This window comes from Vigna angularis, chromosome 5, assembly GCF_016808095.1.
Source record: "Vigna angularis cultivar LongXiaoDou No.4 chromosome 5, ASM1680809v1, whole genome shotgun sequence".
In the NCBI taxonomy this organism is placed as follows: Eukaryota; Viridiplantae; Streptophyta; class Magnoliopsida; order Fabales; family Fabaceae; genus Vigna; species Vigna angularis.
The window spans coordinates 9,535,218-9,607,306 of NC_068974.1; the positions used below are offsets into that span (position 1 = coordinate 9,535,218).

A 72,089-nucleotide genomic window follows, 5' to 3' on the forward strand; every position below is an offset into this window, starting at 1 on the left:
TAGGGATGTCTCCTTATCGAGTTGTCTTTAGAAAGACATTTCATTTAGCTGTTGAGATAGAGCATCGAGCATACTAGGATGTGAAGACTTGCAACTTCTCTATGGATCAGGTTGAAGAGGAAAGGAAGTTACAACTCAATGAACTTGATGAGATCTCTTTGGAAGCCTATGAGAACTCGACGTTCTACAAGGAGAAAACAAAGAAGTTTCATGATAGTTCAATAGTTAGAAAGGACTTCGAGGTTTGGCAGAAAGTGTTGCTATACAATTCTAGGCTCGGACTCATGGGTGGTAAGTTATGCTCAAAGTGGCTTGGACCTTTTGTTGTTACTAATGTTTATTCTTATGGTGCAGTTGAGATCAAAAGTGAAACCATAGACAAGAGCTTCAAATTCAATGAGACCAGTTGAAGTGATTCCTCAACAATCACTCCTTGTTGGATGTAGTTGTGTAGGAGACATCTTTGCTCCATCTCGCTTCTCTTTCCCCTGACTCAATGATAACGATTGAATTTACCGTTATTTGATACTTAATTGTGATGATACTTTCTTGTGAGTGTGTTTGATTGTGGTTAAATGAAAGACAAAGTTGATTTATGTGACATTGTGATAGTAGAGTGAATGAGTTACCTCTAGATACACTTGTGTGTTGAGAGAAACACTTTTTCGTGGTGAGGAATAGTTCCATGTATGCATGATTTCATCTTTGCTTGGTTGATCATTCATGAGCATAACATCTATTGAATATTCTGTGATTATATGAGCATTACAACGACCTTAATTGAATCAAGGCATGTAATAATCTTGACTGATATTCTTTGTGATAAGCTAATTTGAGCAATTACTTGTCTTGAAAGAAAAGGTTTTTTAAATGTGTTGAAACCATTGTATGGATTGGTTGAAAGCTAGGTTACATTTTAATTGCTTGAGGACAAGCAAAGTTCTAAGTTTGGATTTGTGATAACGATTGAATTTACTGTTATTTGATACTTAATTTTGATACTAAAAACACCCTTTTTGACTTAGAAACTAACTTGGAATCATAGTTTTGATGAATAAGAGAGTTGAAGGTGAATTTAATGACTTTGTGCTAAATTTCACTGTTTTCAACAGGAACTGAGATGATTTGGAAGAAGATTTGAAAGTAGTACGGAGTTGAAACTCAGGACAAGATGGAAAAGCACCAAAGAAGGGAGATCGCAACAACGTTGAGCGCCACTTTAGGGGCCCTCAGCGCCAAAGTAAGTTGTCTCACGCTTGGTTGCCCTTTTCTGAAACCCTTAGCGCAAGATGTTCCTCGCTCGCGCCCGGGCGATTTTTTCAGGGGCGCGGAGCACAACTATGACGAGACGCACCACGCTTGCTTGCCTTTTGAGATGACCCTAAGCGCAACTTCTGACTCGCACACCGTTGAACGCCATAAGTGGGGCGCTAAGCGCCAGTCTTGTGGGCTTGGACCCGTTTTCTGTTATTTTTATGTTCTATTTAAGGACTTGCACGTCCTAGGGTTTGTATCTCTTGGACGGAATAGGCTCAGAAACACACTTTTCACTCCCTTGAAGGCAGATTTGGATGCGGAAGCTTCTATCTTCAATTTTTAGGGTTTTATCTTTCATTCTTTTTCCATTGTTCATCTAGTTTCGCTATGTCAATGGTGCACTAAACTCTATTTGTTGTTGGGGATGATGTAACCTTTGTAAACTCTCATGTATTGAATTGATTCTTAATATTATATCATTCTTTCATTAATTTTTAGGATAATTCTTCTTTGCGTAATGCTTGCTTCGTTTAACTCATTCTTTAGCATGATATATGATTTGCATGAGTACTAGATGTTAGATTACAATTCATGATATGGAGAATTATTCCCAGAAGTAGTATTGCTCAGGAATGGGGGTATGAGTTTTGGTTGTCTTAAGCTCCTGTTCTTCATAATTAATTATTAGAAATGCTAGGAATCGTATGAACTAATAGTTAAGGATAGACTTTCTTCGCCGAGGAATCGGGTTTAAAGTGTTTTAGAGAGTGACATTGACATTAATGAAGAAGTAGAATTCGCATATACATCAGAGTAAACAAGGTGAAATCTAACCCCAACAACATATTCATTCCATATTATCAAACTTGTTCATCTTTGCACTTTTGTCTAATTGATCAAATTGCATGCATATTTGCTTTTCAGTATTTTCATTCTAAACCTAAAAGAGTTTGTTTTCAAGTCCTATTTAATCAAGAAATCACATAATTGTTTAGGCCGTGAGTCCTTTAGGATACGATACTTGGTCTTATCATTTTATATTACTTGATACGATTCGATACGCTTGCCGAAGTCTTAACAAGTTTTTGGCGCCGTTACCGGGGACTCGTGGTTGAACTATTCTATTTGTGTGATTATTGATTAGCTTTGACTTATTTTTTTTATTTTGTTTTTTTTTGTTCTAACAAATTTTTCTAGGGTTATGTTTTCTTGTGTATGCAAGATATAATTAGAACTAGAAGCAAGAAAACTTCGAAACCTCTTCTTGAAGGATTGGACGAGAGTAGGAGGAGGAGGAGAATTCGAACATCTAGAGAATTGTTCCCTTCTCCAAAGGCACTTTTACAACCTTCACTACAAAGATCTGACGAAAGAAATGAAGAGATGGCTGGAGAAAATAATGGTAGATGTACTCTGGCATATTACAAAACAGTAGTTGGCCCTCATCATTTTAATAGCATTGTAAGGCCGAGGGTCAATGCTGCAAACATGAAAGTAAAGCCTACGTTGATACAATTGGTGAAGAGCAACCAATTTAATGGACTGTCTCATGAATATCCATGAGCATCTGACACCATTCAATGAGATTTGCAACACTGTAAAGATCAATGGTGTGTTGATGCTATAAAGCTTAGTTTGTTTCCTTTCTCATTGGGACGCAATGCTAAGTTATTGTTGAATTCTTTCCCGAAAGATAGCTTTATTGAATCGGAAGATGTGGTTGCAAAGTTTTTGAGCAAATACTTCCTATAGTCGAAAATCAACAAAGGTAAGTAGGAAATTTCTTCTTTTAGGCAAGGCATGGAGGAGACGTTAGGTCAAGCACGGGATAAATACAAAACCTTGTTGATAAAGACACCCACACATGGCTTTGATGAAGCCACAATATTCATTCTTTTCCTTGGAGGTCTTGGTTTGCAAACCAAATTGATGCTAAATGTCTGGGCTAGAGATAATATCAAGTGCAAGACTCTAGAGGAAGCCTATGAATTGATTGAAAACATGACAACTAATGATAATGAGATGCATAATGAAATAGGAGCTCCATCTCAGCAGAAGGGAGTCTTACAATTACAATCTCATGATGTTTTGCTTGCACAAAGTAAAATTATCACTCAACAATTGGAGAATTTGACAAAGAAACTCTCTCAAATGCAGAATGTTTCACAGGTTCAACAGAAACTCTGTGAACTATGTGGTGGTGATCATATCAATGGTCAATGTACTTTTCTAGTGGAGACCCAAGAAGATGTCAACTATATCGGCAATCAATTCCGCCAAGGTAATTTCAATCAAGGGTGGAAACCTCACCCAAGTATGGGTCAAGGTCAATTTGTGCAATCTGGGCAAGCAGGACAATTCAATAGACCACCGCATCAATAATCTCAATGGCAACAAATATCTACATTATCTGACAGAACTTCAAAGCTTGAAGAAAATTATCAACAATTTATGCAGGTAACTATCTCCAACCACAAGAGCTCTAAAGTTGCTATAAGGAATTTGGAGATGTAGGTGGGCCAACTGGCCAAGAAGTTGGAGGATAAAGTTGAAAGGCAATTTGGGGCTAATACTGAGGTTAACCCTAAGAAAGAATGTAAATCTATTGTGAGAATAAGTGATGAGAGAGTAGAGGAGAGAGAAGGAAGAGTTGAGTTGAAAGAAGAAAAAGAAGAGAGAATAGGTGAGGTTGAGAGAAAAGAGAAAGAAAAGAAGAGGGGAGAGAAAAAAATTGAAAAATTTGACAAGATTCTTCCTTATCCTAAGGAGTGTAGTAGAAAAGAAAAGGAGAAGCAATAGGGTGTTTTAAAGAAATCTTCAAGAAATTAGAGATAAAAATTTCTTTGGTTGAAGCATTGCATCAGGTTTTTGTGTATGCACAATTTTTGAAGATATTCCTAAAAAAGAAGAGATATCTAGATGAGGAAACTATTGATGTATAGGGCAATTGCAGTGTTATCTTGCAGAAGGCACTTCCTCCAAAAGTTAAAGATCTAGGAAGTTTTACTATTCCTTGCGTCATAGGGAATGTTGATATAGGGAAAGCCCTAATTGATTTAGGGTCAAGCATTAATTTGATGCCCTTATTTGTGCTTGAAAGGATTGGTGGTCTTAAAGTGAAGCCTACTAAGGTTACTTTGGAACTGACAGTTGGATTTACCAAAAAGCCCTATGGTGTGGCGGAAGATGTTGTGATTTGCATAGACAAACTTAGATTCTTGGTTGATTTTGTTGTGATGGAGATGGAGGAAGACGTGTAGATTCCTATTATTCTTGGAAGGCCATTCATGAAAATGGCCAAGGTAATCATCAATGTGGATGATGGGACGATAGCACTTAAAGACCAAGAAGAGGAGGTGATCTTTGATGTCTTCAATGATGAGCCGCAGAATCAAGTGAGGAAGATTAGTCATAAATCTGCAAATGAAGATGCACCAGTGACTAGTCTTAAAGTTGCAAAGCTGGATATCAAAGGTAAAAATTGTTTCTTGTCACAGGGTAAGGAAGGAGAAGACAAAGAAAAAGCTGGCAAAGGAAAGATGGTTCATCATGAATCGAAGGATGAATGACTCAAACTTGGTGCACCAGTGGGATTCAAGGGCAAAGTATGGGTTGTTAAAGAACTTAAAGATAATGGAGTCATAGAGATTGAAGCTCCGTACTCATGGAGAGTAAAAAAGGTGACCAAGAAGATGTTGATGATTTGGGGTGAAAGGAAAAAGAAGAACATCAACATGAAAGAAGTGACGTGAGCTTTATATGGTCAAGCTAGTGACGTTAAAGAAGCCTTGTTGGGATGCAGCCCAGTGATTTGAACATTTTAATTTTTGTTATTTGGTGGTGTAATTTTGAACTTTTGTTATTTTGTTTTAGTTATGAGCCTGTTTTGGCACAAGCATCTACTAATGGATGCTAAGTGATTGAGTATCTACTGAAGGATACCATGCTACCAAACACTTACTAATGGGTGTTTGAAGAGTTATTGGGTCAGGCTCGTGACGTTAAACAAGCGCTTACTAGGACGCAACCCAGTTTTCTTAACTCATTTTTGTATGTGTGCTTGATTGTTGAATGTTTGAGGAGTGTAGAGAGATTTAAAGTTGTGAGTGAGTGTTGATATGTGAGTTGGGTGAAAAATACATGGAATTGTGAAAAATTGAAGTTAAAGTTGAGGGACCTTAACTAGGAACACCCAAGACAAGCTAAAAAGAGAGGGGATATAAGTCACGCACACCACTCAGTGCCCTTCTGAGGGGCGCTGAGCGCGACTTTCGGCTGTTAGGTTTTTTAAGAGTTGGGCTCAGGGTAGGGTGCGACCCACTTCACTCTTTTTACTCCCTAGCGTTCGCCCAAGCTCCCTTTCTCAGATTTCATCCTTTCTAAACACTCCAAACACTTTTCCTAAGCACTTTCTTCACTTCCCCTTTCATTGTCTCATCAAAAACCCTATCTCCCACTCACTTTACATCATTCTTCCATCAAAGTTTGGGGTTTTGACTTGTGGTGCTGTTAGGGTTTTGATCTCTACAATTTCTCTAAGCATTCTTCACTGATTTTATAGTCCCAACCAAGTAAGGACATGGATTTTGTGATTTAAAGCATTTGAAAGTTGATTCTTGATGAGTATTGATGCCTATGCATGTTTTTTTGGATTTACTATTGTTGGAACGGTTGAATTTCAATAGTGATGGTTGGGACTATGTAGGAAGTGATTGGATAGTGTTTCGAGCCAAAAAGGGTTGTTTTTAGGGTTGGACTGATTAGCGCTAAGGGCCCTTCTAAGGGGCGCTCAGCGCGACTCTACAGGTTTGATTTTTGTGGTTTTTGACTGATTGCGTGATCATGGTTGTTTGATTCAGTGCAGGTGACGTTGAGGGCCCACTATTTTGCCCTAAGCTCTGTTAAGAAGCAGTGTTCTGAGTTGTTTGAAATTCAAGTACTGATGTTTGATGATATTTGTGTTTTGTGAATTTTGTGTGTTGCATGAATGACTTCTTCATCAGGAAAAATGGTGAAGACCATTGGACATAAGAGGAAGGATAAAGAGCCAAACAAGTTTCTCTCCATTGCAGATGAAAGGCACTTCCTTATCGTGCAGGGTCGAAGATTATTGATGGAGAGAAAAGTGGGACTCATACCAGCACTAGCTCCATAGTTTGGAAGAGAGTTAGCGAGAAGAGGATGGGAGAACTTGGCCTCTTACTCAACATTAGCGAATGTAGCAATGATAAGAGAGTACTATACAAATGCCAGGGCGTTTGGCACTGAGACTCATAAGTATTCAAGCTATGTGAGGGGTAAGAGGATACCCTATGATGCTGACACAATTAACAGGTTTCTGGGTATTGAATGGGCTGGAGAATAGTGCTAGTTTAAATTAGCTGTTGAAGAAGGCCCTAATTTTGATGATGTGGAGAGGGTATTATGTTTACTTGGAGGGCATTTCCAGAGGAACAGGCAGGGAGCACCTATGCATCTCTGACGGTGCTTGCTGACAACCCTAGCAAAATAATGGATGACTTTTACACATGCTAACATCCAGCCCTGCTCCCATGTTTCTGACATTACTACTCAATGGGTTATACTCCTCTATTGCATCCTCAGGGGGTTAAATATTGATATTGGGAAAGCAATAGCCATGGAAATTCAAGATTCTGCCCATTCTGCAAATAATAAATCTCCCCTTCGACATCCCTCATTGATCACTCATCGGTGTGAGATGGCGGGAGTTAATGTGTCCACACCACCCTTGGAGCGGCCTAGGAAGGAAATTGATGATTCCTATTACACTCAGTATTGTGCACTAGATGAGGCAGGATATCCAGTGCCACCACCACAGCCTCCTAGGGCCCATAGGAGAGCACTGCAACCAGCTCAGGAGCCAGCTCATGAGGGTGCCTCATTCCAGATGAGGGACATGTACATGTTCTTGATGGAGGAGAGGATGAATGCTTTATATAAGGGCGAGCATGATCTGTTGAGGACACTGACGTCTGCCTTTCCTGAGAGACAATTCATATCTCAGGAGGACTTTGCAGCCAGGGTGGCATGGCCTGTGGCACCACATACAGAGGATGGAGTTGGAGCAGCTGAAGCTTCAGCCATGGAGGAGGAAGCTGAAGATGAAGAGGACTCAAATGATTATGAGTGATGATTGTATATAGCATCTACTGATAGGTGCTATTTTGTCTCTAGAATAGGATTTTGTTTTTGAACTATATTTTCTTCTGTTTTGTTACGTACTTGGCTTGATACTTTATTTGTGATGTAATGGTTTGATGCTGATGATGTTTGTGATGAGTATTGCTTCATGATGTTGATTATATTTATTGATGTTGAGATGATACATGATGCTGATATACAGGTGGTTGCTCATAATATTGTGAAACAAATGCATGATGATTTGTGATTGTGTTATTAAGCAGGATGTTATCTAAATGTTGGAACTTGAATTAGCCTGTGTGAGGATTGAACTCTAGAGTTTTTGTGAATGATTGCTATTACTTTGAAAGCATGAATGACTTTACCCAGGTTTCTATGATTGAATCACTTGCTTGTATGTGTCATATGATCAAGGCCATCTGTTCTTATCCCTTTTTAGCCAATGCATGATTTTAGCCCAACAAAAGAGAGCACAATGTGTTCTATCCTTTGAACCTTTAGCTTTATACAGGATTTGAAAACCCTTTTTGAAAATCTTTACCTTGAGTTAATTTGAGAACATTTGTGGTATTGATAAAGGTCCAAGTTTGGGGTTGTTGGGAAATTTGAAAAGGGAAAATAAATAAGAATTGAGCTAAGTGTTGAGCAAATGAAAAGAAAAAAAAAGAAAAGAAAAGAAAGAAAAGAAAAGCTCAATGCAAGGGAAAGTTAGGAAGAAGTGAGAATGGTTTCGAGAGATTTTGTTGTTAATAATAGATTTATGAATGATTCTCTTAACTCAAGGATTTTGTGATCCGAAAAAACCAATTTTTCTTCTTAGCCCTCCCATATTACAAGCCATAGAAAAGTCCTTGTGATGATACTTGCTTATGAATGTGTTTGATTGTGGTTAAATGAAAGGCAAAGTTGATTTATGTGACATTGTGATAGTAGAGTGAATGAGTTACCTCTAGATACACTTGTGTGTTGAGAGAAACACTTTTTTGTGGTGAGGAATAGTTCCATGTATGCATGATTTCATCTTTGCATGTTTGATCATTCATGAGCATAGCATCTGTTGAATATTCTGTGATTATATGAGCATTACAATGAGCTTAATTGAATCAAGGCATGTAATCATCTTGACTGATATTCTTTGTGATAAGCTGATTTGAGCAATTACTTGTCTTGAAAGAAAAGGTTTTTGAAATGTGTTGAAACCATTGTATGGATTGGTTGAAAGCTAAGTTACATTTTATTTGCTTGAGGACAAACAAAGTTCTAAGTTTGAGGTTGTGATAACGGTTGAATTTACTGTTATTTGATACTTAATTTTGATACTAAAAACACCCTTTTTGACTTAGAAACTAGCTTGGAATCATGGTTTTAATGAGTAAGAGAGTTGAAGCTGAATTTAATGGCTTTGTGCTAGATTTTAGTGTTTTCAATAGGAATTGAGATGATTTGGAAGAAGATTTGAAAGTTGTATGGAGTTGGAACTCAGGACAAGATGAAAAGCATCAAAGAAGGGAGATCGCAACAGCGCTGAGCGCCACTTTGGGGGCCCTCAACGCCAAAGTAAGATGTCTCACGCTTGGTTGCCCTTTTTTGAAGCCCTCAGTGCAGGATGTTCCTGGCTTGCGCCCGGGCGTCCTTTTCAGGGGCGTTGAGCGCAACTATGACGAGACGTACCGTGCTTGCTTGCCTTCTAAGATGACCCTGAGCACAACTTCTGACCCGCACACCGCTGAGCGCCATAAGTGGGGCGTTGAGCACCAGTCTTGTGGGCTTGGACCCGTTTTCTGTTATTTTTATGTTTTTTTAAGGACTTGCACGTCCTAGGGTTTGTATCTTTTGGACGGAATAGGCTCAGAAACACACTTTTCACTCCCTTGAAGGCGCATTTGGATGCAGAAGCTTATATCTTTCATTCTTTTTCCATTTTTCATCTAGTTTCACCATGTCAATGGTGAACTAAACTCTATTTGTTGTTGGGGATGATGTAACCTTGTAAACTCTCATGTATTGAATTGATTCTTAATGTTATATGTTTCTTTTATTAATTGTTAGGATAATTCTTCTTTGTGTAATGCTTGCTTCGTTTAACTCATTCTTTAGTATGATGTATGATTTGCAAGAGTACCGGAAGGTAGATTACAATTCATGATATGGAGAATTATTCCCAGAAGTAGTATTGCTCAGGAATTGGGGTATTAGTTTTGGTTGTCTTAAGCTCATGTTCTTCATAATTAATTATTAGGAATGCTAGGAATCGTATGAACTAATACTTAAGGTTAGGCTTTCTTCGCCGAGGAATCGAGTTTTAAGTGTTTTAGAGAGTGACATTAACATTAATGAAGAAGTAGAATTCGCATATACATGAGAGTAAACAAGGTGAAATCTAACCCCAACAACATATTCATTCCATAATATCAAACTAGTTCATCTTTGCACTTTTGTCCAATTGATCAAATTGCATGCATATTTACTTTTCGGTATTTTCATTCTAAACCTAAAAGAGTTTGTTTTCAAGTCCTATTTAATCAAAAATCACATAATTGTTTAGGCCGTGAGTCCTTTGGGATACGAAACTTGGTCTTACCATTTTATATTACTTGATACGATTCGGTACACTTGCCGGAGTCTTAACACTCAAGGAGTTTTCTTTCTCCTTCTCCATTCTTATTGCACTGGTCCATATCTTTTGATTGCTCTTATTCCTTTGATATTTCTTTATGACACATTGGGGACACTGTATAGTTTAAGTGTTGTCTATTGAGGGAGACCTTTCTTTTTTTAGTTTTTTTTTTCTATTTTTAGGTTGTTTTTGTTTTGTTAAGCTTGTGTTTATGTATAATATTGCATGTTTCACTTTATTTATGGGTTTTGTTTAGGTTGTAGGCTCTTCCTTCACTTGGTTGATACTAATTGGTTTGAAAACCTTGCTTTTCTCTGCTTGGAAAGATGATTATGATGTTTTAGAGGTTGATTAATTGTGACAAAAATACCCTGTGTGAGGATTTGAGCCACTTTATGTTCTTTCTTGTGTGTTATATCTCTTGATTGCTTGCGCATGTGCCTTGACTTGACTCTTGTTGATGATTCTTGACTGACATGCATGTTTGAAAGTGATAAAGGCATTTTTCTTCTTGAGCCTCTAGCCAAATAAGCCTACCTTTATCTAATCCTTTAATAACCCCTTTGAGCCTATGTTTTTCTGTTTTCCTTGTTTTGAAGCTCATACATTAATCCTAAGTGAAAAACCATGATCACCTTAACCTTAGGGAATTTTGGTGCTTTGGAATTGTTTTGGGAACAAGTGTGGTCTTCATTGGATTCTTATGAATTGGCTAGTTGGTTTTCTTGGTTCCTCTATTGCTTGGTGTGTAAATATGTTTTGTATCTTGTCTCTTACAGCTTGCGTTCTAAAAAAGAAAAAGAGAAAAGAGACAAGGCAAGAAAATAAAGAAAAATCATAAAAAAAAAACAAATGAATCGTGCAGTCAAGAAGAGGATTGAAATTGGAGGTTTTGGGTGTGCTTTTATTGAATTTGTACTTGTTCTTCATTGCTCCTCTATTTGCTTTTGGTTTGTAAATGCTCATCTATATTTTTTCCTTCCTTGTCCTTGGACCGATTACAACCATGAAAAGACCTTTTGATTTAAACATACATATGTTTTGAGTGTTGATATTAGAGGGTTTCCAAATCTATTTGTTGTTTTCTTTCTTGAGTGCATTGAGTTGAAATTATTTACCCTAGACACTTGAGAGATAGAGTGATACAATGCATCTTGTGAGGTTTTGTTGCTTTTGATTCACCTCTTGAGCTGATTGATTATTTTGCCATGTCTTGAATTGCTTGGATGATTTCCATGAGTATTTGATTTCTCTGTGTGTTGAATGATGTCTACTCCATTTCATTTTTCAAGATTCATTGAGGATTGTGTAAATCTATTTGTTTACTTGTGTATTTTTGTTTCTATGTCCTGAGGTCGTGTCACTCTCTTAATGTCTTATAAATTGTTCCTTGATCTGCGTCTTGATTTTGCCAAGGAGTGCAAAAGACTATATGTGGTATATTTTGATGAATCATTATTTTGTTCTATTCACTTAGCTTTCTACACCAAATTTAATTAGTGAATTGTGCTTAACTGTCCATTATTTTCACATTTTTTTTTCTATTTAGACTTAATTTGACCAATAAATCTTATTTTAATTAATTTGAATTATTTGAGCTTAATTATTCAGGGAAATTTTGGGATTATATTTTGGGACTTAAAGAGAATTGTCACGTCTTCTACCATTTTCCACTTTAGCGTTTTTTTAATTAGTTTGTAATTTCATTTTATTAGACTATTGAGTTAGACTTTTAATTTTGGGCAGACTTGACATTTTGGAGCCATTTTGGTGAATTAGTGAAAGACCCATTTTCTTATTCAGACTTGGCTACGTAGGGTTTAGAACCCATAAAGCCACACATTCATTCTCTATTCCATTCAGTACTAGAACATGAAGAGTATGCTTCATCTTAGGTTTTGTAATTTCTTTTGTACTATTCCATTCATTCTCTAATTCCAATTTTGTCTTTTAATTCCATTTTCATTTTCCTTATGCTTCTACAATTTCGTTTTGTTTTGTGTTTTCCTCTCTTGCATTTTTGTCTTCGATTATGTGTTTCGTTTTTAGTAATTTGGTTTACTGCTTCTAGTTATGCACTTTTGTTTCCAATTTCATTTTCATTCTAGTTTTATTCTCGTTTTCCAGTTTCACATTCTGCATTTCGTATTGCCCTTGCTATGATGTTTTCGAATTCGTTTTGTTGTTTCAATTTCGTTTTAATGGTAGCTTGAATTTGCTGGGTTGGACATTAGGGATGTTGCATTGTTTCCATGAGATTATTGTGTTGTCATTGTGATTCTATTAATCTTTCCTTGCACCATATATAATCTGTTATGTGCGTCACAAGTTGAGTTCACGCTTAGTGATCCAATTCGTGTTCAATTAATCTTCGCTTAGTTGATTAAAACTACATTTGCTTAATTTGTGGCAGCGTAGACGTGATTTAATGGATGCATTGTGTTTGCTTAATTCACATTTATGAAAATTGTTTTAATCTTAGCTTAGTTGGTTAATTCGTGTTGGATTAGGTGAGAGGATAGGATAATTATTGCTAATCAGGGATTAGAAGCATTGCAATTGAATTAGTGGTCAAGCTGTCTTTAATTTGTGTCTTAAATTCATAAATCTACTCACAAACCCCGCCCCTCTCCCTCATTACGTGTTTGATCTTATGATACACTAGTAAAAATTTGGGTTTTTACAGCGCACATTATGCCACGGTTCACTAGAAACCGCAGCATAATGGTGCGCGGTGGCAGTTTTGTAAATAAATCGAAGAAATATGCCGCGGTTTAGAGGGGAACCGCGGCATATACGCCAGTCAACCATCCCCTTTGACGCCACGTCTGAAAAAAAAAATTAAATAACAGCCTATATGCCGCGGTTCTCAGAGTAACCGCAACCTATTCTCCTACATGAAATAAATTTAAAATGAATTTGAAATATTTAGAGGAATATACCGCGGTTGCCCTCCGAACCGCGGTATATAGTTTAAAAATAATTTTAAAAATGCCATCTTCTACCGCGGTTGCCGCCGAACCGCGACATATAGTTTAAAAATAATTTCAAAAATGTCATCTTCTACCGCGGTTGCCGCCGAACCGCGGCATATAGTTTAAAAATAATTTTAAAAATGCCATCTTCTACCGCGGTTGCCGGCGAACCGCGGCATATAGTTTAAAAATAATTTCAAAAATGCCATCTTATACCGCAGTTAAGTAGTGAACCGCGGTAGATTCCCCAGTCAGAGTTAAAAAATAAAACTTTGGAACAATATCGTCTTGTTCGCGCAGACGCTCTGGACTTCGAGTTTTCTTCTCCCGCCGACCACCCATCTCAGTTCCTTGTTTCTTCACCGTTTAAACTCAAAATTGTTCGGTCATTTTCCATTTTTGACGATAAAAAACAGTTTTAGCCGATCAAAATCGTTTGAAACGCCTGTCATTCCTCTCCGCTGCCATTCCCCTTTGTTGCACCAAGCTTTTTCGCCGCCCCTGTTCCAGGTATTTATGCCCTTTTACATTCTTAACATGATTTCTTCATTAGTGGTAACTTTAACAAATTTTGATAACTTTAACAAATTTTGATTTTTTCCCAAATGTTGAATTCATATACACTAATTAATATGAATTGTCTTTTGCAGAGATTCAAGACACTACTATATGCAGGTCTGTTTTTGTGGTAGTGGATATCACAAAAACAAACCTGCAATTTTAAAAAACTGCAGGGGAATATGCCGCGGTTGTAACCTCAATCGCGGCATATAGTGGACAAATTTTTTTTTTTTAAAAAAGGATTTAGGCAGCGGTTCTTTGGACAACCGCGGCATATTCTGCAACCTATATACCGCGGTCATAACCGCGGCATAAAGTCTCTGACTTACTACCGCGGCTGAATATGCCGCGGTTCGTAAACCGCGACGTATAGTGAAAAATAACCGCGGTAAAAGCCCCTCGCTGCACTAGTGATATAATCAAAATTGGTCCTTGAGAGACGACTTATGAGTCATTCCCTAGTTACTGTATTTAATCTATAACATTAATTTGAGTCGAGTGCAACATCGACTATCACAAGGCTACTTAATGTTAGAAGTGCCAGAGGATGAATTGAAACCCATTCCCAAATCAATGACAGGAAAATCGGGCAGTCTTCTATTTCTTCCTCTTACTTGTAAACTGTAACGCCACTAAGTGTTCCATAATATCGAGCATTAAAACATGTAAGAGAATAACCGAAACGTATTTCAATATAGTAATCAGCATCTCGTAAGATGTTGAACATGATGTGAAAATTTTGCATGCAGAAAATCCCGTGTCAATCAAGAATATCATTACGAACATCCAAGGAATCTATATCCAAATGGGTATTTGATACTATGAAACTGATCCCACAAAATTCGTTTAGATCATTGTGGTGTTGGTACCACAATTAATTTTAGTTGAGACACACTTATGCTAAGTGGAAGGTCCTTCTCTCCTTGAATGGGGCTAAAAACCTTGAGAATCACAATACTTTTAATCATAATAGAAAACTATGCAACTATTTTCTTGATTTGCATGTCAAGAGCCAATCCATTCAAAATGGTGGCATTAAGACGACAGGCATGGCCCCTGCATAGAGTGGCTGACTACAAAATATCATATGTAAGGACAATTTATATAATCAAGAACATTGGAAAATATGCTTGTCATAGATTTATAGCTCTTAAGAGTATCATATTATGCTAACCTGAAAATTACAAAAACAAATATAAAAACTAATTCATATTTACATAATTTGTAAATATTGTTATAACAATTTCCTTTATAAATTATTATTTCAGATAAAGTTAAAAAAATGTTTAAACATATAGTAAGTATTTTTTATTGTAGCGTTTTCTTTTTTATCTATCATTGTTTTATATATATTAACCTTGTACAATTTCAAAAGTTATAAATCATAAAAGCTAGAATGATAATAAATTTCAAATTTTAAACTCTATGTTTATAATATTATGAAATTAACTAAAATTAACAATCATGTACACCCCTTCAAGCTCAGTCCGTAAAGGGTTCTGAATCATATAATAAAGAATAAAAGTAGTCTATACTTTTCAAGTTCGTTGCATAAAATATTATTTAGTTGAGAAATTCAACTTTCTAAGATTATACTTGAGTTTTAATATAGTGAAAGTATAAACTTAAGGAGAAGCTTATATTATGGTTTTTTTTTATCTTTATCTAACATAATTAATTTAATCATTATTACTTTATCATAGAAAACCATATATATATATATATATATATATATATATATATATATATATATTATAAAGTTATATCAAATAATTAACTTTATTTATTTTTCAATACTTTCCACGTCCTATATTTGGGTCATATGGTTTATATTTCATATTCTTTTAATTCTGTGTCAGATCTCATTAAAAACGCACCCAAAATCACTCTGAGCGAACGCCTGGTGTCAAGCGAAGAAAATCTGAAAATCAGAAAGTGGGAGACAGGTGTGGGCAGCGAAGTGGTCGTTCGTCCTTGACGGTGGTAGCAAAACTTACACTACAAAAAATAAGGATATTACCGAAGGCCAAAAGCCCTCGGAAAATGGCAGAAGCCGTCGGAAAAGGGTATTTACAGACGGCTTATCGACGGCCAACGAGCCCTCGATAAATCCCTTGTCGCTAACATTTACCGAGGGCTTATGCCCTTCGGTAATTACCGAGGGCCAAAAGCCTTCAGTAATTACCGAGGGCCAGAAGCCTTCGGTAATTACTGAAGGTCTGAAGCCTTCGGTAATTACTCGGTAATTACCGAAGGTCTGAAGCCTTCGGTAATTACCGAGGGCCTGAGGCCTTCGGTAATTACCGAAGGGCATAAGCCTTCGATAATGACCTAACATTGGTATTTACCGAGGGCCAAAAGCCTTCGGTAAAATGGAGGGAAATGTAAGGAAAAATTGTATTTGTTATAAACCAACCAGCAGACCTGCATAACAGTTTTCAAGTACAATAGGATTTTAAATGACTACTTAACTTAAAAATCAAGTTGTAGCCTAATAAATGAACATACCATATATAGGAACATAGAATATATACATCAACATACAATATATACAATATTTGGGAAAAATATTTTTTATATTTTAGTAAAAGATACATATTAATGCAGGCAACAACAAGCACAAAACTCTGAAGTTGTTGGTAGTCTAAAAATAGAATGAATTTTAGTTTTCTTTTTTAACAAATACTAATACTATATGTGTATTTTTTTGGACCACACTACAACTTTAAGTTATTAGACCCTACCTACACAATTATTTTTAAAATTGTTTTAATTAAAATTATAAATTTATCTTCACAATCTGTATAACAAAGGTCAATGTTTATATTGAGGTAAACATTTCTTTGTAATCAAAGGATGATAATAAAAACAATTGAGGTTTGGCTTCTGTTCTATTATCTGCTTAAAAAGTATAATACTCAATTTTTTTTCTTTTTAATTATGTTTCTAATTCTTAAATGTATTACATAATTATTATAAATAAGAAAAATAAAAATAATGAATGTTATTTACAAAGGTAAAACTAGTTTCAATACAAAATCTTGTTTCTTTTGAAGTAGACAAACAAAAGGGGAAAAAGAAAATGCTCTGCCATTGATTGTGAGACCTGTCATTTGACATGAGATATCAATCTGTTACTCCTAAGTTTGAATGTCTGGTCTGAGAAAGTTTACATCCTACTGTCACATGTTTATTATTAATCATCAGTTTAAAATACTGTTCCATTTTCTACAGTTTTATCTGAATATTTGAATAGAAACAGACAAGCAAAATAAGAGAATGAAAAAATAATAATCTTTTAACTGTTTCTTCTTTCAAAATATGTTAAATTTTATATGAAAAGTTGATTGTTGATTACAGTGCATTTGTCTAGATGATAGTTTTTAAAACAAAAAAAGTAAGAATGTATGCTTTAACTATTCCTTTTATTTTAGTAACTAAAGATAATAATGAAATAAAAGAAAATCTGATATACTTGAATCAGAGGGATGATAAAGACTAAGACTAAAGAGAATTAAAATCTTATTTGAATTACATTAAAGTTCTTTCTTTAACTCTCTCTCATAAAGCTCTTTATCTAAAAAAAGATCGTGTGTGGATGGATCCTAAGCTCTCAGGATCAGATGAGCCTCCGAAGGAAGACTTTCAAGTTAATTATTGCTACTTTTTCATGTTTGGTAGAATTCCGCATTTGCTTTTTCTAGTATTCTTACTGCAACCATTATGTCAATAACATCATAAGTCCACCCAAAACCCAAAAGTGTTCCTGTAGAAGAATTCCAATAATACTTCATGTGATTAGGAACAAAGGCTAGTCTTAGTCTTGTTTGGTGAACAGAATCTTTTAAACTCAGTTTTGGTGGTGTAATGGAGTGATTTTATCACATTTTTTGCCATAACAAAGTCATATTTCGAATGGTACAAGTTTCTATGTTGTGTGACAGTTTGAACAAGTCTAAAATGATGTTTAAAAGTTGCTAGCAGAGTTCAATTAGTGATATAATGGGCTGAGTGCATAATAGTATACTAAACCAATTTTGAGTCAAAATTGGGAAGTGACAAGGTGTTTTTGAGTAACAGTTTGGATTTGAGCCAATTCAAAGTTATAACAACTTTAAAATCACTAAATGAAGTTGTTGGAGTGATTAGTTTTGACCTACAGCCACTGCTATGACATTTCCTGTCTTAAACCACCAAATTTTGACTCATTTTTTTGGAAAAAATGAACCAGACAGCACTTGTGTAGATAGTGGTAGCATCTTCAGGGGTGGAAACTTAAATAGCTCTTCATCTAAGTGCCTATACAGCAACGAAAATTAGCTTACTGAAACATCATTCTGCAGTGAGAAAAACAGTGGAAATTTGGCAACTCCACTACCCAAATTTTGAGACACAAGCAAAATAGTTGAGGGATTGTAAGATTGAGTGTTTATCCTCTAAAAGAAACTTGGTAGAGCACCCTAAGAAAGTTCAGAAGTGAGATTTGAATAACCTTGGTCGAGAGGAACAACCAATCACTACATGACTCATCTAAATTGTAGTTTTCAAATAAAAATGTGAGAGATTTTGATGTTACAAAAAGAGAGAGATTTTGTTTTCTTCCACAGATATGGGATGAAAAAGTGGTTGAAAAATGTGAGACCCTAGGTGCATGTTGGAGGGACATGGTCTTGGCCTATCATTTTTGGGTGGAAGTTAAATGAGAAAGGAAGGAGCATGGTGGGGGGGGGGGCACATGGTCCTAGCAGGAGCAGAATGAAGAAAGAAATAAAAGGCAAAGATGAGAAGAAGTGTACAATACACATTCTTATTGTTGTTGGCAACCTTAAAGCATGTACTTTATCTCCTTTTTCATTAGGTTTGTTATCAATTGTTATAGTTTTTGAAATTAGAGAACACAAAAGTGTCTTCAATGAATAGGCTTTTACACAGATCGATCAACAACAAACTAAAATAAAGCATCTACATAAGTTTCCATGCTCAATTTGCAGAATTTAATTCTCATGAACGCTATAATAAGCAAAACAGACATTCATACATGCTCAAATTGCTCAAACTGTGAAATTTATAAAACAAATTCAATACTCACCTCTTTAGTAGACTTTTCTAGGAGGGATATAGGTTTGATAACTTTGTATCTGCAAGGAAATAAAATTGCAAGATGTTCAGCCATGGTCTAAATTCCAAACAGAAGAAATGTCAAAATTACACAACAACAACTCTAGATCAAAACTAACTACTTTAGTAACTTTGTTTGATGAATTGAAACATGTTAAAACTCAAATTTAACTCAAAACCAAACTACTACTGAAAATCACCTTTCTACTTCCCAAAATTGACTCATAATTGGTGGTTTTGGAAGTGATTTTGTGCCTAAGCTATTCTTACACTTTGGTAATCATTTCAACAAATTTAATTCATCAAAATACACTTGTTTGAATTTTAATTACGCACAAAATAAATCAACAACTCAGATTCAATTTCCAAGTTCCAAAAATGCCTTAAATATGATGGTTTGACATATTCAATTGCATACAGGTGATTCTAACTTTATATGAATGGTTCTAACAGCTTTAATACATCAATTTGGACTTGTTTAAACTTCCAAACACCATAGAATCACAGTAGAACGAAAAATGATAAGTAATCACCCTTTTAGTACACTTTTTTAGGTTCTAGTTACTCAAACTTTGAGTTTTAGGTAGTTGTTTGCTTTTTAGTAGTTTCCTAGCTTCATTTGACTATTTTAGACTTGTTAGGATAGTAACATTAGTTATTGTTAGTCTACTTTAGGTCAATTGCCACTTTCTCAGCCTTTTACATGACTTTTTAAGGTTTCAAGTACCCAAACTGTGAGATTTAGCTACTTCATATAATTTGACATGTTTCTTAACTTCATTTAACAACTTTAAACTTGTTAGGATTAGTAGAACACACAGTCTTATGCTAATTTAGGTGAGTTCCCAATTTTTCACGTATTTAGTACACTTTTGTAGGTTTTAAGTAGTCCAATTTTGAGTTTTAGGTACACTACCAATTTCACTTCTTTCTTACCTTCATTTAACTAGTTTAAACTTGTTACAATATCACGATTACACATTCTAAGGTTACTTTAGGTGAATTTCGAATTTATGACCTATTTAGTACACTTTTTATGTTTTAAGTGCCAAATTTAGAGACGTGAGTTGTGATTTTTAGAAGTTGTCTTAGGAAGCAAAACAAAGTTACTCTCACTCAGCAGAATAATTACAATCATACCATAATTTATCCAATATCAATCACACAACATAATTTCCAAAATTTAGCAACATCAACTCAACCATCAAAAACAAACTCAAAAGCTAAAAGTAGTTTTTATACAAGTACCCTTTTAATCACACCAGATTTAGAATCCCATTCTATTCTACTACGTAGGCATGCATTCATTAACAACTACTCAACAGAACCACAATTGAAATCCCAATTAGAATATAATAGATCAAAGAAAATTGCAAAACTGCTAGCATTCAATAGAACTAACTGAGATATTATAGCCACCACATTCAGTACAATAAATCAATCATACCAGATCCCAATTTTCTCTTTTCAATTCAGCAGGTATCTAAGTAAAACTACACTTAACTTCCATGTAAAGTTTACTAGGTTCTGGACAGATTATAAGCAAACTAATTCCACCGAATACCGAAACATCAGACACAGACTTAAAACCACATAATTAAATTATATACACTTTAGAAGCAATAATCACAGCCACCAGGAAACACTAATACGGTCAGACTATATGAAGTTGTTTTATGCATAAATTTTTTTTTCTTTTCAACACAAAGCATATGCATCAATCCCTCCTATTAATAACACTATATAATAGTTCTAGATTGTCCAAACAAACCAGTAAACTTTACTAGGTTCTGGACAGATTATAAGCAAACTAATTCCACCGAATACCGAAACATCAGACACAGACTTAAAACCACATAATTAAATTATATACACTTTAGAAGCAATAATCACAGCCACCAGGAAACACTAATACGGTCAGACTATATGAAGTTGTTTTATGCATAAATTTTTTTTTCTTTTCAACACAAAGCATATGCATCAATCCCTCCTATTAATAACACTATATAATAGTTCTAGATTGTCCAAACAAACCAGTCAAAACTATTAAGAGTTCACTGAAAGACAATAATAATCATTTCCAATTATATCAGTAACCAATGTGCACAATTAGAACCTCAATTAGGATATGAGGTTTTATCGCGCAACAAAATGCCCCCTTCATGCTTAAAACACCGAAACAGATCCATTGTCCAATTAATGACCTTAGTTAATCAAACCACAGTCAATGACATCCACTAATTTGATACAACTGCAATAAAGCACGTCCAAGAGTAATTGAGAATGAATTTTAAACGCACAACTTACCTCAAGTAAGATAGCCCTTGACGATGACAGCCTTTTGTAGAGCACGACAGCGACAGAAGCCCACAACGACCCCTCCAACGAAGTCCCTCAACCAAGTTCCTTCAACACAGAATAAACTCCAGACCACCAGCCCTCAACCCAACAACCAACCCACGACAAACCCTAGCCCAAGACTCCCAAACCAGGACGCACCGTGAAGGAACCGCGATCAACGAACCAGTGACCTATCCACCGCCAATGCTCCAATCTTCTAACCGAGAAAGGGAGGGAAGAAAGCGCGCCAATTTTGTGCGTGAAGAAAGGGAGGGAAGTGTGTGAAGGAAAGGACGAAGAATGACGAAAGCGACAAAGTGTGAAGAAAATAAAATTGGGAAACGAAAACCCCAATTTGAAACTTAAATCACCGAGAATGTTACCAACGGCTTAAAAGCCTTCGGTAATCATCTCAATACCGAGGACTTAAAAGCCTTAGGTAATATGCCGTCGGTAAATTGTGCTTTTCCTGTAGTGTTAGTTTTTCCAAACTCACGCCACTCTCTGCATGCAATCTCTCTTCCAAACTCTGAAACTTTATTTTTCTCCTCCTTCTCTTTAAAAGCTTTTCCTTCTCTCTACAAAACACTCACTTTCTCTTCTCCGATCACCACTCAGGCACCACTGGAGCACTCCCAACGTCAAGAGCTTCCAGTTGAACTGATCAGTTTTTGGTTCTGAAATTGGTAAGTCACTTTCTCTTTAGAACGTTCGTTCTTCTTACACATGCAAACCCATATTCTTGGTTGCATGAATAGGTCACTTTGTTCTGAGTATTTCTGTTTTTCCTGTTTGGTTTAGTTTGTAGGGGTGATCGTCGAACTCTAAGATTTCATTAGTGAGGAGATATATTTCTACATTGTTGAACATTCGGTCATGCTTAGAGGTGCATTGTTGAACATTTGGTCACACTTAGAGGTAAGGGGAGCTTATATAATTTAATTGTATGTTCGTTTTTACGTTCGTTGCTAATGAATGCATGTTTGTTGAGTGGCTGAATGTATATGAAGTATGATTGTTGATATGTTTTTACTATATGAAGTATGATTATTTACTATGATATGTATGTTTGACTTTATGAAAATAAATGTTGAGAGATGAATTGATATAAAGAATTATAGTATGAAATTTCCCTATGAAAGTGTACGTTCGTCACTAAACGGTCCTTGACCGTTCGGTTTTTCTAGTGAACTTGGTTGGAATTGGATTCTTTCATTTGGGAAGAATCCTAGTTGAGGACGAGCGTCTTCGTTTTGTAATACTGTGCATGAGCGTTTGGTCAAGCGTAGTTGTTCCTTGGTATTCGGTTATAAACTTACGTATATCTATATGTATTTGTATATTTTCGTTTGTTCTTAAACACTACTCAAAATGGTATCTTATTATATTTATCAAGCCTTTCTCCTATAAGTTTAGTAGTCCTCGGTCTTACACCAAGCGCTCGTACTGAGTAGTGCTCGGTCTTCCACCAAGCGCTCGTGCTGAGTAAGTGCTCGGTCTTACACCAGGTACTCATTCTCCTTTCTGAAATATATATATATATATATATATATATATATATATATATATATATATATATATATATATATATATATATATATATATATAAGAACGTTCGTTCAAACTCAATAGGGTTCACCCTTTTCGGTGCTCGGTCTTCGACTGACATTCTGATTGTAATTGATGTTTAACTCATTCAAAAACTAAGTATATTTATTGACGTTCGGTTTATTCACTTGATTCAATTCGTTACCCGTATTTGAGGTTTTCATAGTGTCTATCTTAAATTGTTTTCAGCCTAGAGTCTTAGTATTCGACCTAGGCCTATTAGCGTTCGGTCTAACTCGGGAGTTAGTTCATTCAATTGGCTTACCTAGTAAATAAACGTTTGATTCCTAATCGTTCTTGAGAACTATTATGTTAATCACTCCCTTTCTTAAAACCAATGATTCCATCTCTCGGTTTTGATCCGTTTGGAACTGGAGACCTTTGGTCTCACTCCAAGCGTTCGGTCTGGTTCAGGGTTGATGTTTAACGTTCGATATTTGGTATCCTTAGTGATCTTTGTACGAAGGGTTTAATTGAGATTATTAATAATGAAAGATGAATAGAATATGATATGGATGAAATGTTTTGGATTATGGACGAGCGTTCCGGGGAGGAATAACTCATGAATGTATATTGGAATTTGTAAAGTATGAATGTGGGCATATTAAGCTGGCGGTTCATCCTGATGTTCCGTGATTACTCGTCCTCACGTAGAGGAGGGTAAGTCATGTGTGGGAATGGCAGGAGGTCCTAGTCCTTATGGTTAATTTGGACAGATAGGACTAACCTCGGGTGGCAGCTGTTGAGGGTATCCCAGTTACTACATCACCCGGGTGCACGAACGTCGTAGCTACACAGAATTCATACAGTCCGGACAGTCAGTCTAGTATTAGGCTTTGCATGAACGAGTGATGAATTATCTGGTTTGGTTGATTGTGTGAAATATATGTTTATACATGAATTGAATTACATAAGCTTACCCTATGTTTCCTGTCTTGTCTGTTTTGTACGTTCGGTTGTATTTCTGTTGCAATGATCATCCATGTGGATGTGAGCAGAAGGAGACGAGCTGCTGGAAGAAGCGCTGGAAGAAGAAAATTTAGTTGAGGTAGAAATTAAGACCGAATAGTAGAACTGTTCGGTCAATATTATTAGTTTAGTTTTAAGATGATCGTTCGATCATCTTTTCCCTCTTATTTCGTAGGACCGTTCGGTATAACCTTTTGTAAACCGTTCGGTCGTGTTTGCTTATGTTGTTCGGTTTTAGTTTTCTTGTTTCTTTGTAAGGCCGTTCGGCTACAAGCGTACGTTCTTTATTTTGTAAGACTGATATGTAATATTATTAATGTGATTATTCTATTATATAGTTTTTACATTGTATTTTGGGATGTTACACTTTGAAATCTATCGGTTTAATTCTTTTATATTTTATAAAAATTTAAATTAATTTGGTAGTAACTAGTTAGGATAAATAAGTTTTATTATGGTCAACAAAAATGACTCAACAACATATTTTCTTGAGTAAAGTTTATTCATTTAAATCCTAATATTAGACTTCGAATTATAATAATCAACTTCATACTTATTATAAGCAAATAAAATAATAAATATTTAAAATTAAATAATATAATTAATTCAATAATAAATGTGTAAATGAAGATAAATATAAATTAAATAAATAATAAATGGTAGAAAATATAAATTAAATAAATAAAACCCGTGCATAACTGAAAATAAATATAATTTAAAATAAAAATAAGAATACCTAACTTAATATAAATATATAAATGAAAATAATTATGAATAATAATAAATAATAGAATAAGTATATAAAATTATAGGTGTCTCCTTCTTTTTATCTAGCATATGTAAATAAATGCACGTTTGATCTCCTTTCTCTCTTTGGTTTACTTTGCACTGTTATGTTTTTCTTTTCTCCCTTAACTCTTTCCCTTTCTTTTTCTTTTTACTATTCTCCCCCGTTGTCCACTCTTTTTCACCCTCTCACATTCACCTAATGTTATTTGTAGGAGTAATTGCAATCATTATTTTTTGTTTAAATTAAACTAATTCTTTTTGACTTTACTGTATTACTACTTTTAATAATTATTTCTAAAAAATATTATACTTTATTTATATATATAGATTTTAAAATCAATATTTCTGAATTATTTTTATAGTCTAATTATTCATTATTATTTATTATCTTTAATAGTAACATTATTTTTAATTATTTGATTTCTTTTTATCAAAGCATTTAAACCCTTATCTTTATAAATAAAAGTTCAAGTAATTCATAACATAATATAGATATTATAACATCTAAATGTTAATTTATCTTTATTATTATTTTAGTAATAATATCAACATTATTATGATTTTATTATGTAATACATATAATAACTAAATATTCATTTTATAATGATTGTAATAAGTCATAGTTAGGATGTTACATTATATAGAGTATGTAATGTCCTGAAAAATAAAGAAAAGGGCTGAGCAGTGCTTTAAGCTAATGAGACCAGACCCTTCATATTAAAGTTCACTGACTCTTAAAAATAGAATTTTTAAGATGTTTGGTTCATTAGCCTAAACCCAACTTCTCTCTAAATTTTGTCTTCTTCTTTTTGCTCTCTCTTCTCTCTACTCTTTCACAAATTTCAACCGTTGCATTTTCAAATAGGTGGTGTTCCTGCGTTCCCGGAGTCGAAAGCTTCCCATCCATCTGATTGGTTTCTGTCTTAGGCGGGTAAGTCATTCTTTTCTGTTTCTCCATCTCCCTTGAACCTAGGGCATGCAACTTTGCTAGTTGCATGTAGCCAGTAGTTTTCCCCTTTAGATTCTCTACCTATTCTAGCTCTAAGAGTTGTTTCTGTCTCCACTTTAGTGGGTTGTAGGGACTTGCTGTGTGCTGGCTGTGTAAGGCACTGTTAAGGTCTTGTACTTATTCAGACCTGGGTGCGCTATGCGAGAGACCCAAAGTTTGATACTTATTCAGACTTAATTCACAAGGTGAGCTGGGTGGTTGCGCTATGCGAAAAGTGCCAATCTCGCCATGCGAGGGTGGTGCATTGTGCGACGAGTGCGGGGCCTAGTTCTCTGAATTTTCTCTCGTGCTGCGTTTGATTAGTGTGCTCTTTGATTTGTTCGTGAAGCATTCTTTAGGTAGCAAAAAGTGGATTGTAGCAAAAAGTGTATGATTATAAAGTGGTGGAAAGATAATCCAACTTGTAAACCAAGTTCCATTTGTGTAGAATCTGTTGGTGAGATTCTTAGTGTTTAGAATGAGAGTATGAGCTTAGTCTTGGGGGTCATCCTGAAACTCCAATGGTTTTTCTTCTTACGTAGAGAGGATTGCACCATGTGGTGACGAGTAGCGGGAGGTCTTAGTCTTGGGGGCTTCCAGTATGCCTCAAGGCCCAGAACAGGCTAACCTCGTGAGTGTGGTAGGGTGGGGAACCCAAGTTTCATAAGCCACCACTAGTGTAAGACCCGTCATAGCTCGACTATCATTCTAAAGTCCGGACGAGTCAAGTCTAGAACATAACATGTTAAGATACGTGTTTATCTTGCTTGATTGAGGTTAACTCTTGCATGCACATATCTTTATATTGTGTACTTTTTATATAATTAGCTCACCCTTACTTGTTTGTGTTTGTGCTGTTTGTGTGTGTTTCCTCTTGCGATGATCATCCACTTGGATGGGAACAAATGTCGAGGAGGTGCCCTTGGAGCAAGCATTGGAGGAAGATGACGTTGAATCCTAGTTTCATTAGGATCTCCTTATTTTAACTTATGTATTTTGAAAAAAAAAACTTTAATATGTAGAACCCATGGTATGTTGGAAGACTCTAGTACTTCAAGCTTTAACTTCCTAGCATTTTAAGGATGACTGTAATCCCAATATTCAGTTATATGTTTCCAACTGCTTTCTATTATTATAACTTGATGACGTCTTTATTATATATGCACGCCGTATATTTTGGGGATGTCACATTTATGATATCAGAGCAGTTTCTGTCCTTAGAACATTCCGTAGGTTGTATGTGTGCCTTGCTTATGCTAGTGTACTCTTGGTTATGTATAGGATTCGTTGTTCTTGTTTCTTTGAGTTATAATTGATGGTTTTATCTCTCTCTGTGAACAAAAAGATGACACCTAGAACTCCTCCTCCTCCACCTCCTCAGCCTAAGCCATCAGAATCTACAAGGATGCTAAAGGCTGCTCTACAAGCAATGCAACAGCAGAACGCTGCATTGGTACAACAAAACACGATAGCCTTGCAGAATTTGGAAGCCGCAAGGGTATCTGCTGAGAACGCGAGGGTGTCATCTTAGGACACTCAAAGATAATTCATAGAAGTGTTGACTAGTGGCAGGCCACTCCAGGCGCTTCTTCTTCTGCTATTCCGACACCGGAGTGGAGTTTGGAGAGCTTCCTCCAACACTATCCAGCCAGGTTCACTGGAAAGTGCAGCCCTGATGAAGCCGACCACTAGTTTAGGGACATGGAGCAGATATATGAAGCCAAGAGGTGTGCGAATGTGAACAAGTTGGCCTATACCCAGTATCTATTGGCTGGGGAAGCTGGCCACTTGTAGAGCAGCATGAAGATGATCCTTGAAAGGAGTGGAACTCTTATTACATGGGAGTTGTTTAGGACCAAATTCTACACTGAGTACTTCCCAGACAATGTTAGATTTGCAAAGGAAGTGGAAATCCTTGAGCTGATGCAGGGCAATAGATCAGTGTCAGAGTATGCAGATAGCTTCAAACACTTGCTTCGCTTCAACACTATGGCGATGGATGAAGAGTGGCAATGCAGAAAGTTTGAGAATGACTTAAGAAGTGATATAAAGCTGCTTGGGAAGGGGTTACGCATCAGGGAGTTTCCTGCTTTGGTGGAGATGGCCCGCGAGATGGAAAAGACTAAGAAGGAAGTAGAAGGGCCTCAGAGTCAGCAAAGCCAACCACTGAGGGTTGGGGGACCAGCAACATCCAGAGGCGGTTCTAGTGCTAGGAAAACCCCTTTCTCTAGATCCATTTCTTCTGGGTCCAGGGGTTCTTCCTCTCAGTCATCGGGGCAACCCAATTTTGCTAGCCCCGTGAGGTGCTTCATATGTGGAGGGCCATACCTTCAGGCTGTATGCCCTCAGCTGGTGGGGTTCAAGAGGTGCAACATCTACAGGCGAGACGACCATTATGCCAGAGACTGTCCTATGACCAGGAGGGCAGGCCCACAGACACAACGGGTTGGGAGATCTATTCAGAGGGGTGGTATTCGGCCACGGGCAGCAGGGAGAGTCTACGCATTGACTGGAGCTGAGGCAGCTAGTGTAGGTAACCTTATTGTCAACAGTTGCTTATTATTTGGAGCTTCTTGTGTGGCATTGTTTGATTCGAGGGTGACACATTCATTTGTGTCGAAGGCTTGTGTGGAGAGGCTGGGTTTAGTAGTTAGAGAGCTTCAGTGCGATCTAGTGGTGTCTACATCAACAGCGGGGTTAGTCAGGACATCTAATGTGTGCTCCAGATGTCCTATTGAGGTAGAGGGGCGCAGATTCAGAGTGAACCTTATTTGTTTACCTCTGCAGGGGCTAGAGGTAATTCTGGGAATGGATTGGTTAACAGCCAATTGTATTCTTTTAGACTGCGGTGGAAAGAAGCTAATATTTCCCGATGAAGATGAAGACATGTCCTTGTCAATTGGTGTGTTGAGACAAGACATCTTGGAGAACGCTAGCTATTTCTTAATCATGTCTCACATGGAAGGGGCCCAAGACTTAAACCCTTCAACGCATGGAAACCAGAGTGTAGATCTTCTGGTTGTGAATGATTTCTTAGATGTATTCCCTGAGGAAGTTCCTGGTCTACCTCCTCCGGGAGAGGTAGAGTTCTCCATAGACCTGGTGTTAGGGGCAGGGCCAGTGTCTATAGCTTCGTACCGAATGTCTCTGGAAGAATTAGCAAAGCTGAAGAAATAGATAGAAGAGCTGCTAGAGAAGCAGTTTATCTGACCAGTGTTTCACCATGAGGTGCACTAGTCTTACTAGTGAAGAAGAAAGATGGTAGTTCTAGACTTTGTGTGGACTACAGACAAGTTAATAAGTTGACAATTAAGAACAAGTATCCATTGCCGATGATCAACGATCTGATGGATCAATTGCACGGAGCTACGATGTTTTCCAAGATTGATTTGAGGTCGGGTTACCATCCGATCTTGGTGAAAGCTGATGATGTGCAGAAGACGGCTTTTAGGTCCAGATATGGCCACTACGAGTATGTAGTTATACCTTTTGGTGTGACTAATGCTCCAGCCATCTTCATGGATTACATGAATAGGATCTTCAGACCATTCTTAGATAAATTTGTGGTTGTCTTCATAGATGACATACTAGTTTACTCTAAGACTCGGGAAGAGCACGAAGATCACCTTAGGACAATTCTTGGAGTATTGAGAGAGAAGAAGCTTTATGCAAAACTGTATAAGTGTGAGTTCTGGATGAAAGAGGTTCATTTCCTAGGGCATGTCCTTTCAGCTGGTGGAATTGTTGTGGATCCAGCTAAGGTACAAGCAGTGCTTCAGTGGGAGATGCCAAAGACTGTTACTGAGGTCAGGAGCTTTGTGGGTTTGATGGGCTACTATCGTCGCTTTATTCAGAACTTTGCAAGGATTGTAGCGCCATTGACACATTTGACTAGGAAAGATCAGCCTTTTGCTTGGACTGACAAGTGTGAAGTTAGCTTTCAAGAGCTAAAGCAAAGGTTGACTAGTGCTCCAGTATTGGTTATTCCTGACATAGGTAAACATTTTGAGGTTTTCTGTGATGCTTCCTATCAAGGGCTAGGGTGTGTATTGATGAAAGAGAAGAGAGTGGTTGCTTATGCCTCAAGACAACTCAAGGTACATGAGAAGAATTACCCCACTCATGACTTGGAGTTGACCGCTGTGGTTTTCGCTCTGAAGATTTGGAGGCACTACTTGTATGGCGCACAATTTCAAGTTTACAATGATCACAAGAGTTTGAAATACCTCTTTGATCAAAAAGAGCTGAATATGAGGCAAAGTAGATGGATGAAGTTCCTTAAGGATTATAATTTTGATCTTTTATACCATCCTGGGAAGGCAAATGTGGTGGCAGATGCATTGAGTAGGAAGTCAGTGCATGTTTTTTCTTTGATGGTCAGAGAGTTGGAACTGGTTGAGAGCTTCAGAGATTTAAAGTTGCATGTGGAGCTGGAGCCTGATAGCATCAGATGCAGTAAATTGGTAGTGTCTAGTGGTTTATTAGAGCGTATTAAAGAAGGGCAATTATTAGACACCGAGTTTCAGAAGTCAATAGCTTTAATTGGTACTAAGCAAGGAAAGGAGTTCAATACAAGGACGAATGGCCTCTTACGATTCAGAGGTAGGACGTGTGTCCCTAATGATGGAGAGCTAAAGAGATTAATACTTTAGGAAGGACACCAAAGTCGTTTTAGCATGCATCCAGGAATGACTAAGATGTTCCAAGACCTTAAGAAGTCCTTTTGGTGGTCGGGTATGAAGAAAGATGTAGCCCAGTTTGTCGCTTCTTGTCTAACTTGCCAAAAGGCTAAAGTTGAGCATCAGAGATCGAGAGGGTTATTGCAGTAGTTAGAGATTCCGGAGTGGAAGTGAGATAGCATAACCATGGACTTTCTTACCCATTTACCACGCACGGTTAGAGGCCATGATGCTATCTGGGTAATTGTAGACAGGTTGACCAAGAGTGCTCATTTCTTGACAATTAATTTGAGGATGTCTATGGCGAAGCTGGCACAACTTTATATGAAAGAGATCGTGAGAATACACGACATCCCTTCTAGCATCATATCGGATAGAAATTCGTGCTTCACTTCTAGATTCTGGCAGATGCTTCAGAGTGAGATGGGCAGCAAATTACAGATGAGCTTAGCTTACCATCCCCAAACAGATGATCAGTCAAAGAGGACGATGCAGTCACTAGAGGACTTGCTGAGGACGTGTGTCTTGGATCACTTGGGCGTCTGGGATGAGGTATTGTCGTTAGTGGAGTTCACCTACGACAACAGTTACCAGGCATGTATAGGTATGGCGCCGTTCGAAGCATTATATGGAAGGTGCTATAGAACACCGTTGTGTTGGTTTCAAGATGGAGAGGCAGTGTTGACTGGGCCAGAGCTTGTGCAGCAAACTACAGAGAAGGTGAAGCTCGTACATGAGGGGATACGAGCATCTTAGAGTAGGCAGAAGTCCTATGCTGATTAGAGGCGCAAACTGCTAGAGTTTGTAGTTGGGGATCATGTGTTCCTCCGAGTGACCCCTACTACTGGTGTGGGAAGAGTCATTCGTGCTAGTAAACTATCTCCTAGGTATCTTGGCCCTTACCAAATTCTACAGTGCATCGGACCAGTAACTTATGAGATAGCCATGCCACCCCGGCTGGCTAATCTTCATCCAGTCTTTCACGTCTCACAACTTAGGAAATATGTACCAAATCCGTCTCATGTACTATAAGTTGAAGATGTTCATGTCAGCGAAGATCTATCTATGGAGGTGCAACCGGTTAGAATTGAGGGGAGCCAGAACAACCAACTCAGAGGCAAAACCATCAGTATAGTTAAAGTCGTCTGGGAAAGTAGAACAAGCGACTCCACCTGGGAGTTAGAGGGAGAGATGAGGGAGTCTTATCCTCACTTATTCTCTGGTAAGTCTAATTTTTGAGGTCGAAAATTTATGATGTGTGGGAGAATGTAATGTCCTGAAAAATAAAGAAAAGGGCTGAGCAGTGCTTTAAGCTAATGAGACCAAACCCTTCATATTAAAGTGCACTGACCCTTAAAAATAGAATGTTTAAGATGTCTGGTTCATTAGCCTAAACTCAACTTCTCTCTAAACTCTGTCTTCTTCTTTTTACTCTCCCTTCTCTCTACCCTTTCACAAATTTCAACCGTTGCATTTTCAAATAGGTGGTGTTCCCGCGTTCCCGGAGTCGAGAGCTTCCCATCCATCTGATTAGTTTCTGTCTTGGGCGGGTAAGTCAATCTTTTCTGTTTCTCCATCTCCCTTGAACCTAGGGCATGCAACTTTGCTAGTTGCATGTAGCTAGTAGTTTTCCCCTTTAGATTTTCTGCCTATTCTAGCTCTAAGAGTTGTTTCTGTCTCCACTTTAGTTGGTTGTAGGGACTTGTTGTGTGCTGGCTGTGTAAAGCACTGTTAAGGTCTTGTTGCTGTTGTGAAATGTACTGTGAGAACCCTAGGGTAAGGGGAGCTGGTTGTTTGTTTGATTTTGTTTTATAAATATGTATGCATGTTGAATTCTAAATTGATGGTTGGTGTGTAGATGAACTTAGTTACTGTTAATTGAGCTTGTACGAAGTGTTTCTGGGTAAGATTTCTATTGTAGTAATATTTAGATAGACAGTTTAACACTTAGGAAGTATTTTAGGTCATTTGAGAGAAAATGGGGTAAAGATTCTGAGCATTTGAAGTCTAGAGTGTGTTTGGAGGGTTAAAACAGTTTGATTAGGTCCAATGGGGCTTGCTAGGAACATAAAACTGGTTTAGAACATGCCAAAAAGGGTAGAATTGGATTTGAGTCCCTAAGTTGTGGAAATTGGTGTTCTAGAGTAGGAATTGAGTCTTAATCACTTTAGAATTGGAGTGGGAATATTTATAATCATCTAAATGAGTTTACGTAAGTATAAAACACGAATTAAGAGTGTTAGAAGTTGGGGAAAATAACTAGAAATGGTAATGGGTGTGTGAGTTGCATAATTCTGCAAAATTTGCGTTGTGTAGATTATGCAGACTCGCTATGCGAGCTGTCTCGCATAGCAAGACCTTGTAGAGAGAGTGCTCACTGTCTGACTCATTCGTTGTGCGATCTGGTGCGCTGTGCGAATGACCAGAGGGTGTTGCTCTCTATTTGTGGATTCGCTTGGCGAATCCTGTCGCTATGCGATCCACTGCCCATTTAATTCGAAAGGCGAGTGGGGCGCATAACGAGAGTTTTAGGGGGGTTGGTCTCTGTCTGGGCTCTCGCATAGCGACCTGGGTGCACTATGCGAGAGACCCAAAGTTTGATACTTATTCAGACTTAATTCACAAGGCGAGCTGGGTGGGTGCACTATGCGAAAAGCGCCAGTCTCGTTATGCGAGGGTGGTGCGCTGTTCGACGAGTGCGGGGCCTAGTTCTCTGAATTTTCTCTTGTGCTGCGTTTGATTAGTGTGCTCTTTGGTTTGTTGGAGAAGCCTTTAGCATCTATAGTATTGTATTGTGATGTTCAAACAAGTATGTGGATTGTAGCAAAAAGTGTATGATTATAAAGTGGTGGAAAGATGATCCAAGTTGTAAACCAAGTTCCATCTATGTAGAATCTCTTGGTGAGATTCTTAGTGTTTAGAATGAGAGTAGGAGCTCAGTCTTGGGGGTCATCCTGAAACTCCATGGTTTTTCTTCTCACGTAGAGAGGATTGCACTATGTGGTGAGGAGTAGCGGGAGGTCTTAGTCTTGGGGGCTTCCAGTATGCCTCCAGGCCCAAAATAGGCTCACCTCGTGAGTGTGGTAGGGTGGGGAACCCAAGTTTCATAAGCCACCACGAGTGCAAGACCCGCCATAGCTCGACTATCATTCTAAAGTCCGGACAAGTCAAGTCTAGAACATAACATGTTAGGATGCATGTTTATCTTGCTTGATTGAGGTTAACTCTTGCATGCGCATATCTTTATATTGTATTACTTTTTATATAATTAGCTCACCCTTGCTTGTTTGTGTTCGTGCTATGTTTGTGTGTGTTTCCTCTTGCGATGATCATCCTCTTGGATGGGAACAAATATCGAGGAGGTGCCCCTGGAGCAAGCACTGGAGGAAGATGATGTTGAATCCTAGTTTCATTAGGATCTCCTTATTTTCACTTATGTATTTTGAAAAAAAAAAAAACTTTAATATCTAGAACCCATGGTATGTTGGAAGACTCTAGTACTTCAAGCTTTAACTTCCTAGCATTTTAAGGATGATTGTAATCCCAATATTCGGTTATATGTTTCCAACTGCTTTCTATTATTATAACTTGATGACGTCTTTATTATATATGCACGCTGTATATTTTGGGGATGTCACAGAGTATACTAAAAAAATTAGTCTTCATTTCTTATACAAGGCGACCTAACTCGATTTTAGAGGATCAAATGTAAAGCAAACTAAAATAATGCAGAGCATACTAACCTCTATTGTCACTCTTAATTATTATTATTATATTTGTTAAAAAGTGAAACATAAGGTATATAATTTGATAAGCAAATAAATGAAATATCCAATTGAACAACTTTATAGTATTTAAAAAGATCAATTATGAATTAATTTATAAAAAAAATGGTAAAAATATTAATAAAGTAGTGTTGTTGGTGCGTTACGGGTCAATCTAGCTCGAATTACTTGAACCTGTGGATTAAGTGAGTCGGTTTCAGTTCATCCCACATTTAAAAAAGTGAAAATTTTCAATCCAACCTAGCTCAAACTAGTGATGAGTCGAATTGGCTTACAAATTAAAACTCATTTTGACATCTCTATCTTATATGAAGGTTATTTCAATACAAAATATAATTTAGACTTAGATAATATACATATATATATAATCATTTAAAAAAATGTGTTATTGTCCAAGAGCTGTCAAAATAAATCACAACCCGCGGGTCAATCCAGCCTACCACGAGTTTGAGCCGGGTTGGGTTAGAAAAAAATTGTATTTTTTTTATGCGGGTCAGATTTAAACCCGACTCATTTAAACCCGGCTCATGCGGGTTGAACCCGTGGTGGGCCGGGTTGGTCCACCAACCCACCTACCTAATTTTATTTTATTAAAATTTAATTTTAATTTTATAAAAAAATATTTATTATTTTTTTTTGCTTGAAAAAACTATTTAAGTTTCTTATTTTTAAAATTAATTAAACACCCATGTTGGGAGTGAAATTTGAGAGTGAAATTTGTTTAGATTTAAATGATAGAAAGTTTGTAATTTTTTATATTTAGAAATAGATTGTAATTAAGTGAGTTAGTGAGCCAACCCGTTTACCCACCAACCCATGGTGGATCGGGCCGGGTTCTAATTTTTCTAGCTCGCTAATAAAGGAACATGGTTGAGTTGGCTCACTAAGTAACCAACCTGTGGTGGGTCGGGCCGGATCGGGACGGTTGACCCATTTTGACAACTCTATGTCCAACATTCATCCTATATATATTGTACCTATATCTTTTGTGTACATAATAGTCACAGTTGGTCACATCATAACCTATTTAAATATTTTTTTACTTAAGAAAATATTTATGAAGGAAAAAGTGTAATTAGATAACAAACAATGATTCAATTTCCATCAAAAATACAATATTAAAAAATCATAAACTATGGGTCTTATAAAGTCAAATTATGTCTTGTAAAAGACTTATATTAAATATTTCATATCAGAACATCTAATCCAATTCAAGATGTAGAATTATAAGTGAATTCTCAAATTAAAACTCAAGGTAAGTTCATCACGACCTAAGCCACTCATTTACACATCACAATGTGTGAGAACTTCTTTCTTTACTTCTCACTACCACCTGATATTTTAGTGTCTGTAACTTAGACAATAAAAAAGATTATGACATCTCTATTAAAACATAGGTTATTCAATCAAAAACTCAAATAAATAATTCACACATCCAAATTCATACAATTTTCATAAAAAATTACTCTATTTATCTAAATCATATCCAAAATTTAATTCATAAAAATTATATAATTCACATATATAATCTAGTCGTTAGATCAACATTTCAATAAGGATATTCACTAGTGGAAAAATGACTTTTTATAACGTACAAAAATGATCTTTTATACCGTAGTTACTGGGGACATAGTTCTGGGCGATATAGTAAGCCTGCGCATTTTATAACGTAGCAGAAATTTACGTTATAATATGGAAGGTATTATAACGTAGAAGTTTTACGTACCATAACGTACATTGCTTAGTACGTTATAATATATGTTTTTTTAAAAAATTCATTATTAAATTTGACATCCAATGAAATTATAATAATATTCATGTATTATCATCTCATCCAATCAATTTATAATCAATATAGCTTTAAATAAACAAATTTAATGAAACTAACAAAATAGAATTCATTTCAAATATTAAATAGTCTAATATTTAATACATCATTTATACATGAAACTATATATTAAATCCAAAAATTACATTAATGTACATACATTATTTAATTGTAGCCAAGTTTCTACTAACACTTAAAATAAAAGAAGCTCAGTTCCTTCTAATGTCTTCAATGTCTGCAGCTTCCATGGGAGATGAATCATTAAAGATCTACAAATAAAATAATAGAGTTAAAACAATATTGTAATGAATAGTTGGATAAGTATTTAGTTAGTATTTTAATACCTTATTCCATGATTCAGTAATGTTTGTATGCATGTGTTTCATTACATAATACCCACACTCATAGTTGCCCAATTGACGTCGACACTGTAAATTAAATACAAATAATGAAGAATCATTCAAACCAAAGACACAAAATATCATATTATACTCTAGCTAGCCTTTGCACCATGTAGCTCTGTATATTTTGCTAAACCAAATTTCACAAAACCAACAACACAGTCAATTCCTCATAAAAATAACAATCACAAAACACAAAACAAAGGAAGTTCAACTTCTCTTACATTAGGTGTGATTATTTGCATCTTCTTCCTAGAAATAGATGGAACACCCCACAACCTGGAATGAGCTTCCAAAGACCTATACAAAAGTTAGACATTCATTACATCATAATAATAATATAGGAAGGAATCAAAATAGAAAGGAAAACTTACGCCTCTAATATATTTTTGATGGACAATGTGTTAGCTTTCTTATGCAAGGAACATAAGAGAACTACAAGAGAACGATCAGGAACAATAACTAGCAATTGCCAATGCCCCCTACAAGTTAGAATAATATTAATTAAAAGAAACTTTTAAACTAGTCATGAAAAGTTAAAAAATTATGTAGTTACTTATGCAAGTAAGGTGCTAAATAGACCTCTTTACCAGCTTTTTCAAACATTTCTACATTTCTATCAAGTACTTTTGCACCTCCTCTGATTTATTTCCTACACTTTGAATTATAATAGGATCAAGAAATCCATAGATAGTAGCATTCCTTCTCTCGATGCAGAGGTGATGCAAATACCTTCAGTATGAACAAATAATGTTAAAATAAATACACGAATGCAATATGATAGTATTTTCATGGTTTGTGAAGGTTTACTTACAAATTCCAAAGTTGTAGAACTGTTGTAGAGAGGAGATCATTACCAATGACAATTTAACAAATATCCCTATGACATACATATAAAGTGGTGGTAGCAGTCTTGCATGTGAGTTCAGGAGGCATATCTATCTCAATAGTTTTATTCTCCATTGTGACTACCGCTGCACCAAGTTGTTGGAGAGGAGACAATTGTGGTTGAGGAGGTGTAAAAATGTTTGTATTCTTAGAAACGTCCTACATTTGACCACAAAATAAGTCCAATATTATATGCATCCAAATACAACAAATACATAAGGAATTAAGGCAAATATGAATATAAATACTTACTAAAACTGGCTTTGCTAATCTGGCTGGCCAAATGATAAAATTTCCTGAAGCTTGTCCCACTGTTTGAACCTCCTCACTAGGCAGAGGAACACAAGCAGAAGAATCTTTAATATCTACAACCACCACTCGCAACATATCATCTTTAATAGCCTCGTGGTGGATGGTGCTTCCCAAATTATATATTTTACCTAAGACACAAAAAGGATGACAATTGTTGAGTAAAATGGTATAAATGACTTACTTAGCACATATATAGAGAGGCAACAAGTATAAAGAGGCTACAAGTATAGACAACATTGTGGTTCAAAGGCTAAATGCAAATTTCAAAATGATTCAATATCAGGAATGTGGATACAGATTTCAATGATTCAACAATGATACACTTGTGTTAAATGATTCAGCAATGATACACTTGTATTAAATGATTCAACAATGATACATGAGTGTACTTAATGCACCCTGAATACAAAGGCATTTCTGCATCACTACACAAAGTTTCATACATATGTGATCGTGCAAAGACATCATCTCCAACATCACGAATCATTTGCTCCAAACCATCTTCCATAACGAAATCCACTTCTTCTGCTTCAGTTTGAGACACATGTGCTATTGACACTTCTACTAATTCACCATGCCATGTCCACTTGGTATAGCTCCTTAGGAACCCATCACACAAAACATGCTCTCGTATTACTACAATGGGTAGTCTCCGCTTGTTCAAGCAATTCACACATGGACAATAAAATCTTCCATTATTATCTGCTACATTCCTCGTAGCAAACTCAATAAATTGTTCCACTCCTCTCTCATATTCTTCGGTTGTTCATTTAGAATTTATCCAACTTCGGTCCAGACTAACGTTCTATGCCAATGAACTGAAACCAAGAAAGTGGTGACACTTTAACGTTTATTTAACAACGTTAGGCTTTGTAGACCGCTACAACGCAGAAACACTATAAAGGTTATTTAATAACGTTTATGAAAACCTTTAAGGTTATTTTGTTGTGTTGTGTTCATTCTCAATGACCCTCCTACTACTCTTATTCCTAAAAGACAATAAATAAAAGACTTATGGTTTTGTAATAATAAAACCATAATAATACTACCTCCATACATGAAAGAAAGAATAATTTCATTCTAATAACCATATTTGGAAGAAAAAACATGAAGAATTACAAAATAATACAACTAAAAGACAATAAATTACAAAGAGATGAAGGATAAAAATTAATACCTTACAGATGGAACCTTGAAATTGATAACTTGTACGAGGAACCTTAACCAATGCTTGATTATAATTGTAATCAATGAATGAGCAATAGAACAGCAAACCCGGTAGTATTCTTCATAAGTTTAGAGGAAAGATCGACACCTATACCTACAAATATACAGAAATTAAAAGTACAAGCATAAATCCTAGAACACATGCATGATTCAAAATACACAATTATTTTTATGCGATTGTCTTTTGCACACATGTTCAAGTAAAAATATGTCAGAGAATTCAAGGCATTTATCATACTTTTAATGGATCTCTATCAATCACAACAATAAAACCTTATATTTATAAAGATCAAATAGAAGATGTGGTCAATTTACTGAAAAATGTATAAGTTTCTCACATAGTTACAGTATTTGCTCATTTAATTTTAAAGCATGCAAAGCAAGTATGTAATAACTAGAATAAAAGTATTGTGAAATTTCAGTTTGCTGTGCCATAACCCATAAGCATAAAATAAACAAAGCAACCAAGAACCTTATCAAATATCTTTATATCCTAATCCTAGTTACACAAACCAAAGAAAAAAACTCAGGAGGAGCACAAGTGGATATTGGAAATACATTAAGATCATAAACATAAAACACACATATTTATTCTTCATTCAGTTACATATAAACGAATACCTGTTATACACAAAAGAATATGTAAAACCAAATAGTTTTTTCTTTTTTTTATATAAAAGCAATTCCGAGTTGTTTATATAAGAAAATAGATGAGAATAAAAACAAAGCGTTTTTGTTTTGTAAAATCATTCTCAAAATTTTGCAAGCTTTTAGCATTTTTTTCCCTTTTCGTTAATCGTATTTTTTTCTCACTTGTAATTAAAAAGTATAAAATTCTAAAATAATAAAAAAAATATAATTTTTTTTAAACAAGAACCATTTAAAATTATAACCTAAGGTATATTATCTGTAAAAAAAATTATTTTGTTCATTCAAAATTAATCAAAACTCAATACCACGATAACATTTACTGTGCCAAATTCGTGGAAATTTAAATTATACGGAGTAGTAGAATTGATGATGTAATTTAAGAATTTAAACAACATTACTATGCCCAATACACAATCTTTTATAAGATGTGTTTCATTGTCCATAATTAACCACATCTTCTATTTGATCTTTATAAAAATAGAAATTTCACTCTTAAATCATCTAAGCATATCATCAAGAGAATCCAAATAAAACACTAAAATGAATTAGATATAACCTTGAGTGATTAAAAAAAGTCATAACTAAACAACCTTGTAGACACAATCCTCTTACATAATCCATATATATTGATTTCTATATATAAATTAACATCAGTAATAATAATATATTAATAATAATATATTAATATTGATTTCTAGAAATTTTTATTGTGATGAAAACATTTTTATGTCTCCCCATATGACAAGTCAAATGTTAGAAATGCCAACCTGTATGCCACTTTTTTTTTCCCTTTTACATCACGTAATCAACATAAACTCTTAATCACTTCACTCCAAGTCCAAACAGCAGAAATCCCATTGACCACTTTCACTTTCTCTCTAATGAAATGTTGTCATTATTCAATGTTGAGTTATGAGTATTGATGAGTGCATATTTATGTCCACATTTATATTTTAAAATTAAATTTTTGATGAAATTCATGTGCTTGAATAATTGATTTAAAGAGGATTTGTGATGATTTGATATATTGTGTTTGGAATTAAAAGGGACTTAAAAAGTGATTTTAATTGCATAAATTATTCTTGGAAATTCTTAGGTTTATTTGTGCAGCTAAAATTATAAGTTCTATTGGTCCAAATGGCAATTCAAGGCCCAAAATCAGGTTTTATTTGGAAAATAATGTACAGATGGGCCAAACAGACAGACTTTACCCTTGCACCTCCTAAACTCCCTACATACACTCCTATTTTTGAAACATGCCAACAACCAAGCCCAAGCACTAAGCCTTTTCTCCTACACCCCCTAAGTTTCCTATACACACTCTTCCTAAACTAGACTCCACCAGATCATGCCATGTGGCAATCTAAATCCTAAGTGTTATCAAATCAAATGCTGCCACATCACCCCCTCTGCCACGTCATCATCTTCCACAGGAAACCCTAATTCCCAATCCAAACCCTAGCCGTTAGCCACCCTGCAGCCACTACCGTCAACCTCCACGGCCACCGTTCATCTCCTCCTTTCTCGCCGGCGCATCAACGGACTACCACTCCCGCCACCACAGCGCCTCAACCATGTCGCACCGCCACCACGATTCACGTTCACCACCATCAACCTCAAAGTCGCACCACCAAACCATGGCAGCCACCGCATGCCGTACATCACCTTCTTCCACCACCTTCCAACCGCGCCACTACAGGCCACCACAGAGTCTCGCCGTCAACCAGCCACCGCAGAATCGTCTCATCAACTTCATCATTTTCTTCGTTTCCACGGCCACCATCGCGAGTTCTTCCACGCGCAACCATCACCACCCAAACCGCTGAACCTCCACCGCGAGCAACATCATCGCTCCATCATGCCGCGCCGCCATGACTCCACCGCAAGCAACCCTTACCTCTCCAAAATGCAAGCCGCCGCGACTGCATCCAGTCTCGCCGCCAACAGCGAAACCACCTTGTCGTCGCCTATCCGCGCCGCGACACCACCATCAAACACGAACCAGCCACCGCAAGACTTCAACCACGTCCTTCACCGTCAAAGCCGCCGCTGCCAGCATCATCAGCAACCTGCAGAAAAATCCCAGGCAAAGCAGCCACCGGAGGAGCAAAGGGGGAAGCCCTTTCCCAATCTGAAACCCTAATTTGGTGAGAAAGAGCGTTGCCACGTGGAAAGCTCTCATTGGCCGCGTCCTTCCTTAGTCAAAACTGGTCAACAGATTTGAATCTGATCAAAGCTGGTCAACAGGGGTTCTGGTGCAGTTTTGAAGAATTTTGAAGGGGCTAAAGTGCATATAGAAGAAATTTCAGGGCATTTGTGCAATTTTGGAAAGTCAGAAAAGCTAAAAGATAAAATTCAGTTATTGAATTAATTTAATTTGGGAATATCAATAGAAAATATCTTCCAAATAATGTTATAATTATCTAAATCTTTTAGTTATTTGGAAGATATAAGATAAAAAAATTTGTCAACTGAATATTCAGAGTCCAAGCCCAATCAAGCCCTATATAAAGAGACCTAGGGGAGGCAGAAAAGGACTTCATTCATTCATTCACCACTTCTCTCTCTTATTTCATCTTGTATTCAACTCCATTCATGGAGAGCTAAGCATCTAGCCCTATTCTGCTGTAATTCCATTATGGATTCTGAGGTTAGATTGAGTTAATGCAATTGTTTATTTTGATTATTGATTTAAGTTGTTCTCTCTCTATCAAATTAAAAGCAAAGATTTTTGCATCATAATGTGTTTGAATCTACATGCATATTGATTATATGAGTTCTATGGGTTTCTAGGTTTAATTGAGAATCTACTTTGATTTAATTTAGGAACTTTCATATGCTTAAATGGTTTTTACTATCAATTGAGAATGTACTTTGATTGGTAGTAATAATTTCAACTATAATCAATTGAGAATTTACTTTGATTGATTAGTTTTTAATTTGGTGAGGCGATTTAAGAATAGACATGATTAAACAAAATAGGATTTCATTGAGAATGTACTTTGGTTGAATTCATTGTGAATAATCTAGAAAGGTTTTGCATTTGATTGAGAATTTACTTTGGTTAAGTGCATGATCGCCCTCAAATTAATTAAGAATGTACTTTAATTAATTTGAAACTTAAATAATAATCAATTGAACAATTATCTGTGAATAACCGATGATGAATCTATCTTGGAAAAGCAGTGGAATTAGCCTATTTCATTATAATCGTTTTAAGTTTCTTATTTGTTCTTTAAACCTTCTCCAAACATCATTTTTATTCTTGAACATTGCATTGCATTCATAAGATTCAAATATTAAAAGGCAATTTCGTATTTGTTGGGAGACGACTCAGGGTTACTTGAACCCTATCTACTTTCTTGAATACTACTTGGCAATACTGAAGTTGCCTGAAAAGTAGTATTAATTTGATAGCTTCAACGACAGCCTATCAAATTTGTAGTGCATGACCAAAGCTAACCCGAGAGAATTTTATCAAATTAACTCGGAAGTCGAAAGGAATTTGTGTAAGCTGTGAAGAAGTTTGAAATTTGGGTGTTCTAGTGAGGGAACACTTCTTACATCTGAAGCCATACCACCTTCATTATCTCCAGTTATAAACATACCATCTAATCCTTTACCTGATCCTAACCCAAACAATATGGCACAAAGAACCATCAGACAGTTAGCCACCTCCCAGAATACAGTTATCCGAAGTAACATTGAATACCCTAATGAGGAGTGGGAGTTGAGACCTGACCTGTTAAATGCCTTACCAAAGTTCAATGGGTTATCAAGGGAGAATCCACCCACACAAGCACTTGAGACAATTTCACATGTTGTGTGAAAACTTTAGATCTCCCAGGATCACAATAGAGAGCCTTAAAATGAGAGCTTTTCCTTTTACTCTTCAAGGAGCAGCTCAAGATTGGTGGTATTATCTCTGTGCACGTAATTGAGTCTAGTATGATTATTGTATGGTAATATGATTATTTTTGTGTAGTAAATATATTTATGCATATTTTATGAATGATCTATTGCATGTTAGCTCACCCTTACTTATTTGCGTTTGTGTTGATAGTTATGTTTGTGCGATAATCGTATAACACGCGTGTTATATTGGAGTATGTTAACGTTTAAAGATATCATTATTTGGGATGTAATTTTAATACTAAATACACCCTTTTTCACTTAGAAACTTGCTTAGACTCTTGCTTTTTCATTAAGTTGTGTGAATAAGAGAGTTGAGGTTGAATTTGATGATTTTATGACTAATTTCCCTTGTTTTGATAGGTAATGAGAGAATGCGGAAAGTAGAGATGAAGGGCTAAAGAGTTAGAGCTCAAAAAGGTTTGGAAAAGCACCAAAAGGAGGAATCGCACGAAGCTTGGGCACCCTATCTAGAGGCTTGAGCATCGGAAAAACGACGTCCACCGCCCGGGCGCCCTCCTAGGCCGCCTGAGCGGCGAACCCCGAAGCTTGGGCGACAAATTGAAGGCTCAAGCCCTACATGAGAACCATCCACCGCCCGGGCGTCCGAGCGTCGTGCATCGTGGATTAGGCCTAATTTTTGCTCTATTTTGACTCTTTTGGATCGGGCCCTATTTTTACTCTTTTCTGACTTTATTTAAAGGATCCAGACACTCTAGGTTTTGTATCTCTGGCTGGAGCAACACAACAGCACACTCTTCTACTCTCTCAAGGCGGATCTGGAGGCGGGAGCTTCCTCTTCTACTTTTAGGGTTTCACTATCTCATGCTTTTCATTATTCATCTAGTTTCTCCATGTCTATGGGGAACTAAACTCTATTTGTTGTTGAGGGATGAAGTAACCTTGTGAACTCTCATGTATTTGAATTGATTCTTAATTTATATGCTTTTTCATTAATTGTTAGGGAATTCATCTGTTTCAATGTTTACTCTATTTAACTCATTTAGTAGCATAATTTATGAATTGCATAAGTGTCGGGAGGTTCCTTACAATTCAGGTTCTTGTTGAATTCTCCCAAGTGTAATATTTCTCAAGGATGAGGGTATGAGTACTTGGTCGTCTTAAGCTCTTGATCTTCAGACTTAATTTTCTAGGAACGCTAGGAATTGCACGAACTAGTAATTAAGGCAGGCTTATTGCGCCAAGGGATCGGGTTCTAAGTAATTTAGTGAGTGACGTTAACATTAATGTAAAAAGAAGAATTCTTATATACATGAGAGTAAACTTGGTGAAATCAAACCCTAACAACATATTCATCTCATATTAAATAACATTCGTTCATCTTTGTGTTACTCTACTATTGATCAATTTGCTTTCATATTTAATTTTCTTTCTTTGCATCTTAAACCAATGATCTCGTTTTATTTAAGTCTTAATTAATCAAGTTATCACACAATTGTTTAGTGCCGAGAGTCTTCAGGAATACAATACTTGGTCTTACCATTTTTATTACTTGTGCGATTTGGTACACTTGTCAATCCATCAACAGAGTAGATGAGAGAACGACGATTGATTCAGTGCAAGTAAAGAAAGAAGTAGAGGAATAATGAATAAAAGTTTCTAGTCACTTCATGAGTGTTTTATTTGAAATTAAAAATAAGTATCTTCCATGTGAACCCCCTTTATATTTACCTTATGAACGACTATAATAATGTTACAACATGTTAACTATGAAATATTAAGTGTGAGATAAATGGGATGTTACAAGAAGCTTTGATGAAGCATTCTAAGAATGTTTTCTTATCTCTCAACGTCTTTCTGACCTTTGTGTAGAGCTTCTAAGTTAATCTAGGTATTGTCATTTCTTGCACAGAGAAAGAGAGCAAAATATGCAAGCACAAAGACACTTTTTCGTATATCATTAAATGCTTTGATAGTTTATAGACGTTAATTTATATTGCTTGTACAAAAATATTTGTCAGACGTCTTGTTTGTAACTAATGCAACATTCAAGTGTAACTTTCAACAAATGTTTAGACGATGTATAACATATTGACAGTAGACGATGTGAAGCATTAGTCACTTATGAATATAAAAGATGTTTTTGATGTAGAATTTGACGCGTTTTTCGATGAACAATATGTTTTATGAAATGCTTTTGCTTATAACACTATTTTTAGATGTAAGACATTAAGCTTTTCTGTTTTTATGATTCTCAAGAATAAATGTTTCAATCAGAGAGCTTGAGAACTTTCTTATCATTTTGAACAAATCTCTTAGACAATGCCTTCTTAAAATGTTTTTCTTTTCAACACTTTATGAATAGAAATCCTTAAGCATATGTCATAACATGTTCATGAAGACTTTTCTCATTTATCATATGCTTCTTGTCAACAACATGTTAGACGATATAAAATTCAAAGAAACTTTGTTTTATATGTTCTTATTCTGAAAAGACATTGTATTAGCATTTGGATGTCTTGTGTAGTTTATTGTATAAAACCTTAGGTTTTCATTTTGATTGAGCAAACACTTTAGATGCTTATGGTCAAATAGGCGTTTTTCTTTTTGAAAAGATATTTCATTTAATGCTTATTGTTAAACTTCAAAATCATAGTTGCTAGACGGTCCAATCTCTTTAGAAGGTCTTGTCTCACCAAAGTATGAGAGAAGAGTAAAAGAATTTGTACAATTTGCATAACATAATGGTATAAGTATGCTTAAATGTCCTTATGTCAAATGTTTGAATGAGAGAAAGTTGAATGCAACCAAAATTAGGGAACACCTTATCTGTAACGTTTTCCTTCAAAGCTATACAACATCGACATGACATGACGAATTAATAGACTTTTCAACTATTTATTGAATTGAACATGTTGTCGATTTCACCATGAAAAGTCAATTGAAAGAAGACAAATTAGAGGACATGATTAACGATGTTGACGTAAAAGCTTTTACCCAAGAGTATGTGTATAAAATGATGTCTACTTATGTAGAGACTTTATTATATGTCAATTTAACTAAGTTCACATAGTTGTCAGTAGTGTTAAGACTCATGAATTGAAGGCAACCAATTAATGAACCAATAAGAGTTTCACATAATTGTTGGTATTGTTGAATTAAATGCCTCCAAATGGAAATACACTATCCACTCATAATTATGATACTAAAAAAATTCTGTCCAATGAGTATGAAATATACAAGAATACATACATGTCGTAGTGATGACATATTATACAAACCAAAGTTGAATCCCACTGTTATTTATATTTTTCATTATTTGTTTATGATTTTATGTTTCATTTACTAATTAAAGTCTAATAACTTTTTTTATTATTTATTTATGGTTTTATTTTTCAATTTTGCCATAATCGAAGCATAATATGAAATTTTATGTTTCGATTCATAACCAAAATTCAAAAATTATATTTTCTTTATTTCGTTTATATATATAAATATTTCGGTTGTTAAACTAAAATACAATATAAAAAAAACTATGCAAAAAATTCTTTCTATGTTAACATGAAACAACACAATATTTAAAAAAAAATATTTCGAACACTCCATAAAATAATTCTTTTTTATAAAAATACCTAAATTTTATAGGTAATTAAAACTAAACTAAATCTTCTAAATAAAAAAATTAAAACTATTTGTATCAAAATCTATAAAAATAATATTCGATTAATTTGTTCAAATTTAAAATAAATATTGTTTAAATAAGTAAATTTTAAAATAACTACTTATTTAAAAGGTTTAATACATCATTTGGTCTCTACTTTTAGGGGTTTGGTTCAAAGTATTCCTACCTTTTAAAAAGGTTCAGTAAGACCTCATATTTCGTTAGATAATGTTCAATATGTTCTTTTCTGCTCACGCCGTTAAAAACATAATGTGCAAATGTCACGTCATCATCACCATCTCCAGACAAACCCTAATTTCTCTCCAAGAAACTCTAGCCGTCGCACCATCTAGCGCCGTCACCGCCATCCTCGCCGGCAGCCATCCTCTCCAACACATCACGCGCCACCACCAAAGCGTCTTCTCCCTTTTGTTGCACCTCCATCACCTTCGCATCTCACCTTCGTTCTCACGCCACCACCCAACGCGATCCCTTGCTATGCCGCGATCACCAATCTTCACCATTTTCACCCTCGCACCAGCCAAATCATCGTCGCACCAACAACACTACCGTCCAATCTCCACCACAGAATCGTCCACCACTAACCACCAACCAAATCGCCAGCTGCTGCAGATCGCGAATCGCCACTCTTCTCCACCACTAATCGCGTTGCTGCTTGCCTCCACCTGCAACCACAATCAAACCTACAAGCAAACTATGGAGACCTAGGATTTCTCGCGTTCTCGTCGCATAACTTTGGTGGTGGCGTGTGATGCGTTGGAGAGGACGACTACCGGCGAGGATGGCGGTGACGGTGCTTGATGGTGCGGCGGATAGGGTTTCTTGGAGAGAAATTAGGGTTTGTCTGGAGATGGTGATGATGACGTGGCATTTGCACCATTATGTTTTTAACGGCGTGAGCGGAAAAGAACATATTGAACATTATCTAACGAAATATGAGGTCTTACTGAATTTTTTTAAAAGGTAAAATTACTTTGAAACAAACCCTTAAAAGTAGGGACCAAGTATTAAACCTATTTAAAAAGTAAAGAAAACATATATATGTAATAAACATAAAAGTTTTTATTTTAGCATAAATATACTAGACAACAATAAAAATAACGAAATCTAATAATTTTATTAAATAGGTATTTATTAAAATTAAATCTACACAACCTTTCCACAAAATTTGAGTGTTGTCATTGCATTTACCATTTTCATCACCAAAGTATGTTATCAACTCCTTTTAAAGCATGACTTAGAGTCATGGAACCATGATGAAATATAATATTAAAATCTAATTATTGTCATCAATATAATTTCACTATCTTTACCAAATTAATTTTCTATGCATTGAATACAATAATAGAACTATTATTCTTTCAAATAACCCGAACAATTGCAAACTAAAAATTATAATTGTATATATAATTTGTCCTCCCCATTATTGCATCGTGTACTTACGCATTTCAATTGAGGAGTTCTTCAACATTGTTATATGATTTTGCTATTAAGAATACATACGAATTAAAAAAAAATTAATCCATACATTTACAAACTGAATATGATTTAATTTAAACATAAAGTAATTGAATCAAACGAGTACTAAATAAGTTTTTTTTTTTGCAATTTTAAATTTTCTAATTTTAAATTTTTATTTCATAAAAATTGACAATAATCTAATAAATGAAAAAAATATTTTTATCATCTAACATTTTTTCATTAATTTTAAATATTTTTACAGTTTTAATTTTGAAAACGTAAAAGTTTATATTGCACCTATAAATACTTCGACTTTAATTTTTCTTATGCATCTTTTTTTTTAACTTAACCTAAATTATTGACTGAGGTGTTATTTTATGAAAAAAAAATTAAAAATTAGAAAAAATAGAAAATTTAATATGAATTTTTAATTAAAATAAATATTTTATTATCAATTACAACACCTTATCTCTAAATCTTATATCAGAATTCTGTATCGTCGATATAAATTCTTTCTATCTTCGATCAGAAGACCTATGTCTTTATTACTGTCAAATAATACAAGCACCTCCTAAATTAACGAATCAATGCAAATGAATATCACTCCGCCCAAGTAAATATGTAATATTCGATAAAAACATAAATAATGGTCCAAAATTCTGACAAAAAATCACATGTATCACTAATTACGTCTTAAATTTTCAATCGATAACAAAGTTGGTAGAATTTTAATTTAGATACGGTAAAATTTGAATTAAAATTATTGTCTAATTTAAAATTATTTTATGTGGAGAAACGTCAAGTATTAACTTGAATTTACTTTTATTAAAATTACATTGGAAGGATGAGATAAAATTAATTATAAATATATAAGATGAGATGTATTAAAAATATTAATTAAAACCATAAATTATATTTTGTTAATGATTGATTTTTGGTTATCGCATTAAAATTGAAATTATTTTTTATTTGATGAATTTGTTTTACAATTTTGTCTTCAGACAAAAAAAAAACGTCATTACACGCTCTTTCACGTCATTAAATTGAGCATTTTTTTATGTATAAAAAGTGAGAAGTTGCCATTTGTCTTTGCTTCTTTTCATTCTCTCTATTTCTCAAATCTCTCTTTCGTTCACAAGTCACACAAATCCACCTTTGATTGTTTTTCTTCGACCAACGCACGAATGCACAAACACAAACACACACTTATGTTGTGAAAGCTTTGTTCATCACCTATAGCTTCTTCTGATTTTCGCTCCAAAAACCCATTTTTCAATCTCTCACTCTCCTCTTACAGATCGCTGTATCTCTCTCCGACACACACGAAAAAAAAAGGTTCTTCTCTTCTCTTACTCACGCGCTTTTATTCCTTACATCACACTCTTTCTTTTCCATGATGTTTTCCTCTTCAAATTTTGGATTTTTATCACTGCATGTGGGAAACAAATACTGGGTTTGTGGTGGGTTTGATCTCACACCCTTTTGTGTCTTGAAATATTTTCAGGATACCTTTCTTTTCCTTTCGGTGTTTCAATAGTGATGCTCAATTTGTTGCATGCAAATGGGTTTTCCTCCAAGTTCTTCGTTGAAAGATTTGATTTTGAATTCTGGGTGTTTTTCTTCGTTGTCTTCGGTCTCTGAATTGATCTTCTTATGATGAACTTGTGTGCCTTTGAATTTTGATGTTCTGTGTCCATGACTTGTGGGAAAACGGGCCCTGGTATTTTAATGCCGAAGTTTAAGAGGGCATTTGCGTGTTTCGAATATGGGGTTTTGGGTTTCATTGCAAATTTTATTTACTTGACTGTTTCTCCGAGCTTGCATGCAAGGGATCAATGCTCTAATAACCCTTTTTTAAGTAATATGAATTGTTCTTTTTATTTTTCTCCAAGAAGGGTACCTGCACGGTTTCGTGTTTTCATTTGCTTGAGTTTAACAGTGCTTCATTGGAAGTCTGTTATATTCACTTGGTTTTATCTGCTTGCCCTTCTAGAGTTTATCCTCTGTTTAAGTTTTCAATTTCATTTATGATCTCGGTTATTAAAATTTTGTCTTTAGGTCAACATCATTTTTCTCTCAATATATTTTTGTGTTGTGAATAAATCGTGAATCAGACTAGCAACTTTCACCGTTTTCATCTTTGTTTGTTTCATTTTTAGAGGAAATGAAATGTACCTTGCATCCTGCTGCTAAATTACAAGATCTCTCATTTTTTTTTTCTCCTTTGACTGGTTTGAGCCATGTGTTATGTATTTAAAATTATTTTTCTCGTGGGAAATCGCAACTCTGCCAGCTGCATGTACATGATATCATGCTTGACAGAAAGTCTTGGAAATTATCTTGCTTTGTTACAATTGACGGTTTCCTTGAGTGTGCCGGAATGCATGTTAGGCATGTAGATTATTATGGATTCTAAAAGCTTATGCGTTATCACTACAAACAAGGTGATGCTAATTTCTTTTATTTATCAGCTTCTGATTTTCTGGGGCAGGATTGAAGATGTGGACTTGTTGAACTGAATTGTTAACAGTTATATTATAATTGGTAAATGGGGACTCAAACGATGGGATCTCAAGGTGGTGATAAAGACAGTAATGGAAAACAGTCACAAGTCCAGCCCCTGGTGCGGCAAAACTCAATGTACAGTCTCACACTGGATGAGGTTCAGAATCAATTGGGTGATCTAGGGAAGCCGCTTACTAGTATGAACCTTGATGAGCTTCTGAAAAATGTGTGGACTGTTGAGGCGGGCCAGACAGCTGGTATGGACAATGAAAGCGCGGCACAAGCTGGTCAAGCTGCTCTGCAGCGTCAGGCTAGTCTGTCACTGACTGGTGCACTGAGCAAGAAGACGGTGGACGAGGTTTGGAGAGATATTCAACAAAACAAAGCCATTGAGGAGAAGAGGTTCCGTGACGAAAAACAGCCTACTTTGGGAGAAATGACATTGGAGGACTTCTTGGTGAAAGCAGGAGTTGTTACAGAAACATCTTCTAACCCAAAGAATGCTGGTACTGTATCCACACCGGTACCAGTACCAGTGCCAGTACCAGTGCCAGTACCGATGGATTCAAACGTGGCAGTAGCACCACAGTTTCCTTCACAAGGACAGTGGATACAATATCCACCAGTGCAATATCAGCATCCACAGCAAAGTTTGATGCAGATTTATATGCCTGGTCAGGGTATGGCACAACCAATACACATGGGGCCTGGAGCTTCATTGGATGTTTCGTTTGCAGATGGCCAGGTTGCAATGCCGTCTCCTATGATGGCAACAATGTCGGATTCACATACTCCTGGAAGAAAAAGGACCACTCCTGAGGACATGATGGAGAAAACTGTTGAGAGGAGACAGAAAAGGATGATAAAAAATCGTGAATCTGCTGCTCGTTCAAGAGCAAGGAAACAGGTGCTCTTTCATGTTATGTGAGTCTTTATCCTTTGATTAATTTTTCGCTTAGTAAAAATCCTAATCCTGAATCATAAATGTTATGAACAGGCATACACAAATGAATTGGAGAATAAAGTCTCCCGTCTAGAAGAGGAAAATGAAATGCTGAGGAAACGACAGGTTAGTTTCTGCTTTGCAGGTCTACTTTAATTGCCTTGACTGTGTTTTGCTGTTAAGTCAAATTCCAGAGTATACCATCAGTACCAAGATTGAGTGGTTTCTCGTTTTGCCGAGTATTTTTCAGATTAAGATTGACTATGCAATCTTAGTTTCAATTGTTATTTGATGTATTTTGCAGAGGAAACTCTGCATATTATGATTCATTAATCAATACTTGAATTAACAAGTATTAAGGAAATTTTGTTGACCCTGAAACATTTTTCCTCAACCATTCAAAATTTTGTTTCTTATGTGACTTGGGAATTAAATCAGATGTTTGATTGCTTCATGAGTTTGCTGTCTTTTAAGTGTATGATTATGGTATCTGGCAACTAGAGATTTAATGTTCACACTTCTCATTATACAGTATGGTGTGTTGATGGAAAAGGAGATTCATTCAATATAAAGAAAATTTCTCCATCACATAATTTTTCTGGGAGGAAATATTATTAGATGAAAAATCAAAACAAGGGGTCTGGGGAAGAAGCTTTCTCCCATGTTTGATACTAATCCTTTATCTTTGCTTTACCCTTTGTTTCAATACTTGTTCTTTATCTTTTGAGCCAATGATGGGGAAATTTATTTTTGTTTCATTCTTTGATTTCCATTCGGTGTTTCAAATGTGCTGATGCATTTCAATCATTTTTAACAAGTATCTTACTCTCTACCCCTTCCAAAAGATTAAGCAAAGTAGATCTGTATAAATATGTTGGTATAACACTTTACTATAACTAGATTCAATCCACATCTTGAAAATCTTTAACATTAATATTTTGAACAGCAGGATTATACAATCACGTGATTTTTAGATGTTTTCTTTTCCCTATTATTAATCAAGCCATAGGGCACTTCTTTTCTTCCTGCTTTTGCATTATCCTTGTGTCTTAGGAGTTTTTTTGGAAGCAACATATTTCTATGCATTGTGATGCACAATGTTTATACCACTGTCATTTTTCTCCATAGATTTTTTATTTACTAGCAGCCATATAGCAGTGTAATAATCTGTCCTTTTTTATATTTCTGGAGCATGCCAATATTAGCAACCCTGCATTTATTTTCTCAATAAATTAAACTATTTGATCATGTATGCTGGCTTTGGTCGATCACACTTCTTCTGTACACAAATCTCTGATCAATCCATTTATTTGTATCATGGAAGCTGGGGAGATGGGTTATTTTGGACTATCATAATTGATTCTGGTATATTGAAATAAAACAGAATTGCACTTTTCATCAATGTGATGTCCCTGATATACTTTTTCATCAATTAGATTTTAGAGCTCTATCGTTTTTATATCTTGATTTTTGGGTAAATGTTTTGTGGATGTACCCTGAGCTGTGCAATGGGATGTTTCTTTATGATGATTATGATGCTTTTGAACTTTTCAGTGCTTGAGGAGGTTGTAAGTGTTATGATAGTAGTTGGCTTATTTTTTTAGAAAGGAAAATGGTGGAAGAATGTGGAAAAAGGCTTCTAAGCTTGTTATAGTTAAGGGGTCAGTCACAATCAAATCTTGTAACATCAAAGGTTGAGTCATTACCAAAACAGATTTGATCAGTGATGATGACAAATTTATTTGGATGCATCTCTCTTGCTGTCACCACTCTAGCCTGAACAGTGATATTAGATTTCCCCCTTTTGTGAATGCCTTGTGATGTTTTAGCTTTGATTAGTGATGGTTTTTTGAACTGTCACTTGGTTTTTTCTGCTGCTTCATGTGTTTTGGTTTTTTGGTTACAGTGAATTAGACTTTGATCTTCAAGCTTTACTTTCCTTACTCATTGTACAGTTGCAGTTCATTATTACAAAATGTTGGATTATAAATCCTTCATGCAGCTATACCTAAAAAATTCTCAGATTGTTAGTATGGTCACTTTTTACTTGATAAAATTATGATGCTCATGTATCATAATGGTGCATACTTACTTTCTTATTTGTCCAATATTTGAATTGTTTATAATTTTTTTTTGTCTTCAACTTGCAGGAGATAGAGAAGATGTTGCCAAGTACACCACCTCCTGAGCCTAAGTATCAACTTCGCCGAATAGGATCAGCTCCTTTCTGAGATCTGTACCTAGTTGTAGAGGTTTTGTAAATATGAGTACCAGTGAATTCTCCTTATGGATTACTGTGAGGTTGACTCTGGTATGTCAGTTCAGTAGTTTGTTAAACATTTGCATCCAATGTCTTGTCTTTAATTATTATTAGGTTCTTTATAACTCTCAATGTTCTTTAAGAAAAAAAAAATTAGAGAAATGTTGCAGTTGTGCTGTTTTCAATATAACCATAATCATGGCTTCATGAGTTTACTTTGTCATCTGAGTTAATCCCCAATTAAGTACTAATTACTAATCATGGCAGATAATCAGTTTTTTCTAACTTTTTTAACTCCATTCAGGAAGAGAATCTAATGCATTATGTTAAGGAAAAAACTTAATGCTATTTTATGTGTCACTGGTTTTATTTTTTAATTGAAATTGAAATTTGAGTTAAATATATTTTTTTGTCTTCAAACTGTCATAAAAAAAAATGTATTTCGTCTTTTCTCTAAATTAAATTATAAAATATCTAGTTCATGGTACAAAAATCAATGCAAAACATCAATTTTCAAATATTTTTTTATGTGATCAACGGATGTGATTAATGAAGTTTCATAATTAACTAAAATATAACTTTCATGTCATTTTGTTTAGAAATGACATTTTACATTTATTTTTGTAAAGTATATAAGTTAAATACTTTATAATTTACTTTATGAATTAATCTTAATTTTTCATAACAGTTTAGGAAGAAAAGTATTTTTTAACCTTAAAATTTTTCTGGGTAGGCTTAAAGCATGAATTTTATTCCCTCCTACTTGGTGCATTTTATGAGTAAGTTTTGAAATGGAGATGAATGGTGAGGAAACATTGGAAATGTATCTAAGTTTTCTCCATAGATGATGATTTACTGAAGATTATGAATGGACATGGTAAAGAGAAAATATCTAACACCAAAGATGGGTTTGATTTTACAAAGGGTATTGTACAAGCAGCTTTCCTTTTCACACAAAAGGAGGGTTTGATTTCACAAAGGGTATTGTACAAACACCCCTTTTCACAGCAAAGTTATTGCTTTTATTTCACTGACATGACGAAAGCCAGAACCAGCATTTAGCCTTTAGGATGATGGCAAGAAGATGCTCAACAAATTAACAATTATCATTTCTTTTCCTGAAAAAAACTAGAGGGTAATAAGAAGCATACTTTTCTTGTCAGAGAATCCCAATCATGAGAATAATGCTATTAATGTGCAATGCTCTTGCATTCATTTCACTTACTTTATATTAATCATATTTAATAATTCTGAAAAAGCATTTAACCTTTTTAGTTCTTCTCTTTTAATAATAGTCACTCTTCTAATCTTTGCTTTCCTTCTCATTCTTATCTTTAAACACTTTAAACTTTAATTACTCTTCATTTTAATTTTTTTATACCTCAATCTTTAGACTTGCCTTTTATTTTACAAATAATTTTTGTTCAAATATTGAAATATAACAAAATTTAAGGTTAAGAAAATCAAATAGTTACTTCTATTTTTAAATCTGTAGTTTATTATATTTTAATATATGAAAGAATAAAAGAGAAAATATTAATAAATTGTCGACATTTACTACACTGATGCCTTTCAGTAACATGATTGAAAAAACATGTTTTGGTCAAACAACAGTTTTTTTTCTCAAACGACAGTTGCCATAATTTGTTGTAGTAGGATTCAATCATTATAATATTATACAGTTTTATGTCATGTCAGTATTCCTCCATATCTTGTTATTTCAGTTATTATTTTTAGATTTTTAAAAAACCTATAAAATTAATCCTCCAAAAAGTGTAATTATTTTTAAGCTTTTTTTTTTAAAATATTATGAAGAAAACATTTTTTAGTGGTTAGTTATGTATAAATAAATTTGATAATTAGTTAAATGAAATGATATAGGATGATCAATTATTATATCATATGAATTAACATTATGCTAGATACAAATATTAAGAAAGAATGTCTGAAAAACTTAAAGGCTTAAAACGATTATTTTTAAACCATCCATCTTCTACTCTTTTTCATGAATTAAAAAGAAAACTTAATTATAAGTTTAAATTTGAATATTTTCACTTGAGTATCTATTAAATTTTGGGATCGAAATATGTTAACAATGAATTGTTAACAACATTTTGACAACGAACAAGTGTCAAAATGCAATTGGATCATTTAAAATAATATCTTTTGAAAAAGCTGGCATGCAAGGGTGCTGGAAATTGGTTTCCAAAAATATCTCTCTCATTTTCGTTTTTCTTCTCTCTACTTTCCACTTTCATTTTCATTTTCTATGTCCTCTCTCTCAACGTGTAGTTCCTCTATTTTCTCTCTCATGAAGCAAACATAAAAGGTTATCTTCTCCGGCGGGATAATCCGGTGAGACTCTGCTAAACCAATGGAAAACTCAGGTGAAAAGTTATTCCTTTTCCCTTTTGCATTGTCCGTTTCTCCTTTCCTATGTCCCCTTTCCCCTTTTCACTTTTCACTTACTCCATTTTGATTTACCCTTTACCATTTTCAATGTACCCATTTCCATTTGCATTTTACCTTTTGGTCATTGATTTATTTTTCATGCAGTTGAATGTGCGTCATTCTTTCAAAATGAAAAATGTTGGTGATTTGAATGGAAGATTGACCCGACACTAGAGGAAGTTAATTGCAAATATACCGTTGAGTTGGTTTTTAGAATGGACGTTTTTCGCAGTATCGATAAATAAAATTAATCATCCATCTAAAAAGTTTGAATAAATATCGTAAAAACACACCCAAAATCATTCAAAAAGACATAAAAAATGACCTTGGTGAATCAAGTTCTTTCAACTAGCAAGTCACGTATTACATATTGTACAAACCAACAATTAGCCTATAGTATTCGATTATAGGGACTCTGTAATCGATTACCAAGGCATAACTTGGGAAAAAATGGTCATAGACTTCACCTACCTTGGTTCAAAAACATATATGGGCTTTGACCTTTGCTGACTATTTTAATCATAACTTTTCTCACAGACCTTCAAATGATGTGATTCTTTTTTATTAGAAAATAGAATAAAAAAATTGTCCAATTATTACTGATTTGTAATTTTTGGACATTTGAGTAGGTACAGTTAATCCTTAAAGTTAACGTTTTATATATTCCTACCACCTTTGACCTTTGCTGGTTGTTCTGCTTTTAACTTTCTTTACCGAACTCCAAATTAGTTGATTCTTTTTTTATTAGAAAGTAGACTCAAAAATCTTTCCAATGACTACTAATTTGTAATTTTCTCATTTAAAATAAGAAACATGAAATAATAACTTGAAAGTAAACTCATTTAGGAAGCTTAGAAAAACGTCCTTTTTGGAAACCACCTTTGACCTTTGCTAGTTGTTCTGCTTTTAACTTTCTTTACCGAACTCCAAATTAGTTGATTCGTTTTTTATTAGAAACTAGACTAAAAAATCTTTCCAATGACTACTAATTTGTAATTTTCTCATTTAAAATAAGAAACATGAAATAATAACTTGAAAGTAAACTCATTTAGGAAGCTTAGAAAAACGTCCTTTTTGGAAAATTAACTGCATCTAGTACAGTGGTCTGAAAATTATGGCTTGGTACTCATTTAAAAAGCTCTTTGAGTCTACATTCCAACAAAACAAGAATCAACTCATTTGGAGTTTGGTGGAGAAAGTTAAGAGCAAAACAACGAGCAAAGGTCAGAGTTGGCAAGAATATATAAAGCGTTAACTTTCTAGAATAAATTGTACCTACTCAGATGTCCAAAAATTTCAAATTAGTAGTCATTGGAAAGCTTTTTGAGTCTAGTTTATAATAAAAAAGAATCGCATCATTTGAAGGTCGGTGGAAAAAGTTATCATTAAAATAGCCAACAAAGGTTAAAGTTGACAGCATGTTATCTCACTAAAATTGCCTTTGGTTACTTATGTGTCCACAACTGGGTCCTACAGCACAAGTTTTTGTACAGAACCATATTTTTCTTCGTGTAATTATTTACAAGGCCCTTGTAATCGATTACACAAATAAAAATCTGGTTTTGTACAAAAACTTGTGTTGTAGGACCCAACTATGGACACATAAGTAACCAATGACATTTTATGTAATTTTTTCATATTTCTTGAATGGATGAGAGTTCCTTTTAAGGTTTAAGTGTGAGTAGAGCCTGAAAATTGGGTTTTGGTTAGTCCTTGGTGGAGAAAAGACCCAATGTTGGTGTCATGACCAAGTAAGGTGAAGGCTTAAAACAAGTGTAGGCCATTTTGTACGTTGTAATCGATTACAAGGGCCTTGTGGATTACACGAAAAAAAAATCTAGTTTTGTACAAAAACTTGTTCTACAGGACCCAACTGTGGACACATAAGTAGCCAAAGGCAATTTGAGTGAGATAACATGCTGTCAACTTTGACCTTTGCTGGTTATTTTAATGATAACTTTTTCCATCGACTTTCAAATGATGCGATTCTTTTTTTATTAGAAACTAGACTCAAAACTCTTTCCAATGACTATTAATGTGTAATTTTTGGACATCTGAGTAGGTACACTTTATTCCTTAAAGTTAACATTTTATATATTTCTGCCAACTATGACCTTTGCTGGTTGTCTTAACTGTACCTACTCAGCTTTCCAAAAATTTCAAATTAGTAGTGATTGGAAAGATTTTTGAGTCTATTTTCTAATATAAAAAGAATCACATCATTTGGAGATTTGTGGGAAACATTATGATTAAAATAGTGAACAAAGGTCAAAGCCCATATATGTTTTTGAACCAAGGTAGGTGAAGTGTATGACCATTTTTGTCCAAGTTATGCCTTGGTAATCGATTACAGGGTCCATGTAATCGATTAAGGGGCTAATTGCTGATTTGTACAAAAAGTAATGTGTGACTTGCTAGTTGGAAGAACTTGACTCCCCAAGGTCATTTTTTTTAGGTCTTTTTGCATGATTTTGGGTGTGTTTTTACGAGATTTATTCCATTTTTTTAGATTGATGATTGATTTTATTTATCGATATTGCGAAAAACTCCTTTTCTCACTGAACAAAGCCCAAACCTTGGAGAAAGGAGATATCTTTTCTTGTTGATGGAGAGTGCGATAGAGGTAGAGAGGCAGAATGCTACAACGTTGGTGGAGCAACGTTGGGAGATGTCACGGTGGTTGGTGAGAAAGACGGGCAACCAAGAGACAATAATGAGAGAAAGACTTGAGATACAGAGATTTCAACTTGCCAAGAGGAAGAAGATGAACCCCTTTTTTCGTTCCCAAAACACCCTCTGCATAAGATTTCATTTATGAAAATATTATTTGAAATGGACCAATCAATACCGGCACTTGGCATTGTTAAAAAATTGGCAAAAATGAGTTGTTAAAGAAACGTTTTCCTAAATTTTGTTAATATAATGAGTAGTTAATGTTTTTAGGTTTAATAGCCAATTTTGTCCCAGTTTCGTTGACAAATCTCAATTTAATCCCTCGTTTTAAAAGTGTTCGAAATGAATCCTCACTTTTAATATTTTGAGTCAAATTAGTCCCTTTTGTTAAATAGAAATAAACAGCGTTAAGGGTTTGACAATTTGGCAGAAGACATGTTATTTTGTAGATATATTTATGCTGACGTGTTAGTGAATGGGTGTAGAGATGAAATTTAGAGGTGCACTTGATATTTTCTAAGCGAGGCCCAAGCCCTCTAGGGTTTTTTTTGTTCAGAAATGAAGGTCTCTTCTCCACCTTCATTAGCGGCAGGTCTGCCCTCCGCATGACCAATGTCGCGGTGCCTTCCTCTGGATGACCAAAACTTTCACCGGCGGCACCGATCGTTGCCAAAGACACTGTCAGCCACTACATCATTCCTCCCTCCATGTGCACTTGTTGACGCCGCTGCCGCTAACATTAGGTTTCGATTCTAAGTAAAAGTCGGCGTCCTACGGAGCAAATCGCGTGTTTCTCCTCTTCGAATCGCAAACACAAATCACAAAATCGTCCTGATCCCCAATTCCTCTGCTTTACTTCAACCTCCGATAGCATCACCGTCGATACTGATCAGAATCACCAGCAACATCGCCTTTGTTGCTGCCTTGCAATCACTATAACTATGATCGAGATTCGAAACATCGCTGTCACTCTTCTCCTTCTTCCACTCAACTCAACATTTTTACTCTATCCTATCTCTTTTTTATTTTTATTTTTTTTCTGTTTCAAGATTTATTATATTATGTATTGGTCTGGATTTGCTTCCGGTGTAAAATTAAGAGAAGAAAATTTTCCTCTTCAATTGAATATTTGAGGTTCTGGAAATCAAATCTACAGAGTAGTGGTAACTTAGTTAGATAACATTTTTTCTTTCCTTTCTTATTTTGTTACTTGTTTAATGATTTATAGATAACATTTATATTCTCGACCTCTATTTTTTATATCTTCATGCTTCATGTTTGGCTCATGATGCACCGATAATTCTTTGGCCACCCCTTCTTGCATAAGACAACCCTGGAATCCCCAATGTTGGCTACTATTATTTTATGACAATTGACTAATATGACTGTAACTGGAGTTGAACCTCCTCTACCTAATTCACCCGACATCTTTAAACTATTAGAATCAATTTTACTGTAAGCTCTCTTGACAACATTTGCAGGTTCTTTCCAGAAGTCAGGTTACACAAGACAAAAAATGATTGAAATTTTATAACAAATAGTAATTATATTCATTTGTGACTGGGGATAAAGGCACGACAAAGTGAAAGGCATAAAGGTAAGGGATGGTCATCTCTGGAATGTCTCATTGCTCTAGTTCCTGGTGGACCAGTATGAAGCAATGCCATTGAAGACGAGCTCGAACTGGCCTAGAAGGATGGTTTCTCAACTGCAGGGTGTAAAGCCCCTAGGAAGCAAAATACTTTCCATGTCAATCTTTACTCTTTCACAGTCAACTTCTAATTCACTAACACGTCAGCACAAATATATTTATAAAATAACATTTTAGCACTGTTTTCTGCCAAATCATCAAACCCTTAACGCCATTTGTTTATATTTAACGGAAGGGACTATTTTGACTCAAAATTTTAGAAGTGAGGATCCATTTCAAACACTTTTAAAAAGAGGGACTAAATTGAGATTTGTCAACGAAACTGGGGAATTGGCTATTAAACCATTTCTTTATTAGTTTATCGTTTAATTTTTTTTCAAATAAGTGATGTATAATTTATATTGTCATTTATTTTTGTTTTCTTTTTCTCATACTCAAAACTTTCTCTTTGTTATGTTTCACTCAAACTCTTTTTTTTTCAATCTTATATCACTCTTCTTTCTTCTTGGTCAAGTTTTGTAACACATCAAGAGTTTTCCACTCCACTATCTTAAATCAGTTTAAGATAAGTGTTTTCTTTTGCTTCAATGGATCACTCCACTCACAAAGCTCTTTATCTAATCTGCATGTGACTTTTAAAGTTGTCCAAAGTCTTTCCTCTTGAATGTGAACCCAACACAACAATTGGATCTGATGGGAAATAGCCAAAAAAATATAACAACTTATCAAAGAGTAATAATGCAGTGGAATTTCAAATAGAACAAAAAATAGAATCCAAAGCACAAAGAGACACCAACAGTTTTTAACTTGAAAAACCCCTCAATGCAAGGGTAAAAACCATGAGTCGTTTAAACTAAAAAAAATCCACTATGATCAATAATAGGGTACAAAAGAGTTTCCAACAATAACACTAAGTGTTATTTTCAATAAGTCAATTTAACTAAGCGCAATGCTTACAAATGAGAACAAAGAAGATGAAAATTCTCCAAAATAAGGCTGCTGGTGCGGGATTGATTTCTCCAAAACTAGACCTCCGATTGACAATCCGAACTTTGAGAATGAAGAACCATACGTCTGGAACCCACTGCCCAAAAATAAGCCCGATCCAACGGTGAACGACTTCACAACCTAATGAAAGGCTTTCTCTCTTCGTTTTACGGGAAAGGCTTTCTCTCTTCATTTTTCTCTCACTTGGTTGTTTCCTCTTTTCAAATGACTCTAATGTGTCCTACTAATCTGACCCATCTCCATTTAACCTAGTGACACATAATGGTCCACATTATTTGGGCCTATTCTCCACATAGAAAGGGAACCCAATAACCCAACAGGGTCACTAATCTAAACTTCCTCATGTTGTAGGGGCATTGTAGGGCGTCAGACTTTCTTATATTTTTTGTTGCTTGCATGTCGAAGTAGGTGTTGTGGATATAATTTTTGGGATGCATGATATGTATTTTTGGTATGTGTTGTAGGGCGTCTGAGTTTTTCAAAGAGAAAAGTTTTCAAAACTTTGCATAACATTGTTGCATAATCGATTGCATGACATAACTTTCTTATATTCAATTAAGTTTGTTACTATTTTGAAATTTTTTAATGCTTGATATAACTGTTACAACGACTATATTTTTAAATATGTTGACCAAACATTAAATGCTATTCGATTGCATTAATTGTGAATTCAATTAAGTGCTTTGACTGCTACTATCTGTTATAACTTAATTGGTGTATTCGATGACATTAATAGCAAAGTCGATTATGTTGATACAAGTTCATCTATATATTGATGCAAATTTGATTTCTGTAAGAGACTTTTGTGATTCTAACATTTTCACATTCTTTTGCAGAAAAGTGCAAAGCTTACAAAGAGAGAAAGAGCTCCAAAAAACTAGTTTGACCGAAGTGATCAACTAGGTGTGATTTCTTGAAGAGCAAGATTACTGAGTTTTCAAAGTCTGATCTATCTGCACATTTGGGTGTTGATAATGACCAATTTTACTTCATTATCCAACATCAAATTGATGGAATTTGTCAACTCTTCCTTTACTTTTAGTCTTGTTTAACTCAATTTCTTGTTATTTGTAAGTGATTACATTATAAGTTGTAATTAGCCCTTTTGATGGCTAATCCCCATTCAAAGAAGCTGGGAGAAGCTACCCACCAAAGAACATTGCCAAAACCCAAGAAATGAGAGAAGAGTAGCTGAAAAGATGAAGAACCCAGGCTGCTGCAGAGAGTCACGCCGGGCGCCTACTGACTTAGTCGGCGCCGGGCGTGACAATGCTGACCGAGAGCGCGCCTGGCGCCTGTCTGTCGGGCCGCCGGGCGCCACTTTTGCTGATGTGGCAGAAACAGCTTATTTAGTTCTGGAACGCGAAGGGGTTGGTATCTTTGGCATCCCAGACACAAATTCTCTCAATTGGAGCGTCCAGAGGCGAGCTAGGAGCTGTGGGAACAACCCTTATTCATCCTTGGGTCCTCCTCATTCTTCCATTTCCACCATTGTTGTAAGCTCAAGCTCTCCATTCATGGAGAGCTAGTTTCATTCTTGTTGGGGATTGATGTAACCACGAATCTCTTATGTAAATTACAGTGTTTTGAATGATTATATGCCTCTTTGATTATTTGTTAGTGTTTAATTCCTTTGCTTAAAGCTTGTATGATTGATTCAACCATATCTTGATTTTAGGGTTTGCTTGATATTGGGAAATATTGGGTGAATCTAGAACTGGATTAATCACCTAAAGGAAATAGTATCTAGGGATAGAACTAGGACCTTTGGTTGTCTTGAATCTCAATTCTTAAAGCGGATGAACTTGTTAGGTGTTCCAAGGGATTGGAGTTTAAGAAGTAAGTCTAGGCTCTTTCTACCAAGGGATTGGGTTTGAGTAAATTAGTAGATTGACATTAGCATTTTAATCAAGAGGAAGTGTTTTTCTATGCATAAGAGTGAAGTAGGTGAAATCATATCCCCAACAATATCATTCATATCATTTCTAATCCTCCCATTTCCAAGTGTTTGCATTATCAAAGATCACTTTTACAATTTATGTTTTATCTTTAACTCAATTGCATGAAAACCACAAAAACATGGAATCATTCTTTAGTCTAAATTAGTTAGATATTATACGATTGTCTAGGACACGAGTCTCTTGGGAAACGATATCCGGTCTACCGGTTTTATTACTTGAACGATTTGGTACACTTGCCAAAGTCCCAACAAGTTTTTGGCGCCGCTGCCGGGGACCCGTGTTAAACTAGACTTTTGTGTGATTTTTAACCGTTTTAGACTTTATCTTTTTGTGTATAATTTTCTATTTTGTTGTAATTATTATCTTTATTTTTGGGCTAACTTGTGGCGCAGGAGTTTGGTTGTTTTCTAGTGTATGCAGGGAAACATCCGTACAAGGAGGACTGTGTCATCTGAACCACTCCTTGTGGATCCTGAGATTGAGAAAGCAGCTAGAAGGAACAATAGTGACACTAGGAAACGGAAAGCTTTAGCAGCACAAGCTGCTCTTGAATCTTCATCTTCTTTCAACAATCAAGACATAGAGTCTTTTGATTCTTCTTCTGTGAACGGGATGGCTGGCGCAGGACCACCTCCAAGGAGAACCATAGGGGACTCAATAACCTACACAAGCCCGAGGAATTTCTCAAGCATTGTGAGGCCCACTATGAGTGACAAGCTGGCAGAAATGAAGCCTGCTCTACTACAGCTCATCAGTTCAAACCAATTTTCTGGCCTAGACAATGAAGACCCCCATGCTCATTTGGTCACTTTCTATGAGCTATGTGGTACTATGGGTGTACAAGGGGAGGACGAAGAAGCATTATACATGAGACTCTTCCCATTCTCTCTTAATGGCAAAGCAAAGGCGTGGCTCCAGTCACAACCTAATCAAAGTCTTACGAGCTGGGAGGATGTGGAATATAAATTTCTAGCACGCTTCTTTCCACCATCAAAGAGCACAGAGGTGAAGGCTGCCATTGCTACTTTTGTACAAGGAGTAGAGGAACCACTATGTGAAGCTTGGGAAAGATTCAAGTCTTTATTGAGAAAGTGTCCCAGTCATGGATTTAGTCTAGATATGCAAGTGCAGACCTTCTGTAATGGTTTGCAACCTCATACAAAGATGATACTAGACGCATCTTTTGGTGGTTCAGTACTTTTCAAGACTGCTGATGAAGCCATTGCTGTCATAGAGAATATGGCTTCTACTGACATGAGAAGTCAACATGGGAGGATTCCAGCACAGAGGAGAGGGGTGTATGAACTTAGTGCTCAAGATGCATTACTTGCTCAAAACAAGCTTCTTTCTCAACAAATGGAGCTGTTAACTCAAAGCATGGCTAAGTTACCTCAGCAGTTACAAGCACTGCAAGCTAATTCACAACCACATCATCAAGTCATGAGATGTGATTTCTGTGGAGATGATCATCCTAATGGTCATTGTCAAGTTCCTGGTAGTTCCCAATCTGAAGAAGTCAACTATATGGGGAACCAAGGACGTCAAAATTTCTTCAACAATTCTTTTCCTAATCCTGCAAATCAAGGATGGAGACAAGCACAGGGAGCTTCAGGTAGTAGAAATCCTTATCAACCTGGGCAACAGTATGCATCTCAAAATGACCGAACAGCAAAATTAGAAGATGCTTTGCAGATGTTTATACAGCAATCCATCCAAAATCAGAAAAACACTGATGCTTCAATCAAAAATTTAGAAGTGCAAGTAGGTCAGTTGGCCAAGCAATTGGCAAATCAACAGGGTGGTCAATTCTCTGCTAATACTCAAACAAATCCAAAGGAAGAATGCAAAGCTATAACCACCAGAAGCGGGAAGGAAATAAGAATAACTGAGAAAGAAAGTACAAGAAGAGAAGAGAAGAACCAGATAGAAGAAGAAAATCAAAAAGAAAGAGAAAGTGAAGAAGAGGATGTTAGAAAAGAAGAAGAGACTAATAAAAGACAAGAAAAAGAAATAGTGAAACACCTTCCATATCCAAAGGTGTATACAAGAAAAGAGAAGGAGAAGCAATTTGAGCGATTCTTAGATATATTCAAGAAGCTGGAAATAAAAATTCCTTTCTCTGAAGCTCTTCAACAGATTCCAGCCTATTCTCGCTTCATGAAGGATTTACTCACGAAGAAGAAAAAGTATATTGAAGCAGAGACCATTGAAGTACAAGGCAACTGTAGTGCTATCATCCAAAAGCTTCTCCCACCAAAATTTAAAGATCCTGGCAGTTTTACTATCCCTTGCACTATAGGGAATCTAGCTATTGGGAAAGCTCTGATTGATTTGGGAGCAAGCATCAATCTAATGCCCCTCTCTATGTTCAGAAAGATTGGAGAGTTAGATCTGAAACCTACAAGGATGACTTTACAATTAGCAGACAGATCTATTAAATACCCTCATGGGGTGGTGGAAGATGTGCTTGTTAAAGTTGACAAATTTGTCTTTCCAGTGGACTTTGTTATAATGGAGATGGAGGAGGATACTGAGGTTCCTCTCATTCTGGGTAGACCATTCATGAAGACTGCAAGAGTTCTAATTGATGTAGACAATGGCAAACTCAAGGTGAGAGTACAGGATGAAGAAGTGAATTTCAACGTTTTTGAAGCTATGTCTCACCCCAATGACGATGAAGCATGCTTTCAAGTTGATGTTCTGGATGAGGTATGTTCAAATAATGAGAAAATAGCGTATGTTTCATCCCCTCTGGAGAAAACACTTATTGATGCTTGTGAAGTTCTTAATGAAGAAGAAGAAAAATTGATTGATGAATGCCTGACTAACTTGGATGCTCTGAAGGAAGTTCCCCCTCATGAAGCAATGATTGAAGATATAAATTCCAAGGAAAAAGTCAAAGATGGCAAACTTGAGTTGAAAATGTTACCCCCTCATTTGAAGTATGTGTTTCTAGAAGAAGTGGGTAGCAAACCGGTCATCATCAGCAATTCTTTATCTCCTGCAGAAGAGGAGAAATTAATTGAAGTTCTCAAAGCCAATAAGGGAGCCATCGGGTGGGCAATATCTGATCTAAAAGGAATAAGTCCTTCTTACTGCATGCACAGGATATTCATGGAGGATGATTTCAAACCAGTAGCTCAACCGCAGAGGAGATTGAACCCTGTAATGAAAGAAGAAGTAAGAAAAGAGGTTCTGAAATTGCTAGAAGCTGGAATCATATATCCTATTTCTGATAGCACATGGGTGAGTCCAGTACAGGTAGTGCCAAAGAAAGGTGGTATGACCGTAGTGTGTAATGATAAAAATGAGCTCATACCCACGAGAACAGTAACTGGGTGGAGGATGTGCATTGACTATAGAAAGCTGAACAAGGCTACAAGGAAGGATCATTTTCCCCTTCCTTTCATGGATCAGATGTTAGAAAGGTTAGCTGGTCAAGCTTTCTACTGCTTCTTGGATGGTTATTCTGGTTATAACCAAATTGTGGTAGATCCTAAAGACCAAGAAAAGACTGCTTTTACTTGTCCTTTTGGTGTTTTCGCTTATAGGAAGATGCCTTTTGGATTATGCAATGCACCGGCAACGTTTCAGAGATGTATGCAAGCCATTTTTGCTGACCTAGTGGAAAAATGCATTGAAGTATTTATGGATGACTTTTCAGTGTTTGGTAGCTCATTTGACTTGTGCTTATCAAACCTGGATATTGTGCTTAAAAGATGCATTCAAACAAACCTTATTCTCAATTGGGAAAAATGCCATTTCATGGTTACTAAAGGTATTGTTCTAGGTCATAAGATTTCTTCTAGAGGAATTGAAGTTGACAAAGCTAAAGTGGAAGTTATTGAAAAACTGCCACCACCAACAAATGTGAAAGGAATCAGAAGCTTTCTTGGTCATGCCGGTTTCTATAGAAGATTCATCAAAGATTTCTCCAAGATTGCCAAGCCACTCTGCAGCCTCTTAGTAAAAGACACTCCTTTTGTGTTGGATAAAGAGTGTCTAACTGCATTTAAGGTTCTCAAGGACAAGTTAATTTCTGCACCGGTGATAATTGGTCCAAATTGGGAACAAGAATTTGAGTTGATGTGTGACGCCAGTGATTATGCCATAGGTGCTGTCCTAGGCCAAAGAAGAGGAAAGGTGTTTCACAGCATTTACTATGCCAGCAAGGTGTTGAATGGAGCTCAATTGAACTATGCCACAACTGAGAAAGAATTCTTGGCAATAGTGTATGCTTTAGAGAAGTTCAGACCTTATCTCATCGGATCAAAGGTGATTATTTACACTGATCATGCTGCTATCAAGTATTTGCTTACCAAGCCTGATTCCAAACCAAGATTGATAAGATGGGTTCTTATGTTGCAAGAATTTGATTTGGAGATCAGGGATAAGAAAGGAAGCGAAAATGTCATTGTTGATCATCTCTCAAGACTTGTCAATGATGAAGTTACAACTAAAGAAAGAGAAATCCGTGAAGAGTTTTATGATGAGAACTTGATGATGGTCCAACAAAGGCCCTGGTTTGCTGACATAGCTAATTTCAAAGCTGCGGGAATCCTTCCAGATGATCTTTCATGGCAACAAAAGAAGAAATTCTTAAATGATGCTAAGCAGTTTGTTTGGGATGACCCCTATTTATTCAAACTAGGAGCTGACAATCTCTTGAGGCGGTGTGTTACTGAAGAAGAATCAGCAGGAATCTTGTGGCATTGCCATAACTCACCCTATGGAGGACACTTCAATGGTGAAAGAACAGCTGCCAAAGTCCTCCAATCTGGATTTTACTGGCCTACTATATTCAAGGATGCTTATGCCCACGCCAAGCGTTGTGATAAATGTTAAAGAGTGGGCACTATCTCAAGAAGGCATGAAATGCCACTACAAAGCATCCTGGAAGTTGAGGTTTTTGATTGCTGGGGTATTGATTTTGTCGGTCCCCTACCTTCATCTTATACTAATGAGTATATTCTGGTTGCAGTAGACTATGTCAGCAAATGGGTGGAAGCAGTAGCATGTCAGAAGAATGATGCAACCACTGTGATTAAATTCTTGAGGAAAAATATATTCTCAAGATTTGGGGTGCCAAGAATTCTTATCAGCGATGGAGGATCACATTTCTGCAACTATCAGCTTGAAAAGATATTAAAACACTATGAGGTGAAACATAAAGTTGCTTCCCCATATCATCCTCAAACCAATGGGCAAGCGGAAGTATCAAATAGAGAAATCAAGAGGATTCTTGAGAAAACTGTTTCTTCTTCAAGGAAGGATTGGTCATTAAAGCTGGATGATGCTCTGTGGGCTTACAGGACTGCAATGAAAACACCTGTTGGGATGACTCCCTTTCAACTAGTTTATGGCAAATCTTGTCATTTACCGGTGGAGATGGAACATAAAGCTTATTGGGCCCTGAAGTTCTTGAACTTTGATTCTACCTTGTCTGCAGAAAAGAGGAAGCTGCAATTACAGGAGTTGGAAGAAATGAGATTGACAGCTTATGATAACTCCAAGAATTACAAAGAGAAGGTTAAGTTGTATCATGACAAAAAGCTCTTAAAGAGAGAATTTCAACCTGGCCAACAAGTTCTCCTTTTCAATTCTAGATTCAAGATCTTTCAAGGAAAGTTGAAGTCAAAGTGGTCTGGACCCTTCACCATCAAGGAGGTAAAACCTCATGGAGCAATCGAATTGGTTGACCATACTTCAGATGATCCAACAAGAAGTTGGGTGGTTAATGGGCAAAGATTGAAACATTACCTGGGTGGTGAGATCCAACGTCTCACCACAATCATCCACCTCTCTGACCCTTGAGCTAAATGGTGTCAAGCTAATGACGTTAAACAAGCGCTTACTGGGAGGCAACCCAGCTTTCTAACCTTTTCTCTTGTGTGTTTTTAATTTTTTTAATGTTGTTTGATTGTTTGATTGTATGTTTTAATGTGTAGTGTGATGTCTTTGTTTTGAACCATGTGTGTGAAGAACAACCTAGGTGATGTTTTGAGTTGATTGTTAGATTGTTGAAGGATATAGTGCATTGATGTGAATTAGAGATGTGAAACTGTTTTGGCTATTTTCTGGGCTGTTTTTACATGATTTCAAAGTGCCTTACTTTAGCCAATAGCCAAAAATGTTGCCTAACTTGTGGAATTTTAAAACTTTGAAAGAATGACTTCAATTTGCAACTTGAGTGCTTCAATTCAATTCCTTGGGTTTTGAACAAGTTTGTTTAATGATAATATGGGATTCTGGAGCATCTCAAGTGTGTTGAAGTTCAATTTCACAAAAACTCGAGTTAGGTAGCTTGAAAACCAGTTTCTGCATAATTCTGCAGAAACTCACGCCCGGCGCCGCAAGCACTAGAGGGCGCCTGGCGCCAGCTCGTCCAGTCTGACCAACATTCTCTGATTCTGCATCTGGCTGGGTCACAATCCCACGCCTGGCGTTGCATGATCCATTAGGCGCCGGGCGCGAATTCTGCAGCTATTTTTTCTGAGTGCACAGTGGAGAGGCCCAATACAAATAACCTTAACCTAAAACTACCCAACCCCTCACGCTTACCCTCACGCACTCCACTTCACGTTTTCCACTCTTCTCCACTCCAAATCACCCCAATCAACTTCCTCCTCACAAATTTCCAGCCCACACACCACATTGCTGCTGCCACCAACGTTGGACCACTCCATTCTCCCTTTGCTCACTCTCGGTCCATCTCCACCAAAGCACTCTCCCAATTCAAAAATCCACACACCAACCTAATCACCTCCCCTGCGCATCAAGTAGGCTTTTCACTCTTTGCTTTTGTAAATTCCTTCACAATGCTTTGCCTTGGTTGTTCATCATGTACATGGTTTGAATTTGACCTAGGGTAGTTTAATTCATTTCAATTCGTGTTGTTTGTTATTGCTGCTGTGTTGTTTTAATTTCGTGCCTTATTTGTCTTGCTTGAACACGCACACACACAATCACAGTGGCTGGAATGCAGAATCTGGGTTTACCCCATGACTGCATGTTGCGCCCGGCGCCTACAGACTGAGGCGGCGCCCGGCGCGATTTTCCCTGCCCAGTTTTGATGTTTGTTTTGGTGTGTCCTTTAACTTGTGTGTATTGTTTCCATGTTATTTGTTGTGAATTTTTGACTGAATTGTGATTAAATCTGAGTTTGAGCTATTTAAAGTTTGAAAACATGTGTTGATTCATGAGAATTTATGATTGTACCTTGACTTGTAATGATTGGTTTATTAAAGGCTGCATGTTTCAAGCGGTTAAGTTTATTTCAATGTCTGGAAACTGAGCTAGCAGCTAAGAAGCCATTGTCACAATCTGCATAACCTGTTGTCACGCCCGGCGCCTACTGACTAAGGCGGCGCCCGGCGTGACTACCCCTGGCAGATTCATTGTTTCTTGCTGTTTTTCTGGTTTGGCTTCAAATTTGCACTGATCAGAGCCCTTCACTGCTCAATTTTGAATGTATAATTAGTGTGAATATCATTGCATGTTTTGGTTGCATAAAGATGAAAGTTATTGATGAGTTCATTAATGAATTTAATAACATGTCACCTTTTTTATCCTACCTTATTTTGCAGATATGGCTTCTTCATCTGGGTCCAAGAGGATTAAGACCACTGCTGGTCTAAGGGAAAACAGAAGGAAAGAGAAGATATACTCTGATATCTTCTTAACCAAGGACCATAAGAAGCACTTCTCCAATGTCCAGAACAGAAAACTTTTGATGGAGAGGAAAGTCACCCTTCTACCTCAAGATGTGCCAGACTTCTCCAATGAGATTATGGAGAGGCAATGGAGCCATTTAACCACATACCCAGTGTCACAACCGGAATCGCGACGGGACGACGATCCAATAAAAGAAGAAATAAAAAGTTTCGAAAAAGAGATTTGGAGTCGCCACCATAGTTTATTCTGGAAAACTACGGAAAAACCATAAAATGATAAGGCATGGTCAAATTGAACCAGATTCTTGGTTCGGGAGTCGGTTACGCGTAGGGAAGGTATTAGCACCCTACAACGCCTGCCCTAAGGCAGTACCTTTAACTAAATGTGCGAATGTGGATGTGGTTTTCAAAGTATTTAACTTCCCCTTAAAATAAAACGCTAAAGAAAACAAACAATATTTTTTAGCTTTTTGGGCCCGACAAGGATTGACCTTGCTCCTACGTATTCTCATGCAGAATGAGAAATCAGGGTTCCGTAGTTCATTTAGAAACTATTTGAGAAACTTGTTTGAAAATTTGTTTGAGAATTTGTTATGGATAAATTTGGATTTTTGGGAGAATGAACCTGACAAGGACTGGCCTTGCTCCTACGTATCCCCATTTTTGATGGAGAATCAAGGATCACGTAGTTCTGGCAAGGCAATATTGTTTGTAGTTTTGAAAAAGTGAATGTTTTTGGTTTTTTGAGGATTTTTATATTTTTTGGTATTTTATATTGTAATATTTATATTTT

General features: G+C 35.9%; 2 protein-coding genes across 4 annotated transcripts; both read left to right on the forward strand.

Annotated features, from left to right (window-relative positions):
• Positions 1-27,184: 27,184 nt before the first annotated feature.
• Positions 27,185-28,561, forward strand: LOC108339181 (uncharacterized). Its single transcript, XM_017576324.1, has one exon. It carries the CDS (start codon positions 27,185-27,187, stop codon positions 28,559-28,561), a length of 1,377 nt encoding a protein of 458 aa, XP_017431813.1.
• A 20,694-nt stretch (positions 28,562-49,255) lies between these two features.
• On the forward strand, positions 49,256-54,102 carry LOC108340527 (ABSCISIC ACID-INSENSITIVE 5-like protein 2). Of its 3 annotated transcripts, none has more exons than XM_017577983.2 (4): positions 49,256-49,506; positions 50,643-51,600; positions 51,674-51,745; positions 53,770-54,102. In XM_017577983.2, the coding sequence occupies exons 2-3, from the start codon at positions 50,720-50,722 to the stop codon at positions 51,711-51,713; spliced, it is 921 nt and encodes a 306-aa protein (XP_017433472.1). In that variant the 5' UTR covers positions 49,256-49,506; positions 50,643-50,719; the 3' UTR covers positions 51,714-51,745; positions 53,770-54,102. The 3 variants fall into 3 exon arrangements, with proteins under 3 accessions (XP_017433472.1, XP_017433470.1, XP_017433471.1); XM_017577981.2 differs by having other exon boundaries at positions 50,643-51,583; XM_017577982.2 differs by having other exon boundaries at positions 50,663-51,583.
• Positions 54,103-72,089: the final 17,987 nt, after the last annotated feature.

Coding starts and splice junctions, on each gene's coding strand:
- LOC108339181 (XM_017576324.1), top strand. CDS start 27,185: ATGAAGATGATCCTTGAAAGGAGTGGAACTCTTATTACATGGGAGTTG.
- LOC108340527 (XM_017577981.2), top strand. CDS start 50,720: ATGGGGACTCAAACGATGGGATCTCAAGGTGGTGATAAAGACAGTAAT. Junction 51,584..51,673: donor GTTCAAGAGCAAGGAAACAG/GTGCTCTTTCAT, acceptor TGTTATGAACAG/GCATACACAAATGAATTGGA. Junction 51,746..53,769: donor AAATGCTGAGGAAACGACAG/GTTAGTTTCTGC, acceptor TTCAACTTGCAG/GAGATAGAGAAGATGTTGCC.